The sequence below is a fragment of the Carcharhinus amblyrhynchos genome, chromosome 4 (genome assembly GCF_965287045.1).
Source record: "Carcharhinus amblyrhynchos chromosome 4, sCarAmb.v2.hapA, whole genome shotgun sequence".
NCBI lineage: Eukaryota > Metazoa > Chordata > Chondrichthyes > Carcharhiniformes > Carcharhinidae > Carcharhinus > Carcharhinus amblyrhynchos.
The window spans coordinates 139,248,545-139,320,633 of NC_137327.1; the positions used below are offsets into that span (position 1 = coordinate 139,248,545).

Consider the following 72,089-nt stretch of genomic DNA (forward strand, 5'->3'; position numbering starts at 1 on the left):
TCCTGCATGAGGCTAAAGAAGATCATCAAAAAATATAAATATAAAAACTGCTAAAAGTATAATTAAATAATTCTTTTCAGGCATCAAATGTTCAGCTTTTCTTGGCAGTGGGTTTTAGTGTTTGCAATCTTGATGTTGAATCCATGACAGACTGATCGAGCATTGAGGTGGAGACTATTCCGGTCCGGAATATCAGCAAAATCCAATGGGCACATTTAATTCCTCTCCCCCTCATTTCTGGGAGTAGATAAGAGGTGGGGGGAGGGGTGGTGTTTAATGGGACAGGGAGACTCAGGGAGCAGAGGCTTCCCAACATCAGCCCCCAGCTAAGCCCAGGGCAGGAACAGGGAAGGATGGGTGGGAGAGAGACCATGCTACCAGGGTAAGCCTCCAGGTATACACCAGGAGATCTGACAGTGATTGAAGGAATCCACCCTGTGCCCAATGGAGGGACTCTGCAGCAGCAAGATCACACCCATGGGAAGACCACCCTCTGTTCTTAGGACCACAGACTCATACAATCCTACAGTGCAGAAGGAGGCCAATCGGCCTACTGAGTCTGCACCAACTCAGGCCCACCCAAGCCCTATCCCCACAGCACCATGCTTTTACCCCCTCTCCCCAACTGAGTCCCCCTGACAGTAAGGGTCAATTTAGCATGGCTAACCAACCTAACCCGCATATCTTTGGACTGTGAGAGGAAACTGTAGCACCCGGAGGAAACCCATGCAGGCATGGGGAGAATGTGCAAACTCCACACAAGCAGTGACCTAAGCCAGTAATTGAGCCCGGGTCCCTGGTGCTGTGAAGCAGCAGTGTTAACCACTGTGTCGCCCTGTAAAATGAATAAAATAAAATTACCTCCCTGCCCTCCACCTTCATAAGGCCCGCCTAACTGGCCCTGTGGTTTCTGGGGCTCCAGCTGTTCTTCCCTGCAGTTGCAGCAGTGACCAACCCTTCACCCTAACGTGCTGGTACTGAACATCCACCAGCCTCTGATTTTATAGGAGCTGGAAAGCCCTCAGTGACCAGCCTTTATTTATGGCAGGGTGCCTGGGAATGGCCTGAGTAGGACTAACACAGATTCTCTAGACATTGGGATGGCCACCAGTAAGACCAATAAATCCTTTCCAATGGATCTCAATCTGGCCAATTACCCACTTCACCCAGGGTGCTGAGACCAGTGTAAAGGTATCCCAGCCATTACTTAATTCAACAAAGATCAGCGATAGAATTTGAGATCTTCCTGATTATCACATTTCAGTTCTTCAATGGCAGTGTATTAAATAATCACTGACGTTTCTACTCAAGTTGATCCAAGGCTTAATGAAAATATTATTGTTGAAATATTAAGCAGTATCTAAGATATTGTGGAATGTCTCTACACTTAGTACGTGACAGGAACCATGTCACTATATTGGTCTTCTGTATAATGAACAAATGACAAAATCCAAAACATGTTAGAGACAATCTTACCAAAAAAATTCAAAGTGTAAAATGAACTTTCTGGGGCTTGGCAGCAAGCCGGCAGATAGCAGCAGAGGGCACCATTGCACATGTGTAGATATGTAGAGTGACTGCCTCCCCTAGCTATAGTTGGCCTTTGAGGCTGATTTCCACACCACCGCTCCCCCACCCCCACCCCCACCCCCGCCCCCACACCACAACAACAACTGCTGTTGCAGAGTGGCAACAGTTTCTCCCCCACACCTGATCACAATTGCAGAGAGGCAATGGTCCCCCTCAATTGGTCAGCCCCTAACTGGCCCCTGTCCCTAACTGGCCCCTGTCCCTAACTGGCCCCTGTCCCTAACTGGCTCCATATTTTCAGGGCCTATTCCCTCAGCTCTCCCCCCCATTGGCACTGCCTGGTGCCAGGTGGGCAGTCCCCCCTGGCACTACCCAAGGGGCGCCCCCATCTGCACCCGGCCTCCTGGGGGGGGGGGCTGCGCAGTGGCCTCCGGTTTTATCAACAAGGCCATCACATCTGGCCCGCGTCGATGGGAACCGTGTGTGATCCTCACCAAAGACAACCTTCACCAGCGAGGCCACAGAGGCAAGTGACCCCGGATGACTGTAATATATAAATATATATATTGAGATATTACAATCACTTGTAATATATAAATTTTAATCTAAATAGTATTTAAATATTACATTCAGCCTTGCACCCATTTCGGAAGTGACTGTTTGCTATTTTCTGAAAAGTTCCGAATTCTCTTGTCATTCCTCAGGCCCAGAAACCATCTGGCCCCTTATCAATCTGCCATTTCTTTTATCTCACCATTGGTCATCTTGACTTTAAATCTATTCATCTTTCCACCTCCCCCTCCTACTTCAAGAGGCTCCTTAAGTTCTTGTCACCCATCCCAATGTCTCCTTCTTTGCTTTGATGGTATTTGTCTAATTATGCTCTTCTGATGCATTCTGGGGCTTTTTATATTACATTGAAGGCACTGTGGAAACACAAGTAACAAATGGAGATAATGTCACACACGTTAGGGACCAGATCAGAAACCCCACTGTGAAGTTAGCCTCGGCCCAACCATCTCTGATTTTGGTATTATTGGTGGCACGGCAGCACAGTGGTTAGCGCTGCTGCCTCACAGCACCAGGGACCTGGGTTTGATTCCCAGCTTGGGTCACTGTCTAAGTGGAGTTTGCACATTCTCCCCGTGTCTGCATGGGCTTCCTCTGGGTGCTCTGGTTTCTTCCCACAGTGCAAAGACGAATGGATTAGGTGGATTGGCCATGCTAAATTGCCCCTCACTGTCAGGGAGACTGGCCAGGGTAAATGCAGGGGGATAGAGCCTGGGTGGGATTGTGATCGGTGCATCCCCGATGGGCCGAGTGGTGTTCTGCACTGTGGGATTCTATGATTCTTGTATAATGTTAAATAAAGTTTGTTTTAATAAAAGATTTTTGGTGGGTCAATAGATTCACAACTGGAGTGGACCACTCGTAGTGGGAGAATGAGAGAGATCTTGAGGGGGTTTCTAATCAGAAGGCATCCAAATCATAAGGAAGGTCCATGTTGTATTTGAATCCAGATCCTGGTGGGGTCTGAATGGTGGAGGCCGGGCCAGAGCTGGGGTCTGTTGGTGGTCAGGGAGAGCGGTCATTGGTCAGTGTGGTGGTGGAGAGAGGACAGATTGTAGGCAGGATGTCTGAAGCTGTAAGGGGGCAGCAGTTATTGGTCAGTAGGCTCTGATGGTGGTCAGTGGGTAGACTGCAGATGGCAGCCAGAATGGGTCACATGTGGTTGGACAACAGGTTCTAAGGTGATCAGGGGCACTACTTGTGGTGGGGGTCCAAAGATAGAATGATAGTTGGGGGTCATCCAATGATGAGTTGGGGGGGTGGTAGAGTAACGGGCATTCAGATCAATTGTCTGGTCAGGTGAGATTGGTTACTGGGTAACTTGTTGGGCCAACGGGCAGTGAAACGGGAAATTTTCCCGTCCGTTTTTTGGGCATATTTACCTGAATGAATCCCTGATGCTCTGTGCATCACACTGGATTCAGACTGGAAAGTGGGGGGTTTTGGGGGGGTTGGGGTGCAGGGCCTATTCCCTCTCCTGTGGCCAGCAGCATAGTGCTGAGCAGCTCACTGTGCATGCAGCGATCTGTCAGTGGGGAGATTGGTGCATGTGCATTGCCCCCCCATTGCTGACCTTCCATTACTGGCCTCCCCCTCCTAGTCGCTAGCCTCCCGAACCATCCCCCATGCACTGGCCTATCGGAACCGCCCCCCCCCACCTCAAGCCAGCCCCTATCCCCTCCCACCGTGGCCAGCGTGATCACCCCTCAGTCCATCCCTCACTGATCCCATTGCAGCAGGTCCCCCGCCTTCACTCTTCCCCCAATAGGCTCTGCTCCCAGTATGCCCCACCCTTTCTAGCCTTGCCCCTTAGCACTGCCAGGTGCCAGGTGAGCAAGGCTAGGGTGACCAGTGGGCAGTGCCACCATGCCCTCTGGGAAGTGCCAGGGTGCCAGGCTGGCACCACCAGACCAAGGGGCACTTCCTCTTGCCCCTGACCTCCAGGGGGGGCCTCAATGGCTTCTGTCCCTACCTGTGGGTTAAGCATGCCTGTTCTCCTTTGGTGGGGAGCAATTGTAAACCGTGCTGGTAGGAACCTTTCCCAGGAGAGGGAAGGTGCAAGCGGGCCCCGAGACTGCTGTCTGGGCACAATAACCATATCAGAAAGTGAAATTTCAATATGCTAAGCAGCTCCAGGCTGATTTCTGGTGCGGAGCTGGTTACGCCTGGGAGACTTGCAATTGGCCAGATACTGGTTGCAAGTCCTGCTAAAGGCCCCCCGCTGATGCCTCCCAGCCCATTGCATTATCAAGCAGCACGGTGGGCTGGGATAATCCCGGCCTTTGCCTTTTAACTTCAGGCCTGACCCCAACACACCTACTGTTGGGGGTTAAAATTCAATCAATGGTTGAGTGTTGTTGGTGCTGGAGATCCTCGTGGTCTTTTCTGAAGTTAGGGGAACTCAATCTTTTCATTAACTGGTCTGTGGGATTCCTGGAATCAAACCGATTGCTTTGAAATACACAATCCTAACAGGATCTTCCCCCAAATTAATGACAGAATAGGAAAAAGAATCAAACTACGTTGTGACAACACAAAATGTTAGCAGTCTGCTGCTAGCAAGATAACATAAGAACATAAGAAATAGGAGCAGGAGTAGGCCATAACTCAGATGTTTCAAATGACAGGAAAAAGGAGAAGACTGATTTATTATATAAAACCTCACCATCTCCCAGCCTGGTTTACAGCCAGTCCTGTGTCCCTGTTTTGAAGCTTAGTCACTGTTGCAATCTGAAAAATATAGAAATAATATCCTTTAAAAGTATACTTTATAAAACATGTTTATGGTTTTGATTATCAAAATAAACAGGAATGTAATATTCTTGCTTTCGTGCATAATACCAATCTCACCCAGTCTCATTAAGGAAATGGCTTATTTTATGGAATTCATAAAAATACATTTTTCATTATATATCAATCTTGTGGTTGAATTACTTTCTGATGGGTTTCATAAATCTGTGAAGAATTCAAAGTCATTTCGTTCATAATCGTGAGTTTGTTATAATTAACAACAAAATAAGACTATTCCAGATAAGAACACAGTAAAGAGTCACTTGTGTGCACACAACACAGGGCTTCCCAAGATCAGCCTTTTATGATATCTATGAAAAACCAAGAACCTATTAAAGTAAAAAGTAACATTTGTATATTAGCCACAAGTAAAGCTTACATTAACACTGCAATGAAGTTACTGTGAAATTCCCTGAGTCACAACAGTCCAGTGCCTATTCAGTGCATTTAACCAGCACGTCTTTCAGATTGTGGGAGGAAACTGGAGCACCCGGAGGAAACCCATGCAGACACGGGGAGAATGTGCAAACTCCACACAGACAGTGACCCGACCCTGGAATCAAACCCGGGTCCCTGGCGCTGTGAGGTAGCAGTGCTAACCATTGTGCTACTCTGCCACCATCATCCAATTCAAGTGGACCTAATTGCATAATGGACAAGTTTTACAAGACTAGGCCCCCAGCACGGAGCCTCGCTCTGCAGTCGCATTTTCCAATAGACATTGCTGACCAGCCACAGATGTAGCACAGCATTTTAGCCAGTACTTTTAATGGAAACCAACTTACATATAATCAAAAATACAGGTAAATGTACTTCATGCGATGTTTCCTGAAAAAACACTCCCCACCATTCAGTACCCAAGGAAGTAAAGCACTCAGTTCTGCTTTTTGTCTCACCACTTTCTCAATAAAAGTACAAAAGGTTTTAAAGTTCTCATGCATATTTTGTGCAACGAAGGGCACTGAGCTCACACACCCCATGGCAGTGTCTATTACTCAAGTTTTGTTTACTGATCATAAATTCAATTAGCCACATCTGGATTCCCAGTTAGCAGCAAATGACTAGCGCCTTTGCTATGGAGCAAGATTACTTTGCAGAAACCTGTGTGAGACAGGAGGTATTTAATACTAATGAACTGAATTACAATCCACATCCAACGCTGCAAAGTTAATCACAGCTAGCAAGACTATATAAAGGAGTAAAGGCTGAAAAGCTAGCTTTAATGGGTCCCCACTGTGCCTCCTGCTTATATCACAAATATATTATTTGACATGTATATTAATATAACTGAAAGCATGATTCACCAAGTTCATTTCCTTTTGATACTTTAACCCAGAATTAGCACTGATGGTGTGATCTAAATTCTGGTTATATCAGGAAAAGTATCTCCAGCTGGAGCAACCCTGCCACCTTCATACTTGCCAGTGTCTCCATTTAGCTCTGTAACACAGCGAGTTGATTAACCCACAAGTTTCTTGTGGCAATGTTCCATCACATTGCTTGGGGTCTTTCAGGTGTCACATCCCCATGTAGTTCACAAGGTGGCATCCCCTTAACTCACTGAATTTTTGGATTGAGAAACACCAGCTCACTAAGTAATGTGTCCTTAGGCCTTTTCCTATGCCCTATCCAGTGATATAACAAGTAAAGGGCTTGAAATTGTTTATCAAGATAGTTTTGTACCACTTCATGTGCTAAACACACCAACATTTCTGCTTTGCTAGCAGTATTAAATAAAAATATATTAATTAAATAGCTTCCACAATGCTTAATTCTAAGAACATAAGAACATAAGAAATAGGAGCAGGAGTAGGCCATCTAGCCCTTCGAGCCTGCCCCGCCATTCAATAAGATCATGGCTGATCTGAAGTGGATCAGTTCCACTTTCCCGCTTTCTCCCCATAACCCTTAATTCCCTTGTCTGTCAAAAACCTATCTACCCGTGACTTAAATATATTTAGCGAGGTAGCCTCCACCACTTCAACGGGCAGAGAATTCCAGAGATTCACCACCCTTTGAGTGAAGAAGTTCCTCCTCAACTCCGATCTAAACTGTCCCCCCCTTATCTTGAGGCTGTGCCCTCTAGTCCTGCTGTCCTTTCTGAGCGGGAAGAATCTCTCCACCTCTACCCTATCCATCCCTTTCATCATCTTATACGTCTCAGTAAGATCCCCCATTGTCTTCCATTGAAATGATTACCGAATTCTGCAGAAATAGGGATAGCCCTTTGAACATGTTTGATCATTGTGTTGTTAAATCAGTTTGACATAAACATCCATAATTGGTGAAAGTTTACCAAAAAATGGCAGAGTGTTGATTCCAGCATGAGAAACAGAAGGCTGCACGCCAACAGCAGGGCATGTTTCTGGTCTGAACCTTATTCATTTTTATTCCCACCAGTTCCACGCCACTGTTCCCTCTGATTCACCCACCATCCAACGACATAAACAAACACTGGGGAGCTTCACATAAGCAGCTCTCCAGCACTCGTTCCACAACATTTATACCCCGGAATATTCAGCTGCCAATCCTGTCCTTCTTTTAAACAAGTGTCCGTCATTGCAAACACACCCAAATTCCACGCAAGCGTTAAGGCTCTAAGTTTATCTGTTTTGCCCGTGACACTTCTTGCATTGAAGCAGATGCACTCCAGACCTCCAGGCCCACCGAGTTCACCCTCCCCCGGATTGCTCTTCCTCTTAGGTAGCCTTGTCTTGGCCCCAAGCTCGTCCCAGTCGCTTGCCGACCTATTGTTCTGACCCCCACCCCCCGTCACATCAGTTTAAACCACTCGAACCACATTAGCAAAACTCCCAGCCAGGATATTCGTGTCCCTCCAGTTTAGGTGTAACCCGTCCTTCTTGTACAGGTGCCATCCTCTCTTGAAGACTTCCCAGTGATCCACGAATTTGAAACCCTCCCTCCAGCACCAGTCCTTTAGCCCCGTGTTCAGTTGTACAATTTCCCTGTTCCTAGCCTCACTAGCACATGGCACTGGGAGCAGTCCAGAGATTGCTACCCTAGAGGCCCTGCTTTTTAGCCTAGTACCCAACTTCCTGAATTACTCTCACAGGACCTCCCTGCACTTTCTGCCTACGTCATTTGCACCAATGTGGACAATGACGTCTGTCTGATTACCCACCCCTTTTAGGATGCTACCTACCCGCTCAGAGACATCCAGGACTCCGGCACCAGGGAGGCAGACTACCATCCTGGAGTCTCGTTCGTGCCCACAGAACCGCCTGTCTGTGTCTCTAACTATTGAGTTCCCCACTGACATTGCTCTCCTATACTCCCCCTTTTCCTTCTGAGCCACAGAGCCCGACTCCACACCAGAGACCTGGTCACCATGGCTTACCCCTGGAAGGTCAATCCCCCCCCTCCCCAAAACGGTATATTTATTTTGGAGGGGAACAACCACAGGGGATCCCTGCACTGACTGCCTCCTCCCCTCCCCTGTCCTGACTGTCCCACCCAGCTAGCTTCATTTTGAGGTGTTACCATTCCCGAAAACTGCTATCTATAACCCCCTCTGCCTCCCAAATGATCCAAAGTTCATCCAGTTCCAGCTCCAATTCCCTAAGGCGGTCTGTAAGGAGCTGGAGCTGGGTGCGCCTCCCACAGGTGAAGTTAGCAGGGTCACTAATGGTGACCCTTACCTCCCACATCCTGCAAGAAGAGCACTGAACTGCCCAAACTGCCATCCTCTCCACCCAAACTCCCAACAAGATAAGAGTGAGGAAAAGAAAAAGAAAAAACAAATCAGAAGCTTTTTCCCAGGGTGGAAGAGTCAATTACTAAGGGGCACAGGTTTAAGGTACAAGGGGCAGGGATTAAAGGAGATGTACGAGGCAGATTGTTAACACAGAGAGTAGTGGGTGCCTGGAACGTTGCCGAGGGAGGTAGTGGAAGCGGATACGATAGCGACTTTTAAGATGCGCCTTGACAAGTACATGAATAGGGTGGGAATGGAGCGATATGGCACCGGACGGGCAGGGGGTTTTAGTTAAGTCAGGCAGCATGGTCAGTGCAGGCTTGGAGGGCCGAAGGGCCTCTTCCTGTGCTGTAATTTTCTTTGTTCTTTGTCCTTTAGCCATCTACCTGATCTGGCCAACATGTGACCCCAGACCCGCAGCATTGTGGCTGACTCATAACTGCCCTCTGTAATGGCCTGGTAAGCATCATTAGAGATGAGCAGTGATGCATACATCCAATGAATTAATTAAAAAGGTTACACTCTACGCTCCTCTCATTGTCCTCTGAGATAGAATAGAGGCACCTCTTGTTGAAAGTATTAATAATTTCCTTGTTCTTATTATCTCTACTTTTGTAGTCTCCACAGATAGAAGAATTTTATCTATGTCTATTGTGTCAAATTCCTTTCACAATTTAAAAGCCGGCTATCAGGTCGCGTTCTTTCAAAGAAAGAAGCCCCAGACTATTCAGGTTTTCCTGGTAATTCTGTATTCTCCATTGTCATCATTGTGAATACTTCTGTACCTTCTTCACTGTTGCTAAATTCTTTTTATAACAGAGAGACGAGATAGAAAATAATACTCCGATTGTGGACAAATGAAAGGTCTATCCAAGTTTAACCAAACTTCTGTGCTTTTCAATTCTATTTGTTAAGAAATTAAGCCCATTCTTAGTTTGTTCATTTCTAGTTAAAGCAGCCTGCGTCACTCATGGAGTAACTGTGTGTCTATAACTCTGTATCCCTTTATTCCACTGCCACTTTTAGATGCTTAATATCCAAGCAGTATGTGACTTCCTGATATTGCTTCCAATATTCAAAGCCTCATTTTTATCGATATTGGAACTCATTACCAAATAATATGTATACTTACACGTCTATTAATGCCTTCATGTTTTCTGTTGCAGTCAAGAGGATTTGGCTGCGAAGTCAGGCAATTAGTCAACCACAGTTTCCAAAGGAACCAGTGAAAAGCTCCAGGTAGGCAGGAAACAGTTAAACTAGGTCTGTATTGCCTTAGTGCACTGTAACTGTCATATGAAGAGATCAATGATAATTTAGATTTTATTGATTAAAGAACTGTAACTTTGCAGGAAATGTTTTAAACATGCTTTATGTGGCTCACGTTGAGAGGCATGGAGAAGTGTAGAAAAAGAGTTAGTAACGGATTCTTTTGGTTTATTCAGGGTGGGATTGGGCAGGGAAAGGGTTAACAACAGTTTGTGTTGGTTTATTCGGGCAGGGAAGGGGTTAATGACAGTTTGTGTTGGTTTATTCCGGCAGGGAAGGGGTTAATGACAGTTTGTGTTGGTTTATTCCGGCAGGGAAGGGGTTAATGACAGTTTGTGTTGGTTTATTCCAGCAGGGAAGGGGTTAATGACAGTTTGTGTTGGTTTATTCCAGCAGGGAAGGGGTTAATGACAGTTTGTGTTGGTTTATTCTGGCAGGGAAGGGGTTAATGACAGTTTGTGTTGGTTTATTCCGGCAGGGAAGGGGTTAATGACAGTTTGTGTTGGTTTATTCCGGCAGGGAAGGGGTTAATGACAGTTTGTGTTGGTTTATTCCGGCAGGGAAGGGGTTAATGACAGTTTGTGTTGGTTTATTCCGGCAGGGAAGGGGTTAATGACAGTTTGTGTTGGTTTATTCCGGCAGGGAAGGGGTTAATGACAGTTTGTGCTGGTTTATTCCGGCAGGGAAGGGGTTAATGACAGTTTGTGTTGGTTTGTTCCGGCAGGGAAGGGGTTAATGACAGTTTGTGTTGGTTTATTCCGGCAGGGAAGGGGTTAATGACAGTTTGTGTTGGTTTATTCCGGCAGGGAAGGGGTTAATGACAGTTTGTGTTGGTTTATTCCGGCAGGGAAGGGGTTAATGACAGTTTGTGTTGGTTTATTCCAGCAGGGAAGGGGTTAATGACAGTTTGTGTTGGTTTGTTCCGGCAGGGAAGGGGTTAATGATGACGCGGCCTCACCTGGTTTCGGTTGTGATGTCGGCGGAAGTGACGCCATGCCGCTCGGGCGGAAGCGGAAGTGGTGTTTGTTTGGGAAGCTGATCGGCCGGAGCGGAGCGGAGCCATGTCCAGCCTGGAGAGTATCCTTCCCGCGGCGGCGGCGGCGGCGGCGGCGGCGGGGGGGGCGGGGCACGGCCCCGGTACCACCCGCACCCCGGTACCACCCGCACCCCGGTACCGGTACCACCCGCACCCCGGTACCGGTACCACCCGCACCCCGGGCCCCCCGGCACTGTGTCCACCTCACCCCCAGACCCTCCCCCCCGGTGCCGTTGTGGCTCCGAATCCGGAAATAGCTGGGGTGGGGGGGTGATAGGGAGCCCCCGGGTGGGGGGTGGGGGGTATGTGGTATGGTGCCCCCTGGGTGTAGATGGGGGTGGGGGGGTTGATAGGGACCCCCCCTGGGTGTAGATGGGGGTGGGGGGGTTGATAGGGACCCTCCCCTGGGTGTAGATGGGGGTGGGGGCGGTTGACAGGGACCCCCCCCCCCCCCCCGGGTGTAGATGGGGGAGATGTCAGGCAGCCCCACAGGAGGGGGTGTAGGAGGGTGACAGTCGGTGCCTCTGGGTGTTGTGGGTGTGGGGTCGCCTCCATTTGGACCTAGTGTGGATTGGCAGGAAGAGAGCATCCCCAGTGGTGGGATTGGGGTGGAGCTGCCCTGCTGGGGTGGGGGGGGGGGGGAGGGTGGTTCTCTGGCACAAAGGTGGCAGCACCTCAGGTACAGAATTCGGGATCGCAGCCACATGGGTGCAGGTGGGTGTTGGGGCAGCGGATCTTTGGGCGTCAAAGTGGATGGGGTTGTAAACAACAGGTATGGAGCATGGGAGAGTGGCAGCCCCTCAGGTCAGAGGGGGAGGGAGGTTTACACTGAAGTCCCTCTGGGTGTTGAGGGTGTGGAGCAGTCCTGAGGGCTGAGTGCAGAGTAACCTTCATTCAGGTGTGTAGGTTGTCAGAGGTGCAGCACTCCCAGTAGGGTGGCCCCCTCTGGGACTCTGCTGGTGATGGCACCAGTTTCTGCCCATATGATCCACCTACAGGCCAGGTTGTGTTAGTGGGGCTGGTTCACCTTAACTGTCCTGTTTAAAAGTAAATGGCACTCACTGGGTCTGATGGGTTTGACAGGAGGCAGTCTGTTGCTGACTTCATTTGGAATCACTCACAGCGCTAGTTCAAATATCTCCCCCTTTGCATCCAGCCAGCTGTGTGGCATTCAGTTCTTTTTTTAGCGACAGTGCAAACTAATCCCTGGGTGCTTTCAGAGTCGTGATGTGGAGATGCTGGCATTGGACTGGGGTAAACACAGTAAAAAATCTCACAACACCAGGTTAAAGTAAACCAAGTTTCTCAAGTTTCCTGTTCTTGACGTTTGCTACCAAATAAACCTGTTGGACTTTAACCTGGTGTTGTGAGATTTCTAACTGTGCTTTCAGAGTGTCAACGGAATGGTATGTTTTTTGTGCAGGCATGTTTAGAAGCATGTTTTTATTTCAATGTAGAACGTATGATGTAGTTATCACCCATGTCTCTACTCTGGTACCTATTATGTTAAAGCACTTCCAGTATTTTAGTTATTGTGTAACCCCCACTGCTCTCCCTCACCTTCCTCACCCATAACATAAATCCAAAATGGAAAGAGTGAAAATTGAATATATGATTTTCAGAAGGCGTTTGACAAAGTACCTCACAAGAGGTTATTGCAGAAGGTCGAGGGACATGGAGTTGGGGGTAGGGTGTTAGCGTGGATAGAGGATTAGTTGTCAAATAGGAGGCAGAGAGTGGGGGTCAACGGGTGCTATTCGGATTGGCGGATGGTGACTAGTGGAGTGCCCCAGGGGTCGGTGCTGGGGCCTCAGCTTTTTACCATTTATATAGATGATCTGGAGGAGGGAACCGAGTGTAGGGTGTCGAAATTTGCTGATGACACCAAGATTGGGGGAACGGCAAATTGTGCGGAGGGTGTGGAGAGTCTGCAGAAGGATCTAGATAGGCTGGGCGAATGGGCCAGGAAATGGCAAATGGAATTTAATGTTGGCAAGTGTGAGGTGGTCCACTTTGGTAGGAAGAATGGTAGGAAGGACTATTACTTACGGGGCGAAAAACTGCAGCAGGCGACGGTGCAGAGGGACCTCGGGGTCCTTGTGCATGAGTCGCAAAAACCCAGCTTGCAGGTGCAGCAGGTGGTCAGGAAGGCGAATGGGATGCTGGCCTTCATAGCGAGGGGGATTGAATATAAAAGTAGGGAGGTCTTGCTGCAGCTGTATAGGGCATTGGTGAGGCCGCAGCTGGAGTACTGTGTGCAGTTTTGGGTGCCGCACCTGCGCAAAGATATTTTGGCCTTGGAGGGAGTGCAGAGGAGGTTTACTAGGCTGATACCGGAGTTGAGGGGGTTGAGCTATGAGGAGAGGCTGAATAAAGTGGGCTTGTACTCGTTAGAGTTTAGAAGAATGAGGGGAGATCTCATTGAGACGTATAAGATGATGAATGGGATGGATAAGATAGAGGTGGAGAGACTCTTCCCGCTCAAAAAAGACAGTAGGACTAGGGGGCACGGCCTCAAGATAAAAGGGGGGCGGTTTAGAACGGAGTTGAGGAGGAACTTCTTCACTCAAAGGGTGGTGAATCTCTGGAATTCTCTGCCCGTTGAAGTGGTGGAGGCTGCCTCGCTAAATATTTTTAAGACGCGGGTTGATGGGTTTTTGATAAGAGAGGGGATTAAGGGTTATGGGGAGAAAGCGGGAAAGTGGAACTGAGCAGCGACAGATCAGCCATGATCTTATTGAATGGCGGGGCAGGCTCGAAGGGCTAGATGGCCTACTCCTGCTCCTATTTCTTATGTTCTTATGATGAGTGGGAAACCTTATCAACTGGAGTTGAGTTTTGTGAAGAATGATATTTGAATCTGTTAATGTGCTTATGCACTCGGTTACAGCTTAAGCCATCAATCATTGGCTGTAGCATTCTCCATTTGTGTTTTATTGTCTGATCCCAAATACTTGCCTGTATGTCAAAAACAGGTCACCTGCCTGATAAGTAGCATGTTCTATTTCACAGAATGATTTCAAACAGAAAATGTTGGAAAAACCTCAGCAGGTTTGACAACATCTGTAAAAGAATAGAGCTAACATTCCAAGTCTGGATGATCCTTTGTCAGAGCTGAAAACAATATTTGTTTAGTTCACAATGCTGATTTGCAGAAACGGACAGCAGGGGATTTGAGAGAAATCTTTGTATCCTCACTGGCTACACGGGATGTCCCAGAGGATTGGAGAATAGCCAATGTTGTTCCTTTGTTTAAGAAGGGTAGCAAGAAGAATCCAGGTAATTACAGGCTGGTGAGCCTTCCATCAGTGGTAGGGAAATTATTGGAGATGATTCTTCAAGACAGGATTTATTCCCACTTGGAAATAAGTGGATGTATTAGTGAGAGGCAACATGGTTTTGTGAAGGGAGGTCGTTCAAGTTGTGATTCCAAACGAAGTCAGCAACAGACTGCCTCCTGTCAGACTCAGGTAAACACCTAGCACAGGTAGTGCTGTCTACCTTTTAGACAGGTCAGTTTAGGGGGACCAGCCCCAATAACAGCAAACTTGATTGGGTTTTTCAAGGAAGTGAGGAAGATGATTGATGAGGGTAGGGCAGTGGATGTTGTCTACATGGACTTCAGTAAGGCCTTTGACAAGGTCCCTCATGGCAGACTGGTGCAGAAGGTGAAGTCGCATGGGATCAGAGGTGAGCTGGCAAGGTGGATACAAAACTGACTTTGTCAAAGAAGACAAAGGGTAGGAGTGGAAGGGTGCAGTTCTAAATAACGGGCTTTTACAAGTGGTGTTCTTCAGGGATCAGTGCTGGGACCTTTGCTGTTTGTAATATATATAAATGATTTGGAGGAAAATGTAACTGGATTGATTAGTAAGTTTGCAGATGACACAAAGGTTGGTGGATTTGCGGATAGTGATGAGGACCATCAGAGGATACAGCAGGATATAGATCAGTTGGAGGTTTGGGCAGACAGATGACAGGTTAACCTGGACAAATGTGAGGAAATGCATTTTGGAAGGTCTAATACAGATAGGAAATATACAGTAAATGGCAGGACCCTTAGGATTATTGATAGGCAAAGGGATCTGAGTGTACAGGTACACAGGTCAGTGAAAGTGGTAATGCAGGTGGAGAAGGTAGTCAAGAAGGCATACGGCATGCTTGCCTTCATCGGCCGGGGTATTGAGTTTAAAAATTGGCAAGTCACGTTTCAGCTTTATAGAACCTTAGGCCGCACTTGGAATATAGTGTTCAATTCTGGTCGCCACACTATCAGAAGGATGTGGAGGCTTTGGAGAGGGTACAGAAAAGATTTACCAGATGTTGCCTGATATGGAAGGCATGAGGAGAGGTTGGAGAAACTTGGGTTATTCTCACTGGAGTGATGGAAGTTGAGGGGAGACCTGATAGAAGTCTACAAGGTTATGAGAGGCATGGACAGAGTGGACAGTCAGAAGCTTTTCCCCAGGGTGGAAGAGTCAATTACTGGGGGGTCACAGGTTTAAGGTGCGAGGGGCAAGGTTTAAAGGAGATGTACGAGGCAGATTTTTTTACAGAGTAGTGGGTGCCTGAAACTCGTTGCTGATGGAGGTAATGGAAGTGGATACGGGAGTGACTTTTAAAGGGCGTCTTGACAAGTACATGAATAGATGGGGATAGAAGGATATGGTCCCCAGAAGAGTAGGGGGTTTTAGTTAAGTCGGACAGCATGGTCAGTGCAGGCTTGGAGGGCTGAAGGCTGTAATTTTGTTTGTTCTTATAGCAAGCTAAGAAAATCTGCCGCTGCAGACCAGTAGCCACCAAGCCAAGAAAACATAGGCAGATATCCTTAACTTGATCTGCTACGGATTACCAACCATCGTAAAATAAGCGAATGGAATCACTTGAACGTTTTCAAATTCACTTCAGTGGTTGCGATGTTTTCCAGCAAAGTCAGTTAATATTTCTCAGGAAACACACAAGAAATATGGATTGGACAACACTCATTGGGATCAGAATTGGAGTTCGGCTTTCTTTCTGGAGCTGGTAATTTTTTGTCTTGTCAGGATTCCCCAAGTTGTGTGTGGGCAGTTAATGCTTCACACTGCTACTGTGCGCAGCTTGCCCCCTGACTGCTTGTCTCTGATGCTTCGCAACATCTCGCTGACATTCTGCAACTTGTACATTCGTAAAGTTAAGAATTTGCTGAACCAAAACGTTGAACGTTTGGGCTGTGCAAGAGTCATTGCCATCTCAAAATGTGCATCATTAACCTGTCTGTATTTGGTTCTTCTGCATCACGGGAAAGTAATGGTCATATTGGTGGGCGGCACAGTGATTAGCACTGCTGCCTCACAGCACCAGGGACCTGGGTTCGATTCCTGGCTTGGGTGACTGTGTGGAGTTTACACGTTTTCCCCATGTCTGCGTGGGTTTCTTCTGGGTTTCTCCCACAGTCTGAAAGATGTTCTGATTAGGTGCATCAACCTGAACAGGCGGTGAAGTGTGGTGATTAAGGGAATTTCACAGTAACTTCATTGCAATATTAATGTAAGCTTTACTTTTATGATACCCCACATGCCAAATAAAGTGCTAATCTTGTGAGCTGATATTCAGTTTATAGCTGTGAACCACTGAGGGGGTCAGCTAGCATTTGCCAAATGTGTTTCGAGAGCCATACAATTTTTGTTCATTTTTGGGATGTGGGTGTTGCTGGCAAGGTAAACCTTTATTGCTTATCCGTAATTGCCCTTAAGAGTATTTAGATTACATTCCAATTGTTTCATGTCTGTTTTAGCTCTGAGAGACAAAACAGTATAGTCTTTCAGGAGAAAGGTATTACACTTTGAAATGCGAACTAATGACATGTTCAAACTCTGCATTGTTGTTGGATGCAACTTACTGAAGACAGCGACTGTTAATTGAACAGGACTTCAGGAAATGTGCTTATTCTGTCCGAAATGTGTGTTAACTATTGTCTTGGAGTATGTTATCAAACCTGCCATAACTATTTCACAATTGTTGATCGTGTTTTTGAGCAGATAATTTTAATGAGAACGGACTACCCGTTTTTACCTGCAGCAATTAAATTGGAGTTCAGTTGACTGTCTAATGTGTATTGGGGCCTAAGTGATTTTTAACAACAGCCTGGCTTTGGGAATGACGCCAGGCACAAGGCAGTCCATCATGTGATTTGTGAATTATCCATGCCCCTCCCTGGTGGTTTCCGATGTCATCGGAATGTTTCACTCAGATTATTTCCTGGTACTGTTTCCCTGATCTTCAGGAAATTCTGACACTTTTTATGACTTCCCTATTTAGGAAGGATTCTAAATTGTTTTACATTCTTGCCATGTTTTTGCTCCCCAACAAAAATAGAAAGGTGGTTTAGCTGAAAAATGAAATGTTGGAAAGGCACTTGGGGGTTTTAAAGTTTTTAAAGATTCTTTTAAAGTTAAAGTTTATCGTGTAGCAAGTAGACTTACATTAACATTGGAATGAAGTTACTGTGAAAATCCCCTAGTTGCCACATTCCGGCACCTGTTCGGGGGTGACATGGTGGCACAGTGGTTAACACTGCTGCTTCATAGCACCAGGTACCCGGGTTCGATTCCCGGCTTGAGTCACTGCCTGTGTGGGTTTCCCCCGGGCGCTCCGGTTTCCTCCCACAGTCCAAAAGACATGCTGTCATGCAGCTGGTAAATTGCCTGTAGTAACTTACATTTATCCAGCACCTTGTAAGTAATAAAAGATGCTGAGGTGTTTCCCAGGATTATTATAAAACACAGCTACATAGGGAGGTTAGTTCAGATAACCAAAAGCTTGCTCAGAAGTTTTAAGGAGTGATTATATTCCAGAGCTTGGGACCTAGGAAACTGAAGGCATAGCCACCAATGGCAGAACAGATCAATTTGGAAATGCTGAGTGGGTCAGATTTGGAGGAACCTAGTGTGGAACAGAGATATTCGGATCAGGAGCATCTGATACTGCTTTACGTATTGAGTTAGTTACTGGGGATGTTCCATGGGACATGTTAGAGATGTGCCGGGGGTATTTGAACCTTGGTTGATGTGTTGAATCAATATCCACTGGTCCCCACTAGAAAGTGTATCAATGTCGGTGTTAAAAACCGAACCATGTTCATTACCTCCTGGAGTTGAATGTTTTGACACAATTCACTATACTCGTACAGAAATCAATGAAGTGTAAATGATAGCACCCACGTGGGCACAGTACCCACACCAAGTAAATCTGCCTCTGCCTGGGCGCAGGGTGAAAAAGTCTCATCAGAAAATACAACAAAAGAGAAAAGCTAAGGAAAAATTTTTTAAAGAGCTTGATACTCTGCAGTTGAACATGCCGTGCCCTCTATATTGCCATGACATTCTAAACGTATTGTTTAATATGGCAATACTTAAACGTTCAATGTTTATTACATAAAGTGCATACAATTTGTAAAAATAGGTTTACCAGAATGTATAACATTTTCTTCCTGGTTTCTCCTCATATTTATTATGCCACAGCGTTAAGTCTGATCTTTTTTGCCCTGAACTATTGGGGTAATCAGAACAAAATCTAGAGTCAGGGATCATGTTGAACTTGTATAAGACACTAGTTAGGTCTCATCTGGAGCGCTGCATCCAGCCCTGGGCACCCTGCTTGAGGAAGTTGGAGAGACCACAGAGGAGATTCACAAGAATGACTCCAGGGATTAAGAACTGTAACTATGAGGGTAGATGAGAGAGGATGGGACTGTGAGACCATGGAGAAAAGCAGGCTGAGAGGAGATTTGATAGAGGCATTCAAGACTCTAACATGTTTGGACAGGGTAAATAGTGAGAAACTGTTCCCACTCAAGATCAAGAACAAATTCAAAATAATTCACAAAAGGATACAAGTAATGGGTGAAATTTGTTTCCTCAGCGAGTGGTTGGAGTCTGGAGTGTATTTCCTGAGGGGGTTGTGGATGTGGGTTCAATCAAGGTATTCAAAAGAGAATAAGATTGCTGTGTGAAAGGAAAGAATGTGGAAGGTCATGGGGGATAGCACAGGAGTGGGAGAAGGTGCAGTGTTGTTGCAGAGTCAGTGCAGACAGGTCTCCGGCACTGTAAAGGTACTCTGATCAATGAGATGCAATTCAGACCTTTGCTGTTGATGATTGGGTGAAGCAAAAATGATTTTTGTAATGGTTTGTGAAGGCTAAGAGATGAATTTGTTTTTCAATTTTCCTTCTCTCTCCTGAAGCTGCTAAATCGTGCTGGGATTGCTTCACAACTCCAGTCCAGTTGTTCTTTGATGTGAATCATCGATAAATGTTTCACAGCTGGGTTCTTTTCTAATCTAAAAGAGCATTGTACATTATTTTAAGGTAATTCTTGGCGTAGTAATTTTTTCATATTGCATCTGGTCCTGCTGACATGTCGTTAAGCTGATACGATGGGCAATGTGTAATGGAGATTGCACAAACCTGTTAGACCAGCCAAGGGGATAGCTGAAAAGTTGCAAACTACTTTGTTCAGCCCATTTGTGTGGAAAATAGTCGATACGATACTTTTACTGATTACCTAAAACTGAATGACTTACCAAGTTATTTATTTAGTGCTTTTAAATTTATTCGTTATCTCCTTGATATCTACAGTAAAAAAAGTAGTCTGGTTAAAAGTTTCAGTGTCTGTTTGGTCTGAATGAAATTAATTTTCTGTTTCGAACAGATGTGCTGGGGATTATCAGATAACTTGAATGGCAGAGCAGATTTGATGGGCCAAATGGCCTTTATATTCTGAGGGTTATATTGAATATTAGCAATATATTCATTAGTTGACCTTGAAGCACTTGGCAATCCCAGCTGCAGTAAATATTAAATCAGGATGGGTTTTTTTGTACCATTATTCAGCTGGTAAATGCTGTTTTCAGGTGACAGTTGCCATTTTAGACGATACATCCTTAACATATCTTTCCAGAGCACCTGTTCAACCTTAAGTTTGCTGCAAAGGAACTTTCCAGAAGTGCCAAAAAATGCGACAAAGAAGAAAAAACAGAAAAAGCCAAAATCAAAAAGGTAATTAATTCCCTGTGTTTGTGTAAAGGCCAGCAGAGGAGGAAAGATTTGATTCTTTTTCAACATTAGATTTATTATTGTCGTATGTATTGGTATACAGTGAAAAGCATTGTTTCTTGCACCATGTGCAGACAAAGCATACTGTTCATAGAGAAGGAAAGAAGAATGTGCAGATGTAGTGTTACAGTCATAGCTAGGGTGAGAGTAGATGTTTCTAAAAACATAGAACAAGAGTAAAATATAGAATTAAAGGGTATGCTGGGGACAGCTCACAAGAAGTCACCTTACTCCGGCACCATAATGTACAGCACTGAGCTGGTCAAGTTTGTTGCTATTTAACTGTGATGCTGAAAGACTGCCCTTGGCTTGTACATTTCCCTCCAGCCCCCATTCCGCTCCCTCCAATACATTTCACTCCGGTTATACATTACCTCCTGGCTTTCTTCACCAATGGTGGTATTTTCAGCTGATCAAAATTTGAACATCTGGCACCTCACATCAGATGATTCCCCATCCCCATCTCTCAGAAACATGAGATTGGATGACGGATACTCCATGGAATGCAAACAAGCATAAGGCAGTTGTTTAAATTTTCTAACCACTGCTGTCTCCTAATGGTCAACAGTTATTAGGATTCCTGTGGTTTTGGAGCCACTTGCATGAACTGAATGACTGCTCTTTATTGTTTCAAACAGATTTCTTTTGGGAAATTAGATTTGTCAAACTTTCATTCTTTTCCCTGCTGTGTGTCCTTATCGCGAGCTTGACTGTCTGCTAACTGAGCATCTCCTTCTGGCAAATTCTTTGACCATTACTGTAAGCCTATGGAGATATCAGTTGTGTTCCATTATAGAATCAAAAGAATCCCTACAATGCAGAATGAGGCCATTCGGCTCATCGGGCTGCACCAATAACAATCCCACCCAGGCCCTATTCTTGTAACCCTACATATTTACCCTGCTAGTCCCCTTGACACTCAGGCAATTTACCATGGCCAGTCAACAGCTTTAGAGTGTGGGAGAAAACTGGAGCACCCGGAGGAAACCCATGCAGACACAGGGAGAATGTGCAAACTCCACACAGTCACCCAAGACTGGAATTGAATCCAGGTCCTTGACGATCTGAAGTAGCAGAGCTAACCACTGTGTCATTGTGCTGACCTATTAGCCTGTTCGAAATGGCATCCTTCTAAGTTCCACAAGACTGTAGGAAGATTGAAGCTGGTACAGGGTTGAGTGCGGGTCTGTTTATAGATGGAACCTGCTGAGGTTTCTCTTTTTCTCAGTGCAATGCATATGTTAGGTGTTCGTCATTCAAGATGAAAGAGATATATTTTTATTTAACTTAATTTAGCTGTGGTGATGGTGATGAGTCACAGTTGATTTAAGAGCCGCAATATATTTGCCAATGACTTTCTTCCACGTAAAAACAAGCTGATACGTCAAAGCCAGTATTTTTCTCAGTTTCTCTCAGGAAGATGATTAGTGTAAATAATTAACAGCAGTTCTTTTGCAGTTCAAATAATAAACTTCTGAAGGTGTAAGATTTGCAAAATAAACCAGGTAGGCAGATAGCATATCTGCTGCACTGATTTACGTAGATTTTCTTTGCAATTGAGATGACCTTGTAGGATCTATAATAGTGATTTTTAGGCTGCAGTCTAACATTTACTTGTAATTCATCTGTTAGTTTTTCATGCAACTGATCTAATAGAATGCTTATTCTTCCATTAGAGTTAGAGAATACGACAGAACTGGTACCAATTCCAAGCAGCAATGACAGTAATAGTTTCGGGTCAATCCTTGGATAGTGCTACATTAACAGATGTTTTGCATATAAAGCTGTGGGATGTCTGAGGTAGATTCTTTACTCAGAGAGTGGTTGGGGTGTGGAATACACTGCCTGCTGTGATAGTGGAATCGGACACTTTAGGAACTTTCAAACGGTTATTAGATAGGCACCTGGAGCACACCAGAATGATCTTGGGATTGGACATAGCTCGGCACAACATTGAGGGCCGAAGGGCCTGTACTGTGCTGTAATGTTCTGTTCTTTTGTGAAATAAGGACAGTGGTTATCCATAACCCCATGTTAATTTTATCAACAAAGCTTGACTTCCTGTGGATGTTAACACGTCTGGTGATTCTTATGTTATATGATTGCTTCTAGGCAATTCAGAAAGGTAATATGGAAGTAGCAAGAATACACGCAGAGAATGCAATCCGGCAAAAGAACCAGTCCATTAACTTTCTGCGAATGAGTGCCAGAGTGGATGCGGTGGCAGCACGGGTTCAGAGTGCAGTTACAATGGGCAAGGTACGGACCTTTCTGACCAATTTCCAAGTTAGCAAATTTAGATGTGAGCCAGTAGAAAATATTTCAAACTATATTTAACCGGCACGTGCATTCCATTCTTGAGTATCAGCAGTAACAGTCTTGTACCTGCACATAACAGCTTTCCATTGAGAAGTGATCCCACCTTGGTGTTTCTATAATGAATCTGCCGATGTTAAATTATGTGCACCTTTTACATGGTTTCCTCTGGTTTCGACCATTTCTGTAAGGTTTCATGAGCCACTTTACTGAAGCAGCCCTAATTGTAACCTCAAATTACTTTTCCTGGTACAGTCTGGGTCCACATGTCTGACCATGTTAGTCTTGTGCGACACTTCTGCACCATTCTCCAGGTAAATGGAACTGCATCATGTGGTTCCACTCTGACCTGTCATGATGTGACCAGAGTATGTCCAGCAATAAGGTCTTTTCCTCGCCCTCCATGCTACATCCATGTGCATTGATCTTATACTTCTCCATTTCCTTATTTACATGTTGCCTTTTGACAGTGTTGTTTGTACACATGGGGCCAGATACTACACGTATTCTGGAAACCCCGAGCTTTTCAGCTCTTTCATGACCTATCTCACTGCATCGTCAGACCGTCTACAACCCAATTTAGATGAGCTACAGTTTCCTCCAATTCTTCTTAATTAATGCTCAATAAATGTGTGGGCCAGCAATGCCTAATTGCCCTCGATGATCAGTTAAAAGTTAACCACGTTGCTGTGGAACCAAAGTCACATGTATGCCAGACCATGTATGGACTGCAGTTTTTTATGGCTAACACGAGGGGACATAGCTTTAAATTGAGGGGTGGTAATTATAGGACGGATGTCAGAGGTAGGTTCTTTACTCAGAGGGTAGTAAGGGTGTGGAATGCCCTGCCTGCAGCAGTTGTGAACTTGCCAACTTTAAGGGCGTTCAAATGGTCTGTGGATAGGCATATGGATAACATTGGAATAGTTTAGGTTAGAGGGTCATTAGATTGGTTCCGCTGGTTGGCGCAACATCGAGGGCCAAAGGGCCTGTACTGCGCTGTAATGTTCTATGATTTCCTTCCCTAAAGGATGTGATGGAACCAGATAGGTTTTTACAACAATCAACAATGGTTTCATGGTCATTATTAGACTTCTAATTCCAGATTTGTATTGAATTCCAATCTGGACATCTGCTATGGAGGGATTCGAACCCAGGTTCCCAGGGCATCACTCTGGACTAGTCATCCATTGCTAATACCACTGCACCACTTCCTCCCCTAGTTTGCTAACAGGAAGAATGTAGGTATTGTTTTCAGCACTCTCGCAAACTATACACCCTTCACACAAATTCTAACCTCCTGGCCAGTGTATCTGGCTAAACTAAACATTTTACAAGATCTCCATTCAAAACACTCCATCTGCTCTATTATTAAATCTGCCTGCCTCCACCTCCACGATAATGTCTGCTGGAACCCCTCATCCATTTCTTAGTCACCCACAGACCGGATTATTACAATGCTTGCCTGCTCGATCTCCCATCCTCCACTCTCCATGAACTCCAGTTCATCTGAAACTACGTTGCTGGTATTCTTTTCCTTACTAAGATCCACTCACCCATCACCCGTGCCCTTGCTCAGCTGCTTTGGTTCTATTCCTTCAGTGCCTCAAAACAAAATTTCCAATCTTCATGTATGATTCCTTTCATTGTTTTCCACATTTTTATTCCAGTAACTGCCTCCAACTGCGGCACAGTGGTTAGCACTGCTGCCTCACGGCTTGAGTCATTTTCTGTGCGGAGTCTGCAGCCCTTCCCATGTTTGTGTGGGTTTCCTCTGGGTGTTCCGGTTTCCTCCCACAGTCTGAAAAATATGCTGGTTAAGTGCATTGGCTGTGCTAAATTCTTCCTCAGTGTACCCGAACAGGCGCTGCAGTGTGGCAACCAGGGCATTTTCACTAACTTCATTGCGGCGTTAATGCAAGCCTACTTGTGACAATAATAAATAAACTAAAGGTAATCTTTCTTAAATTCTTTGTTCTTCTGATATTTCTCTTGTGCATCCCCTCTCACTTCGTTCAATCTTTGGCAGCCACATCTTTAAGCCCAATACCTGATGTTCTGGAACATTCTCTCTAAAAAGCTCTGTCTCTGCACATGCCTCTGTTCCTTTAAGAACCATCACCCTATCTTCACTCACTGCATTGATTTACAGTTTGGCAATGCCTTGATTTTGAAAATTCTCATCCACGTGATCAAATCTCTCTGGGGTTTTGCCCTCCCGATCTCTATAAGCTCCTTCGGTTCCAAAGTCTCTCGGCTCCCCATTTCTTCAGCTGCCTGGCCCTAAGATCCAAACTGCCTTCCCTCTCCACATTGACCTCTCTATCTCTCTTCCTTCAGTTGATCTTAAAATGTTTCTTTTTGACCAAGCTTTTCAGCCTTAATGCCCCTCAGTGGCTCTAGGTCAAATTGTTTGATAACTCTCTCCTTTGATGTGCCTCAGGATATTATATAATGTTAATTGCACTTTGTAAACATTTAAAACCCACTCTGTTAAGATTATTGTCCATCTTTGCTAATATGCCCTCGTAAAGATCAGGATCTGTTTATCTATTTCCCCTCTATGAAACACGTTAGGAACATTATCTACATTAATGATGCCATGCGCGTGCAAACTTTGTGTCTTCCAACTCATGTAATGTGGTGAGGGCAGCAGGTAATGTGTGTTAGTTTGTAGAATACAGAATTTGTCCCTAGTGCGTCAGATACCCTGAGCCTAACTATTTTGTCACAAGTAGAAACAGTTCAAACTATATTGAGGAGTAGTTCTTATTTAAGCTTGCTTCCCTATTACGATTGCCACGATCATAAAGGGCATCAACTGTGCAAGTCTGACTGTCTTGCTGGGGCAACACAACAAAATACTGCAAAAATCACTCAGATATCAGATGTAAGCAATCCCCAGTTAAATGAAGATGATCAGCATCCACGTATTCCTTCACTCTCTTATTTAACACAGTCGGAGGTTTGGCATCAGTGGTACTAGTATATAATGTTGCAGCATCTTCAATAACAAAAAAGGCTGTTGTATCAGACTAGGTTTCCACTTGCGATGCAAGTTTGTTTAACCTGTAACTATAAAATGTTTATTAGTGTCACAAGTAGGTTTACATTCATACTGTAATGAAGTTACTGTGAAAGTACTTTAGTCGCCACACTCCGGTGCCTGCTCAGGTACACTGAGGAAGAATTTAGCGTGGCCAATTCACCTAGACTGCACGTCTTTGGAGGAAACCGGAGAACCTGGAGGAAACCCACACAGACGCAGGGAAAATGTGACAAACTCCACACAGACAGTGACCCAAGCCGCAAATCAAACCCGGGTCTCTGGCGCTGTGAGGCAGCAGTGCTAACCACTGTGCCACCGTGTGACACAAGCTAATCCCTCACATTGTGTATGTTCATATAAAGGATGTTTTAATGGGGTATTGGGTAGCAGTTTTATTGCATAGAAGGATTATGACTATGAATTATTTTCTGTTTAGCCAAATTGTCACTTTTTGTTTTAGGTAACCAAATCTATGGCAGGAGTTGTCAAATCCATGGACATCACCTTGAAAAGCATGAACCTGGAAAAGGTACCACCTAACCAAAATGATAAGAATTTAAAACCTAGTCCCTTCTCCTTTTGAAATGTCTCAAAGAAGGTCAACTCTTAGTTCTTAATTTGGCCTGCATTCAACCAATGAGACTAGAGATATTTTCCCTTCAGTTGCTCAGATTCTCGTTGGAAGTTGATGAATCCCAGAAGAGTGGGACTGTCTCACAAGACACTGGTTAGACCACACCTGGAGCACTGAACACTTTTGATTCACTTACCTAAGGAAAGATATACTGACATTGGATGCAGTCTGGTAAAGATTCACTCGGTTGATCTGACTGGAGGGATTTTCTTATGAAAGGTTGAATAGGTTGAGCCTGCACTCATTGGAGTTGAGAAGAATGAGAGGTGACCTTATTGAGTCACGTAGGATTCTCTGGGGGCACGACACTAGACGCTGAAAGGTTGTTTTCCCTTATGGGAGAGTCTAGGGCCAAGGGCATAATTTCAGAGTAAGGGATGGTCCATTTCAGATTACTGAGAGGGTAGTGAACCTGTGGAATTCTTTATTGCAGAGAGCTGTAGAGGTTGGGTCGTTAACTGTGTTCAAGGCTGAGATAAAATTGACAAAGAAATCAAGGTTATGGGCAGAAGGCAGGAAAGTGAAGTTGAAGGTTATTATAATATCAGCTCAGTCATGATCTCATTGAATGGGAGAGCAGACTCAATGGGCTGAATGGCCTGCTTCTGCTCCTTGGTCTAATGGTCCCACCACATAACTGTCAAAAGAAAATCTGTGCTCCATCAGACATGATATTTATTCACATTTCCCATAACATGCCCCTGAAAAAAATGACATTTTTAACACAAGGATAAAGATTAGCCTAGGTGATGACGTTGATATAATTTGGCTGCAAACTGGGTTAATAAAATTACTGTAAATATTCAAATTTACTTAAATAGAATTGGAAGGAGGGAACCCTCCCTCAATATAATTTGGGCATTAATAAAACCTTTCACTCAGCCAAAATTAGGTTGGCTTTGAGTTCTAGATTCATTACAATTGAACCTTTTAAAATGTTTTCATTCCTTTTTCTGATAGGTTTGCTAATATTTGTTTTTTATGCTTCACAAACATTGGGACAAATTCTCGAATCCATTATCAAGAACTTTATAGCAGAGCATTTAGAAAGCAGTGGCAGGATCAGACAGAGTCAGCATGGATTTATGAAGGGGAAATCATGCTTGACAAGTCTGTTGGAATTCTTTGAAGATGTGACTAGTAGAGTTGATAAAGGGGAGCCAGTCGATGTGGAAAATTTGGACTTTCAGAAAGCATTTGACAAAGTCCCACATAAGAGATTATCATGCAGGATTAAAGCACGTGGGATTAGAGGAAGTTTATTGGGATGGATAGAAAACTGGTTGGCAGAGAGGAAACAAGGAGAAGGAATTAATGGGTACTTTTCAAATTGGCAGGCTGTAACTGTGGGGTGCCACAGGGATCGGTGCTGGGACCCGAGCTATTCACAATATAAATGATTTGGATAAGGGAACAAAATGTAACATCTCAAAGTTTTCAGATGATACTAAGTTGGGTGGGTGGGTGAACTGTGACAAGGATGCAGAAATCCTTCAGAATGATCTGGACAGGTTGGGTGAGTGGCTAATCAATAGCAGATGCAGGATAATTTGGATAAGTGTGAGGTTATTCACTTTGGAAGCAAAAACAAGAAGGCAGATTACTACCTGAATGGTTATAAATTGGGAAAGGGGAGTGTGCAGAGGGACCTGGGTGTCCTTGTGCACCAGTCACTGAAGGTAAGCGTGCAGGTGCAGCAGGCGGTAAAGAAGGCAAATGGTATGTTGGCCTTCATTGCAAGAGGTTTTGAGTACAGGAGCAGGGATGTGTTGTTACAATTATACAGGGGCCTTGGTGAGGCCACACCTAGAGTATTGTGTGCAGTTTTGGTCTCCTTTTCTGAGGAAGGATGTTCTTGCTCTCGAGGGAGAGCAATGAAGGTTTACCAGGCTGATTCCGGGGATGGTGGGACTGATGTATGAGGAGAGATTGACTGGGTTAGGATTGTTTTCGCTGGAGTTCAGATGAATAAGGGGGGGAATCTCATAGAGACTTATAAAATTCTAACAGGGCTAGACAGGGTATGTGCAGGGAAGATGGTTTGAATGGTGGGGGTTCCAGAACCAGGTGTCACAGTCTGATGATTCAGGGTAGACCACTTAGGACGGAGGTGAGGAGACATTTCTTCACCCAGAGAGTGGTGAGCCTGTGGAATTCATTCCTATAGGAAGTAGTTGATGCCAAAACATTGAATGTATTCAAGAGGCAGCTGGATATAGCACTTTGGGGTGAATGGGATCAAAGGTTGTGGGAAAAAGCAGGATTAGGTATTGAGTTGGACAATCAGTCATGATCGTTATGAATGGCAGAGCAGGCTCGAAGGGCCAAATGGCCTCCTTGCTGCTCCTATCTTCTAGGTTTCTATATAAATGACTTACACATAGATATTTATTTATATTTTTTAAATTGTGTGGGAACTAGATGCTTAACTTCCAAGATTTTAGGTTCACCCTACCTCCACAACCCCCACCCCCCACCAGGGGTATAAATTATTCATTTTGCCTCCTTGAAGACAGTAGGGTATTGCCAATGTTATCGAATGGTCAGAAAACCTTTGTGTCCATAATCATAGAATCCCTAATGTAGAAGGAGGTGAGATATTAACAAGGTCACCCTTGTATTGCAAATTGTTCATGTAGAGATGCCAAAGTTTTGTGTGTGCAAGTAGAAAAATATCAAATAAAATTGCTAAGCAGCCCAAATGAATAGGGAAACTCCGCTCGGGATAGGAAGTAAGTGAGGACTTGTAAGAATGAGTAAGAAAGGGGATGGGTTTATTGTGACATTGGAATTCTGTTGTGGTTCAAAAGAGCATGAATCTGGGCAGATACCAGAAGAGCAATTCAGGGATCTGAAGTTGGCCCAGAAAGGCAGGCTGTTCAAACATTTCACCCCCATGCTATTGTATCTAAATTTCAACAATAGTTAATTAAATCGATTGACTGTGACTGGAAATATGCAATGAGAGTACTTGAAAACAGAAAAGGATATTTATTATAAAAGACTGACTCTACTTAGAAACAGTAGGAAGGAACCTTCTAGCTCCATCTTTCTAAAACCATTTGAGAATGCAAGGATAATTACCCCAGTGAATTTAGTCCATCTTAATAAGAATGTCTTACAAAGAGGCGGGGAGGGAATTACTGAGACATAGTGTATATTCTAACAATTTGTTGTTAGTTCATGGGATCGCTGGCCCATCCCTAATTGCTCTCGAGCCATTAGGCTCTTAGATCCAGTTGCAGAGGGAGGAGCTGAACCCTCGGCCACGGAGTTTTGAGATGAGTTTTGTTGGGATGGTGGTGTTGAAGGCTGAGCTGTAGTCAATAAATAGGTGTTTGATATAACTGTCCTTATAATCCAGGTCTTCCAGGATTAAATGTAGGGCCAAGGAGATGTCGTTTCAGAGCATTTCAGAGGACATTTAAAAGTTAAGCAATTGCTGTGGACCCAGACCAGAAAATGCTGAAAATATGTAGTGGAGCTGACTCGTATGGACTCGAAAGGTTAACTTTTGTTTCTGTTTCCACAGATGCTGCCATGCCTGCTGAGATTTTCCAGCATTTTCAGTGTTTAGTTTAGATTACCAGTGTTTGCTTGTGTATATTTATTGCCCTAATTGAAGAGTTACCATTGCTGAGGCTGTAAATTAGAGAGAAAAGAGGCAGCAGAATTTTTACAAAGCAACCAGGAAAATTATAAGATGTACAAAAGGGCAGCACTAAGATCTAAAATGTCAAATAAAGATAAAATATTAATAGCAAAAATGTAAACTGACAATCATATTTTGCAAACTGTTTTTGCCCCATTGAATTACGTTGAGATGGCATTATTACAGACATGTCCTATCAGTGAGAATACTCGCTTTAATCAGTATAAAATTTAATTAAAAGTAGCAGAGCAAAAAAAAATTCATTTAATTCAATCAACCTGTGTAGCAGCAATAAATGGATATACTGAGATCTTTTCTCCCACAATGCGCGCATGTCCTCCTGAGTGTGTTTACGTTGCATTATTGGCAGTCCGTCAATGGTAACGCAGTGTTCGAAACCTTCTCTTGGTGCAGATTTCTGCTCTAATGGATAAATTTGAGCATCAGTTTGAAACATTAGATGTGCAGACCCAGCAGATGGAGGACACTATGAGCAGCACAACAACACTGACTACCCCACAGGTAAGGGACAAATGTAGTTGACAATTTACTGATGAAAATGCATTATGATGTAAATAATGACTTTTTCAAGATCTGTTGGTCCTACAAAATTAAACTGTAGAAAAAGTTCTTATTCCACACTACACGCGTAGTAGAGGAAGCTTAACTTCTAGCCTACATCCTTGTTATGTTCAGTTATTCCAGATTGCAAATTAGAACAAAAAGTTTTCATTGTGAGCTATGTATAAGGCATGAGAAACTCACCCCATTCTGTTTGAAAGTTTACTCTGCCACTGGAAAAAGTGAGTGCAGCCAGATGGCTGTATGAGTGTGTCATTGGATAGTAATGACCACATGAGAGCCATGCTATTCAGAGAATCCCTACAGTGCAGAAGAGGGCCATTCGGCCCATCGAGTCTGCACCAACCACAATTCTAACCAAGCCCTATTCCTGTAACCCCTCATATTTACCCTGCTAATCTCTTGACAGCGTCAATTTAGCATGGCCAATCAACCCAACCCACACATCTTTGAACTGTGGGAGGAAACCTGAGCACCTGGAGGAAACTCATGCAGATATGGGGAGAAAGCGCCAATTCTGGTCACCCGTGGCCAGAATTGAACCCAGGTCACTGTGGGGGAGCAGTGCTAACCACTGTGCCATCATGCCCCCCGTGTTCACACCGTGTTGTCCATGTTCTTCCAATATGCTTGCTGTCACTTTTCAGTCTGCTGCTAATAATTTTTTGCAGATATTACCAGTGTAATGCTGATATGCATTTGATGATAAGGCAGTATTGGCAAACTGGAAGCTATTGTTGTTGTGATAGCTTTCACAAGTTTGGGATCTTTGCCATTTGTAATTTCCAAGTGGAAGGTCATATTTTAGAACATGCTGTCTTTCCAGATTGACTCTGAAATGAATGCATGGTTCTGTATTCTAAAATGCACAGTGCAGGTAAATGTCAAGCTATTCATACTCATGTCTTTTAGGCTCATATAACTTGTTGCTCCACCATGCAATAAAAATACTGTTCTACTGGACTGTCAGAACATAAACATCTCAAAAACTGATAAATAAAAACATACACAGCCATGGTGGAAAATTTTGACAGTGCTGAGTGTACAACGGAAGAGATATAATTTCAACACAATGTTTGTGATAGGGTGGACGGCAGAAATATTAAATCACAGGAGAATGAAAGGCAGCAGGGGCTGGAAGTGAGGCAAGTAAAGGAACAGAGGAGCTGTGAATAGCAAAAACAGGCTCATTGCCAAAGCAATTAAGATTTAAGCTCTAAACCATTGTGCAAGTTGTGTGTTTTGTTGAGATGTTTTGTATTTTGAATACAATTCAATGTTCTCCCAAGGATACAATGCTATCTTTCTTGCTCTGCTTTTCGAAGTCTGTCATTGGGACCAGCCTGACTCACTAGGCAGTATATTTGCCTGAGTCAGAACAATATAGATTCGCTCCAGCAACTTAATCTCTCAGTGTAGGCTGACACTCCAGACAATGCATAAATTGAATACCAGCAGCTTGCTAAAGCAGTGAAAAAAAAGAGTTGGTGGTTTTTTCCCTTGACTAACACGACCAAGTTTGTTGGATCCTGCTGTGTGGAATTGGGTGCCTTGTTTGAAAAACAGTAGTGACTTTCTTCAAAAGGTGTGTGTCTAGCAGTGTATACCTGACTTATTCATTTCACTTTCCTTCCAGCATCAAGTGGATTCACTGCTACACGAAATGGCTGATGAAGCTGGGTTAGTATGGAATCTCCAAAGAGTTTTTGATGATGTTGAGCTGTTGACTCGAGGACTCCCTTTCTCAGGGTGTGACTGTGATTTAACATTGAACCAATGTTCCAGTTATTTCCAAAGTGTCTCAGCTTTGACCCAGTGTCCATGGAGCCACCCACCCCAGAGACATAACCTAGGCTGACATTTTGGTGCAGAGAGGTGGGTTGTTAAAGGTGACTCATCGAAAACATGAAAACACAGATACTAGAAGCAGGCCATTCGGCCCTTCCAGCCTGTTCCGCCATTCATTTTGATCATGGCTGATCATCAAATTCAATATCCTGATTTCCCCCGCCCCTTCCCCAATTATCCCTTAAACCTTTTAACCCCAAGAGTTAAATCAAATTTCTTCTTGAACCCAGACAACATTTTACCCTAACCCTATATTCTGTGGCACTGAATTCCCCACGTTCACCACCCTCTGGGTGAAGAAACTTCTCTAAATTCTGAAAGGGTGAGGAGACTCCTTTCAATTGGGGCCCTGTCACCCCTTCGGTCTGGTGCTATCCCAACAGGTTGGAAGCTTTCCTGACTCTCCTCCACGCAAACTCTCCAGTCTTGGTTTCTATGCTTTGAATATCGTAATCCAGGTAGAGATCATATAGTTTCGCCCAACCCCAACAGTTAGTGGTATTTCAGCTGTCCCTAAGATTTCTTCATCTACTTGGAGAATTAAACAATCTAAAGAGCAGAGGAGCTTACCCAACGTCCTGAGTAACATTTATCCATCAACCAACACCATTGAAACAGATTATCTGTTTTTTTAACTCTATTGTTTCAAGCTCTTTAGGGCTGTGAAGTGCTTTAGGACATTCTGAAAATTTGAAGAATATTAAAAAAATTTGAGATTGTTTGAGTTTTTCAAAATATTGTTTTTGGGATGAATATTCTGTAAAGCAATTATAGATGAGGTTTACCATTTAACCACCGTAACTGAGCTATCCTAAAGATCCTATTGTTTACCCTTGTATCAACACTTTTTTAAAATATATTCCTGGATTTCTGTAATTGTTCCATAGATTAGGGAATTTTCTTTACCATTCCTAATCTTATCTTTTAACAATTTGATCTTGTATCCTTTAGTCTATTCTCATATTTGGATTTAAAATGTGTATTCCAGATATACCTAATGCACTCCCTTAACTACAGTCTATGTCACTGAGATCAGTACTCTGACACCTTTCGTGGGATGAAAACACCAAGTTTCTTCAGTCTTTCCTCAGACACTGATTGCAAGGGCAGTGTTATCAGGCTGACAGCACCTCTCTGTGCTGCCTTGAATGCTTTGAAAGTCTCAATTATCTTGTGGTGGCCAGAACTGACATCATTGCTCAAGATACTCTGAAACAAGAGTGCCGCACAGTTTAAAGAACAAACAAAGAACAACACAGCACGGGAAACAGGCCCTTCGGCCCAACGAGCCCGCGCCGCCACCCCATTGTCTCAGTGACCTATTCATGATTTTAGTCTACGCCTAATGTGCGAGGATCAGGGAGGTCCAATATAGGGACAATTTGTTACCCAATCAATCAGCCTAAAAGCGCATCTTTGGGATGTGGGAGGAAACCGGAGCACCCGGAGGAAACCCACGCAACCACGGGGAGAACGCGCAAACTCCCACAGACACAGGCCCAAATCCATGTGTCCGCACAGTAACAGAGATAGTCTCTGAGCTGTCGTGTTGCCCTCGAGATGGTCCAGTTTAAGCACACTAACGACATGAAGCAATAGGCAACTCCCGAAGCAACATCCAAGAGCAGCCCACTACAACCTGCCGCATGCATGCCCCTTGCTGGTCAACAAGGTGGACTTAAATGCCTGTGGAGACAAAAAATTCATTATTAAACAGGCAAAGACTGTAACATCCCTGAGGCAAAACGGAATCCCAAGCCTACAATGTTTAGTAAGGCCTGCTATATCCCCCTATATGTAGACCGCTCATGTGGCTGTCTAAGTGACTCTTAAACAACCCTAGCGTGCCTGCTTCCACCACCTTACTCGGCAGTGCATTCCACACCCCCACTACCCTTTGCGTGAAAAACTGCCCTCTAATATTTGTCTTATACCTAGTCCCCCTCACCCTAAGCCCGTGACCCCTCGTTCTATCCATTTCTAATAGCGGAAAAAGCTTACCACCATTTACTCTATCTATCCCCTTCATAATCTTATAAACCTCTATTAGATCCCCCCTCAGCCGACATCTCTCAAGGGAAAACAGCCACATTGAGAGAATTAATTGAGAGAAACATTGATGTTTTTGTACACAGTTTTGTCAAAGAATAATATAATGTTTGCAGGATGTGCTCGTTAAGCCTTAAGAGTTTTTTTAATCTGGGAGAGGATAGATTTCACTTTCTTCCGTTCATTTATGGATGTAGCCAGGCCGGCATTTATTGCCTGTCCCTAGTTACCTTTGAGAGGGTGGTGGTTGAACTGCTGCAGTCCATGTGATCTGGATACATCCACAGTGCTGTTAGAGAGGGAGTTCCAGGATTTTGACCCAGTGACAGTGAAGGAACGGCGATATATTTCAAAATGGTTAGTGACTTGGAGGGGAACCTCCAGGTGGTGATGTTTCCATGTATCTGCTTCACTTGGCCTTCTAGTTGTGGGTTCGGAAGGTGCTGCGGTGCTTTTCACTTGTACATTGGTGGGGGGTGGAATCGTAACAGGAATATGGCTCCACTTAATTAGTTACAGAGTCATCGAGGTTTACAGCTTGGAAACAGGCCCTTCAGCCCAACTTGTCCATGCTGCCCTTTTTTTTTAAACCCCTAAGCTAATCCCAATTGCCCGCATTTGGCCCATATCCCTCTATACCCATCGTACCCATGTAACTGTCGAAATGCTTTTAAAAAGACAAAATTGTCCCCGCCTCTACTACTGCCTCTGGCAGCTCGTTCCAGACACTCACCACCCTCTGGGTGAAAAAAATTACCCATCTGGACACTTTTGTATCTCTCCCCTCTCACCTTAAACCTATGCCTTCTAGTTTAGACTCCCCTACCTTTGGGAAAAGATATTGACTATCTAGCTGATCTGTGTCCCTCATTATTTTATAGACCTCTATAAGGTCACCCCTCAGCCTCCTACGCTCCAGAGAAAAAAAGTCCCAGTCTATCCAACCTCTCTTTATAACTCAATCCATCAAGTCCCAGTAACATCCTAGTAAATCTTTTCTGTATTCTTTCTAATTTCAAAGTATCCTTTCTATAACAGGGTGACCAGAACTGTACACAGTATTCCAAGTGTGACCTTACCAATGTCTTGTACAACTTCAACAAGACATTCCAACTCCTGTATTCAATGTTCTGACCGATGAAACCAAGCATGCTGAATGCCTTCTTCACCACTCTGTCCACCTGTGACTCCACTTTCAAGGAGCTATGAACATGTACCCCTAGAGGAAGGGGGGTGAGGAGCGGAGGCCTCAGCCTCTTAATCTGCATAACAGGTTTGAGGTTCTTGCTTCCAGTCTGGAAGAGGACAAGGCAGGTGAGGTTGGTGAGCAAACTGCACACGGTACAGTGATGCAGCAGGACATAGGCAAAGAGAAGGGGAAAAGGAACGTAGTAGTGATTGGAGATAGTGGGGTGAAGAGTATTGACACTGTCCTTTGTCACAATGACAAAGTGCACAGAAGGGTGTGTTGTCTGCCTGGTGCTCGGGTACAGGATGTCACAGCTGGGCTGCAGAGGAACCTGGAGTGGGAGGGTGAGAACCCGGTCGTTGTAGTACATGTGGGTGCCGGTGACGTAGGCAAAGTGCGGACTGAGGATCTGGGGAGGGAGTATGAGAAGCTGGGAATGGAATTAAAAAGTAGAACCGACAAGGTGGTCGTCTCTGGGCTACTGCCTGAACTGAGTGCAGACGGGAGTAGGGTTGACAGGATAAAGGAAGTGAATGGGTGGCTCAGGGATTGGTGTGGGAGGAATGGGTTCGAATTTATGGGGCATTGGCACCAGTATTGGGGTAGGTGGGACTTGTTCGGGCGGGATGGGGTTGGTCTGAACCGTGCTGGGACCAGAGTGTTGGCGAATCGAGTAAAGAGGACTGTAGACAGGGCTTTAAACTAATTAGCGGGGGGGAGGGTGCGAGGGTAGGTGACGCTACGAGGTCTAAAGTTAAGGATAGGGTACAGGTAAGGGAAGAGGCCAAGGATGTCCCAATTGGTGGCGTTACGGCAAATAGGGTCCAGGTGAAGGCGCTTTATCTGAATGCACGAAGCATTCGGAATAAAGTGGATGAGCTGGTGGCGCAGATCGACACAAATGGATACGATCTGGTGGCCATTACAGAGACGTGGCTGCAAGGTGACAGGGACTGGGAGATGAATGTACAGGGCTATCAAGTGTTTAGGAAGGATAGGCAGGAGGAAAGAGGGGGTGGCGTAGCTCTGCTGATTAAGGATAGTATCAAGGTGGTAGCAAGGGATGATACCGGAGCCAAAGAGCAGAACGTGGAATCGTTGTGGGTGGAGATTAGGAACAGCAAAGGGAGGAAGACGCTGGTGGGTGTCGTCTATAGGCCCCCGAATAATGATCTGGAGGTGGGGCGGGCTGTTAACACGCAAATAAGTGCGGCGTGCAGGAATGGGACGGCAGTAGTTATGGGAGATTTCAATCTGCATATTGATTGGTCGACCCATGTTGGACGAGGTGGGCTCGAGGAGGAGTTCTTGGAATGCTGCCGGGATAATTTCCTTGAACAGTGTGTGTTGGAGCCGACGAGGGAGCGAGCTATCTTGGATCTGGTGCTATGTAATGAGGCGGGTAGAATTAGGGACCTTGCGGTGAAGGATCCTCTTGGAGAGAGTGATCATTGTATGGTGGAGTTTCTGTTGCAGATGGAGGAGGAGAAAGTGGGTTCCCGGACACGCGTCCTTTGTTTGAATAGAGGGGAGTATGGTAGGATGAGAGAAGAATTGGCAAATGTGGACTGGGGGAGCGCGTTGGAAGGTAGGTCTGCTGAGGAGCAGTGGAGGATCTTTAAGGAGATCTTTCTTGGTGCTCAGCAGAAATTTATTCCGATGGTTAAAAAGGACCGTAGGAGGAGAGGTAATAAGCCGTGGATAACGAAGGAGGTGAAGGAAAGTGTTAAATTAAAAGCGGAGGAATTTAGAGTAGCTAAGAGCAGTGGGCGAGAAGAGGATTGGGAGAGGTTTAAATGTCAACAAAGATTGACAAAGAAGTTGATAAAGGAGGGTAGGAGAAGCTATGAGGCTGGGCTAGCACTTAATATAAAAAAGGATAGCAAGAGTTTTTATAAATATATAAAAAGGAAGAGGCTGGCTAGGGTGAACGTTGGTCCTTTAGAGGATGAGAAAGGGGAGCTAGTGGTAGGGGATGGGGATATGGCTAAGGTCTTGAATAACTTTTTTGTTTCTGTCTTCACGGAGGAGGACGTGAATAATTTGCCGGGTGTTAGCGATGGAAAGGTGGTAGGAATGGAGGGTCTTAATGACATTACTGTTACTAGAGAGGTGGTGCTCGACAGACTGGAGGGGCTGATTGTGGACAAGTCCCCAGGACCGGATGGAATGCATCCGAGGGTTCTGAAAGAAATGGCGGAGGTGATAGTGGATGCCTTGGTGGTTATTTTCCAGACGTCGCTGGATTCCGGGGAAGTGCCGGAAGATTGGAAAACGGCTAATGTTACGCCGTTGTTTAAGAAGGGTGCCAGGCAAAAGGCGGGGAATTATAGGCCGGTTAGTTTAACATCTGTGGTAGGTAAAATGTTAGAATCCGTCATTAAGGAGGAAATTGCGAGGCATCTTGAAGGGAATTGCTTGATAGGGCGGACGCAACACAGTTTCATTAAAGGGAAGTCGTGTCTGACAAATTTACTGGAGTTCTATGAGGATGTGTCTAGGGCAGTGGATAGAGGAGAGCCGGTGGATGTGGTCTTTCTGGATTTTCAGAAGGCGTTTGACAAGGTACCTCACAAGAGGTTATTGCAGAAGGTCAGGGGACATGGAGTTGGGGGTAGGGTGTTAGCGTGGATAGAGGATTGGTTGTCAAATAGGAGGCAGAGAGTGGGGGTCAATGGGTGCTATTCGGATTGGCGGTTGGTGACTAGTGGGGTGCCCCAGGGGTCGGTGCTGGGGCCTCAGCTATTTACCATTTATATAGATGATCTGGAGGAGGGAACCGAGTGCAGGGTGTCGAAATTTGCTGATGACACCAAGATTGGGGGAAAGGCAAATTGTGCGGAGGGTGTGGAGAGTCTGCAGAAGGATCTAGATAGGCTGGGCGAATGGGCCAGGAAATGGCAAATGGAATTTAATGTTGGCAAGTGTGAGGTGGTCCACTTTGGTAGGAATAATGGTAGGAAGGACTATTACTTGCGTGGCGAAAAACTGCAGCAGGCGACGGTGCAGAGGGACCTCGGGGTCCTTGTGCATGAGTCGCAAAAACCCAGCTTGCAGGTGCAGCAGGTGGTCAGGAAGGCGAATGGGATGCTGGCCTTCATAGCGAGGGGGATTGAATATAAAAGTAGGGAGGTCTTGCTGCAGCTGTATAGGGCATTGGTGAGGCCGCAGCTGGAGTATTGTGTGCAGTTTTGGGCGCCGCACCTGCGCAAGGATATTTTGGCCCTGGAGGGAGTGCAGAGGAGGTTTACTAGGCTGATACCGAAGTTGAGGGGGTTGAGCTATGAGGAGAGGCTGAATAAACTAGGCTTGTACTCGCTAGAGTTTAGAAGAATGAGGGGAGATCTCATTGAGACGTATAAGATGATGAATGGGATGGATAGGATAGAGGTGGAGAGACTCTTCCCGCTCAAAAAAGACAGTAGGACTAGGGGGCACAGCCTCAAGATAAAGGGGAGGCGGTTTAGAACGGAGTTGAGGAGGAACTTCTTCACTCAAAGGGTGGTGAATCTCTGGAATTCTCTGCCCGTTGAAGTGGTGGAGGCTGCCTCGCTAAATATTTTTAAGAAGCGGGTTGATGGGTTTTTGATAAGAGAGGGGATTAAGGGTTATGGGGAGAGGGCGGGAAAGTGGAACTGAGCCACAACAGATCAGCCATGATCTTATTGAATGGCGGGGCAGGCTCGAAGGGCTAGATGGCCTACTCCTGCTCCTATTTCTTATGTTCTTATCTCTTTGTTCTGTAACTCTCCCCACTGCTCTACCATTAACTGAGTAAGTCCTGCCCTTGTTCAATTTACCAAAATGCATCACCTCGCGTTTGTCTAAATTAAACTCCATCTGCCATTCATCAGCCAACTGGCCCAATTGATCAAGATCCTATTGCAATCAGAGATAACTTTTTCACTGTCCACTATGCCGCCAAGCTTGGTGTCATCTGCAGACTTACTAACCGTGTCTCCTATATTCTCATCCAAATCATTAATATAAATGACAAAGAACAATGGGCCCAGCACTGATCCCTGAGGCACACTGCTGGTCACAGTATTGGTACATTGGAATATTTTTCACTGAACTATGGAGTTATAACTTGCTCTTAGTTACTTATTATATCTAAGACTTGATAATTCAAGTTTAGATAATTTGCATATGTTTCTGATACCATTTAAAAAGTAGTTTGTGGATATCATTTCTACACAATGTGAGGGAACATATTTTAAAGTGGAATTATAAAGTGAAGAAAGTTGATTTGTGCTTTCACTCAGTGCAGATAGATTCTATATTTTACTGCCTCCTGACTTTGGAGCAACCATTGTCAAATTGCACAGAGAATCCCCATTGATTCTTGATCCACTTTTATCAAGTTTTCTATTTCTGTATGAAGTTCCTGTAATGCCAGTACTGTTTAAAGGTTAAAGTTTTCCTGGTGAGTGTGGTACCAGATCAGTGTGGTACTGAAATGCTGTGTGTGTAGTTCAGGCAGTTTGTTATCTATTGGGGTAACATTGCTAAGGGTAATGCAATATGCCTATCTCCTATTGCTGCTAAATTCACTGGGTAATCTGAAGGAGCAGATTCTCAAAGACATTTAAAGTTAGTTCAGTATTCAGGTAAAATGGACTTCCTCCTTTCTACATTCACGCAGAAACATGACACTAATTGCAGATATGAACTCGGGGCTGGCAGAAGGAAGGTGATTGTTTTGCTGGATTTACTCAGTTGTTCTTTTAAAAATAATCCCAGAGAACTAAAGCAATTTGTCCTTATGCGAGCATGACCTAAGTATATTCAACATGTGGCAAAGCCATCAACCGAGCTGTTGCAGTTTCACCTAGCTGTAAAAGAGTGCCATCTCCTGTATCAGTGAGCACATGACAGACCCTGGAACTATTACTAATTATAAGAGCTTATTGTTCAGTCAAAACATTTAACTTGTGCTGGCAGACGTGTGATGTGAAAAGAAATCTCGAGTAACCAAAACCTCAGGTGTAAATTTGCGCTTTTATTTTAAGATATTAGACACATTTTTCAAATTTGCAGAATAGTCCAAAGCAATAAATTAAATTATTGTTCTTAAATGCCAGAGTGTTCTTTCTGCCTCAGCTTGGTGAAGGGACCTGTCTGGAGATACTCCAGTGGCGATCTCCTGTCTGGTAATTATACTGTGCTCTGAAGGGCTTATCATTTCTGATGTGATTCTAAAGCTTCAGACAAGAACTGGGAAATTTCTAAATGCAAAGCTACTTCTCCAGTTACGATGCAGGGCAAAGACTAATGTAGGATCCTTTCCTTCTCCACCCCCCGCCCCGCAGGCTTGATCTCAACATGCAGCTTCCAGAGGGCCAAATGGGATCTGTTGGTTCCAGTGTGGCATCAGCAGAACAGGTAAAATTTTGAACTATCTTAAAAAATTTGCCATTTGAGAAAACATTGCAGCAACAAAATAATTGTCTATTTAGCCAACATTTGAGTTTTTTTATAGAAGGCATGCTTTTTACAAACTGGAGTTGTCAACTACAGCACTTTCTTCATTTTGTGATGTTTTTTAAACTGCTGCCTGTCATTTTAACTAGATTTGCACATTGAACTGTGTAATGTGTGAGTGCTGAATCCATCTCTAAGTCGTATCAACTTCTCCCTGCAACTCTGACCATTCAGCTGAAAATCTTTAGCTTTCTGTCTGTGAGTTCCAGGTGAGACACGACCGGGTCTGTCTCAGCTCACTTGCTGATCTCCCGGTGTGCCCTGATCCAGCAAAGATCAGCTGCTCCACAAACACCACAGCCACAGTTCCTGGAGCAAGTGGAAGGTAAAATGTACTGGTGCCTGGTGCCTGAGGCTGTGGTTCAGACCCACTGTTGGAGCACCTCGGGTTGAAATGAAACCTGCAGGTGGTTTATGCTTCACCCAGCTTGGGGGAGAGGGCCTGATGTCAGTGTTGCTCAGTCTTTAGTCCTATGCTTGGTAAGTTGGTTAAGGCTCTGCAGACTTGAGCAAAGTTAGAACTCATGGAATAAAAAGGACAATAGCAACAGTGATACGAAACTGGCCAAATGTCATGGGTCGTGGTAAACGGTTGTTTTTCAGATTGGAGGAAGGCTTTTAGTGGGGAACTCGGAGGCTGAGGTTGGGACACCTGCTCTTCCGGATACGTTAATGATCTAGATTTTGGTGTCCGGTTGAAGGCAGTAAACCTGAGTTATTGTGAACCATGAGGAATTCCCGGAGAGACATGGATTGGTGAATGGGTGGACAAGTGGCAAATAAGATTTACTGCAGAGAATTTCAAAGTAATTCATTTTTGTTGGGAGAACGCAGATAGACGATATAAAATAAAAGGTACAGTTCTAAAGGGAAGAGGGGCTTGGCTTTGTATATAGGTGCATAAATCATTGAACATAAGAAATAGGAGCAGGAGTCGGCCATCTAGCCCTTCGAGCCTGCCCCGCCATTCAATAAGATCATGGCTGACCTGAAGTGGATTTACAATTGCCTTGATTTTGTACTTTCCCGCCTGCTCCCCACAACCCTTAATTCCCTTGTCTATCAGAAATCTATCTACCCGTGACTTACACACTTTTAGTGAGGTAGCCTCCACTGCTTCAACGGGCAGAGAATTCCAGAGATTCGCTACCCTTTGAGTGAAGAAGTTCCTCCTCAACTCTGTTCTAAACTGTTCCCCCCCTTATTTTGAGGCTGTGCCCTCTAGTCCTGCTGTCCTTTCTGAGCAGGAAGAATCTCTCTACCTCTACCCTATCCATCCCTTTCATTATCTTATATGTCTCTATAAGATCCCCCCTCATCCTTCTAAACTCCAAGTACAGACCCAGTCTATCCGATCTCTCTTCATAGTCTAACCCCCTCATCTCCGGTATCAGCCTAGTGAACCTCCTCTGCACTCCCTCCAAGGCCAAAATATCCTTGTGTAAGTGCGGCGACCAAAACTGCACACAGTACTCCACCTGCGGCCTCACCAGTGCCCTGTACAGTTGCAGTAAGACCTCCTTACTTTTATATTCTATCCCCCTCGCTATAAAGGCCAGCATCCCATTCGCCTTCCTGATCACCTGCTGCACCTACAGACTGGGTTGAAGGTGGCAGAAAAGTTGAGTGTGGTTAATAAAGCGTACAGCAGCCTGGGCTGTATCGATAGGGGCATGAAGTACAAAATCAAGGCAATTGTAAATCCTGTATAAGACATGAAGTGAAGTTCTGAAGAAAATCATTCTATTTTCTGTCTATAAAAACCAGAGGGTATTTTTAAAAGGATATTACTGCCTCCAGCTAGTACATGGTTTTGATTTCAAGAGCCACTAGGTGGTGTATTAAAGGGGGAAATAACAAAATACTACTCATTTCAACAATATAGGAATCAATTGATGGAGAAATTGTCATTACACACTATTGGTAGGGCATTGAGCATCTGTGGGAAACAAAGTAACAACACGATAGCACAAATCTTATGTAGTATAATAAATTATAATTCTAGTCAAAGTGCAATCTTTTATAAAATATTTATTTAGAGTAATTATTTGTTCAGAATAAGGGTGTCGCTGGCACCTATTACACATCCCTATTTGTCCTTTGTCTGCAGCTGTGTGTGTTTGCTGAGGTTATGATTGTGATATAATGTAGACCACCTCCGAGAGCAGTTGCAAGTCCCCAAAATTGGTGTGAGAATTCAATCAAGTTAAAGCTTGGCTGCTTGTTTCTGCTCATGGGAAGCTTGGACCAGAGGGTACGGTCACAGATTAAAGGGATGTTTAATAATGACAGATTTGAGGAAGAATTTTTCCTCTCTCTCCCTGGTGAGTTTTTGGAATTTTTTACCCCAGGAAGCTGTGGAGGCTGAAATCTTGAACATTTTCAAGGCTGAGATTTTAATCATTCAACGAATTAAGGGTTACGGAACGAGGTCAGGAAAGTGAAATTGATGAGTTTTAGATCAGCCATAATATTAAACGGGGGAGCAGGCTTGAACGGTAGAATGGCCTGCTCCTGTTACTATTTCTTATGGTTTCATGAGTCACACACAGTTCGGTCTAAGTAAAGATGGCAGGTTTCCTTCCAGGTTGGGTATTCACGGTAATCTTCCTGGATTGTTTGAGGTGGTAGGGGGAGTGGAAATAACATTCAATTTGTCAAACAGCTATCGGTGAGATTGGTCTCAGGATTATTATTAGTTTAGGCCTCTGAATTGTTGGGGCAGAAACGATAATCATGCTATCCTGATAGGCAGGACTTGCTCCGATAATGAGAGGGCGTTGGGGAGAATTACAGAACAAAGAGATCTAGGGGTACATGTTCGTAACTCCTTGAAAGTGGAGTCACAGGTGGGCAGAGTGGTGAAGAAGGCATTCGGCATGCTTGGTTTCATCGGTCAGAACATTGAATACAGGAGTTGGGACGTCTTGTTGAAGTTGTACAAAACATTGGTAAGGCCACACTTGGAATACTGTGTGCAATTCTGGTCACCCTATTATAGAAAGGATATTATTAAACTAGAAAGAGTGCAGAAAAGATTTACTAGGATGCTACCGGGACTTGATGGATTGAGTTATAAGGAGAGGCTGGATAGACTGGGATTTTTTTCTTTGGAGCGTAGGATGCTGAGGGGTGATCTTATAGAGGTCTATAAAATAATGAGGGGCATAGACAAGGTAGATAGTCAATATCTTTTCCCAAAGGTAGGGGAGTCTAAAACTAGAGGGCATAGGTTTATGGTTAGAGGGAAGAGATAAAAAAGGGTCCAGAGGGGCAATTTTTTCACACAGGGTGGTGAGTGTCTGGAATGAGCTGCCAGAGGTAGTAGTAGAGGCAGGTACAATTTTGTCTTTTAAAAAGCATTTAGACAGTTATATGGGTACAATGGGTATAGAGGGATATGGGCCAAATGTGGGCAATTAGGATTAGGTTAGGGGTTTAAAAAAAAGGGTGGCATGGACAAGTTGTTCCATGTAAACCTCTATGACTCCATGATTTTCAGTGTGTTGAAAGTTTAAATGTGTCCTATATTTAAATATTGTCTTTATTTTTAATGGAATTAATTAGAGTTAATCCAATTCCTTCCTTTTACAAAGGATGAACTTTCCCAAAGACTTTCACGTCTTCGAGATCAAGTGTAAAGATGAAGAAAATTGTCTGTCGCCTTATGTTAGGAATGATTTCCTGCTTTTTTTAACATATAAATATCCATGTGTTGTTGAGGGGGAGGATGTGGAAGAAGGATGTATCCTTGAATAGTATATCTGGAGTTTCTTTATAGTATAGTCACCAGTACACTATCACCCACAGTGCTGGTGTTCAGAATAAACTGAAAAGATGGTTGGTTAACACATTGTCATTTACATAGTTTATCTCACTATCCTTTATACAGCATATTTCCCAGTATAAACTGGGAATCCAAATTCTGGAGGAAATATTCAGGTGCACTTTTTCACCTGGGGAAATGATATTCCCAATCTGTGTAAGCTGAGGCTGCTTTCCCTCACAAATGTATTATAATTTTGCTATTTAAAAATTGTACCCTAGATATTCAGATCACTTCACAAGGAAAGCAAAATTTTAGATTAAAAGATGATTGAAGATATTTTTTGTATTCTGATGTGTTTCACTTTGATTTCTCCACACCGAAAGGTCTTGTTTTTAACCTATGGACAGCTGTTTCCATAGTTGCTAAAATGTTCTCTGATTATTGTAAAAATTTAATCTATTTAAGGAGCTTTTTTGTAAAATGTAACCTGAATGGGGAAGGGGTATAAATGAGCGCTATTGTATTAAATCTCATGATCAAACTGACTGCATGGCTTGTGTCTTGTAGAATTCTTTTTTTGAACTGTGGATTTCTTCCGTTGTACTCTGACCCCACAATTAAAGGTTCTCTGAGCAAAAATGTGTGCGTTACTGTGAGCTGAAACCATTCGAGCCCGTTCCAAATCCTCATCCTTCCACAACAGCCATTCACATTAATTACAGGGCTAATTTTCTAACCGAGAAGCAATGACCTGCTTCATTTAACCCCATCTACCCCGAAACAAAAACTAACAGCAATGGTACAAACTGGCAACTTAAAAATATTGCCACACAAACGAGGTTTTTGTTTAACTTTACCCTATTTCCTTGTAACTTGCTGCAATACAAGGCCACAAACTAATTAATGTGATTGCCCCTGTGAATTTCATGATTAGAAGCTGAAACGGAATTTGTATTAATTTTGTGGGTCAGCGATGTGTGGACCGGAGATTTTACCCTTGCTGCACCCATTTCCTCTTTAATCTGAAGGACTTTGCTGCCTGTCATTTCTTTATTCTCTTTGCAAACGTAGAACCCAGTTCCATTGTTTCCATCCCCAAAAGCAATGCTTCACACGTGCTGTGTGCATCCGCGGACCATATGTTTGAGAGAGGCATCATACCATCTTTGTCTGATGTCAACATCTGTGCACTTTTCAGCAGGGTTCATTAGATAGCAATTGGAAGCAGAAACTTAGGCTCACTTCCATATTTCTCCCCCCACCCCATTCCAGTTTAAGGCAGTGAAACCTGTTGTAGAAGTCCATTCAGTCCCTCGATCAGCCTGAATAACTCGGACAAGCATCAAGAATTGAACCTGGGGCTCTGGGTCTGTTCTACTCTGGGCATTGTCTTCACCAACAAAGCCATTGAAGCACGTGGATGCTGCTTGTTTGTCTTAGATCTTGCTTTCAAGATCTGCAATTGTTTCCTGGCTAATTGCATGCACACTTCTGTCATCACTTGCGTACAATTACTGCAACATGTGTTTCCAATTTTAATTTACACAAGGAACCAGCCCTTCCTTTCCTAATCTTCACTTGTAACAACATACAGATCACTGTAAATTCATTTTGAGCATATGTTAGCAAAGTAATCATTTTATGACGTTTAGTTTTATTCATGCAGTACTGATGATCAAAATTATGTTTTGCTGTGAAATGTATCTCCAGTAATTTAAAACCCTTAGTTTTATTTGCAGTTCGTTTAAACATGGCACAAATTGCCTGGAATATTAAAAACGATAGCATTTCATTGCTTATAAACTGACAGGTTTTGTTTTACTTAGCACATTTTACACAGCTTCCAATATTGAGAAATCCATCTTACTTTGGCGTGTTTCCTTACCTTTAGAGCTTGACTTGGTCCTTTTTTTGAAAGTGTGTCTTTTGCACACACATTTGTTCCCTTTGAGAAATATTGAGGAGGTGGTGGTGGGGTTCCTATTGAACCATGTTGTGAATGCTGCTTCCATAGTCAAGTTCTGCTGTTGGACTTGAACCCCTGAAGCCTCTGGTCCAGAGCTGGACACGCTACCATTGTGCCGCAAGACCTCCTTTCGTCTTAACTGACTGCCGCTGACTGGCTTTGCTCATCGTTTTCTCGATAATTATGCAATTTAAGTTTATTTATTAGTATTACAAGTGGGCTTACATTAACACTGCAATGAAGTTACTGTGAAAATCCCCTAGTTGCCACACTCCAGTACCTGTTCGGGTGCACTGAAGGAGAATTTAGCATAGCCAATGCACCTACCCAGCACGTCCTTCGGGCTGTGGGGAGGAACCCACACAGACATGGAGAGAATGTGCAGACTCAGCACTGACAGTGACCCAAGCCAGGAATCGAACCCATGTCTCTGGCGCTGAGGCAGCAGTGCTAACCAATTGGAATCCATGCTATAGCTCTGTTTTGATGGTGTCAGCTGAAACTGAACCTGGTAAAAGGCCAATTTAAATAATATTTTTCAGCTAGTGTTTCTGGCTTGTTTCCCAGCAATCATTTCAAGTAGCAAGAACTGACTTGTGTAAATTTCACCTGCTACCATAGGACAACAATGTGTGTCTGAGGGGACAGAGATGCAGTGATCTGCTCTCCCAGGTATATGAGCCTTTCCAAACTGTCTTGATTTTGTTAGAGACTTACAGCAGTAATTCAATGTGCTTTGGCCCAAGGAACTCCAGACTTCTGTTCCCTGCTTCCATTAATTGGAGCTGCAAGTTGACCAAGTCCCCAGTCCTCATAGACTTCGTCTAAGGTTTTGAAAGAAATGGCTAGGGAGAGAGTTGATGATTTGCTTTTAATTTTCCAAAATTCCCTAGATTTGGAGAAGATTCCATTCAATTGGAAAATAGCAATGTAGAGGGAGGATGACAAAGTAGGAAACTACAAGTCAGTTGGCCTAATGTCTGTCATGGGGAAATTGTTGGAAGCTATTATTAATGATGCTGTGTAGGGCACTTGGAAAAGTTCAGGATAATCAGGCAGAGTCATGTTGCACTAATCTATCAGTAGCTTTACAAAAATGGGATTTTAATGCATCAGCGACATGCATTGAATAACAAAATTATTGGATTGTCTCAGTAAATAAAAGTTAAATTTTCCACAAGACAATAAGTCTCAGTGTTACTTGTAAAGTACCCTTTTAAAGTTTATTTACTAGTGTCACAAGTAGGCTTACATTAACACTGCAATGAAGTTACTGTGAAAATCCTCTGGTTGCTACATTTCGGCGCTTGTTCGGGTACATTGAGGGAGAATTTAACATGGCCAGTGCACCCTAACCATCATGTCTAATGGATTGTGGGAGAAAACTAGAGCACCTGGAGGAAACCCACGCAGACATGGGGAGAATTTACACAAAGGCCTGTACTGCGCTATTATGTTCTAACGTGCAAACTCCACGCAGACAGTGTTCCAGGCTGGGAATCGAACCCAGGTCCCTGGTGCTGTGAAGCAGCAGTGCTAACCACTGTACCAGCACGTCACCTCCCTCCTCTCCCTCTCTCTCTACCCCCCCCATCATGTGATTAGTGTTAATCGCTGCCCTTCAATCTGTCTGGCAGCAAACATTAGGTGTAGAGCCTCATTGTTTAAGGTTTTAATTTTTTACAAAATATCAATTTGAAAAATTATCTTTTTCTTAATCAAGTCCTTCTCTTTTTCTCTGTATTGTTTGTGACATTGAATTCACCCGTTATAATTCATCATTTAAAGTGCTGGGCTGTTAATTAAGGTGGCAGAGTATTTAGTAATGCTCCTCACAGCGCCAGGGACTGGGGTTCGATTCCCGGTTTGGGTCACTGTCTGCACGGGTTTCTTCTGAGTGCTCGGGTTTCTGGTTTCTCCTATTAAAACATTTCCATTATCTATGAAATAGGTATTTTGGTGGAAAATGGTTTTTATGAAAGAGAAAGCATATTAGTAATCTATTGTTAGATTTTTAATACAAATCTCTAATGGTTTACAAGTTATCTGAATCCCAACATTGTTACTTTTGTGGATATATAACTATCTATATGTAAATTGTTTCCATTTAGATGGAAGCCTTAATTTGAGGTTTTGTATTCTGTAACTAAATCTGTACATTAATTGTCCACATGCCTGCATATCCTTAAATCTGTTGCTGTAAATGGAGGAGTTTGTAGCTTTTGTGGTAATAGAGGCTTTAACAAAAGATCTCAAAAAAATAAACCAGTTATTCAAAAAATAAATTCAACAGGAAATTCTACAAGTTATTTATGTGTTTAATGTATTTTATGTGAGCCTCTATTTAAAACTGGTCTTAATTCTAAAACTTTACAATGAAGTTAAAAAACTGCTTTCTAAAATTGCACCCACTTTATAAATCATCACCAATGTGGTGATATTTTATGTCTCTGTTTTCCTTTCTCTGGTTCCCCCCCACTCTACCACATTTGATCATTTGTGACATCTTGAGACAATCGTTTATCAATCTCGACACAATCCCCAGACCCTGTTGCATTTTTTTTTGGAGGTTCCTGTTTGTGTGAACAGTAGGCACTGATAGGCAGGCAATAAATAAAGCCTTTCATTTCGATGGAAGACAAGATCCACATCCTGAGGCTGCAGATTAAATGACAGTTATAATCTTTGTGCTATAACTCTCCTTAAGAATATGTTCACCAGATGGCTGCAACAAGTAGGATTCTTTCTCTTCTGCTCCTGGCAATTTCTGATAGGTATTACTTCATTTTTGAAAGATTCGAGCTACATCAAAAACAAATGCAAAACCTTCTGATGCAAAACCCACTTAAAGATTCATTTCAAGCCTTGAAAGCACCTTTAGCGATCTGAGTGAAATGTGTGCTATAGCACTATCAAAATCTGCACACTCGTGTCCATTGCACTTTTCCTTTTAAAAATATGGTTTGTTCGCCTTTGCAAATTACAACGTGGAATCGCTTAAATGATGCTTATTGCTTTGCTTAGCTATTTAGATGGAAATGAGCCAATTAACCTGTTGGGGCCTGTAACAATATTCCTTTACCACATGCTGACCTCAAATTGCAGAATCTGTACCTTTTCAATAACTTCTGTGTTATTTTCAGTGTTATAAATTCAAATAAATTGTGATGCTGACTGATGTTAACATTTCCAACTCCATCCCGTTCAACGATTGGGAAATCTCTTGGAGATGCTTTCTCCTATAAGAAACCTCACTGTGTCGAGGACTGGGGCTTCCCTCAGCTCCAGAGATGGAGATTTAACCATTCGCTGGTGTAAACGTATGAAGCTCACACAGTTTCTAAACTCTCCCTGAACCTGCAGATCAGATTACATCCTTTCGCCAATTTATTATACAAACCTATACTTTGTTTAATGCGAAAAGACAAGTTAATTTATAATATGCCCACATGATCTTGCTTTCACTGATGCAAATGTGGTTCTCAGAAGGATGTTTTAATTTGTGGTCGATGTCATGCAACATTGGAAGGATTACACTGTCACGCTCACGCTCACGTTGCAAAGTTTGCAAGTAATTTAACTGCGTTTTTAAAGCAAAGAGAATGTAATATTTTACTCCTTCCAGAAGTTTAAATTTAAAGTTTATTTGTTAGAGTCACAAGTAAGGCTTACTTGTGCTTAGAAATACTTGGAGATTAGAAATAGGAGAGGAGAGGTCACCCTGCTGGGAGTCTTTTATAGACCTCCAAAAAGTTCTAGAGAGGTTGAGGAAAGGATTGCGGAGACGATCCTGGTTAGGAGTGAAAGTAATAGGGTAATTGTTATGGGGGATTTTAACTTTACTAATATTGATTGGAATTGTTATAGCTCTAGCTCGTTAGAGGGATCAGTTTTTGTTCAAAGTGTGCAGGAAGGTTTTTTGACTCAGTATGTAGATAGGCCAACTAGAGGTGTGGCTATATTGGATTTAGTGCTGGGTAATGAGCCAGACCAGGTGCTAGACTTGGAAGTTGGGGTGCATTTTGGTGATAGTGACCACAATTCGATTACGTTCACCTTAGTGATGGAAAGGGATAGGCATGAACCTCGGGTCAGTAGTTTTAGCTGGGGGAAGGGTAATTATGAGGCTATTAGGAGAGAATTAGGAAGCATAGGTTGGACTAGGAGATTACAGGGACTGGGAACGTCCGAAATGTGGAGTTTTTTCAAGGAGCAGCTACTGCGGGTCTGTGATAGGTATGTCCCTGTCAGGCAAGGAGGATTTGGTAGGGCTAGGGAACCGTGGTGTACTAAAAAAGTTGATTCGTTGGTTAGGAAGAAAAAGGAGGCTTATGTTCGGATGAGGCTTGAGGGCTCAGGTAGTGCATTAGAAAGCTTTAGATTGGCTAGGAGGGAGTTGAAGAGGGAGTTAAGAAGGGCGAAAAGAGGACATGAGATGACTTTGGCTGATAGGATTAAGGAGAATCCTAAGGCGTTCTATCGGTATGTCAAGAACAGAAGGTTGGTTAGGGCAAGATTAGGGCCAGTTACAGACAGTAGAGGGAAGTTGTGTGTGGAACCAGAAGAGATTGGAGAGGCATTGAACCAATATTTCTCTTCGGTGTTCACGCAGGGGGACACGAATGTAGCTGAGGAGGACACTGGGGTGCAGGGGTGTAAAATAGACAGTATTGCAGTTGAAACCGGGGATGTGCTGGATATTCTAGAGGGCTTGAAAATAGATAAGTCCCCTGGGCCGGACGGGATTTACCCTAGGATTCTCTGGGAGGCTAGAGAGGTGATTGCAGAGCCTCTGGCTCTGATCTTCAGGTCATCGTTGGTCTCTGGTATAGTACCGGAAGATTGGAGGACAGCGAATGTTGTCCCATTGTTTAAGAAGGGGAACAGAGACTTCCCCGGGAATTATAGACCGGTGAGTCTCACTTCTGTTGTGGGCAAGGTTTTAGAAAGAATTATTAGGGATAGGATTTATAGTTATTTGGAGAGGAATGAATTGATTGGAGACAGTCAGCATGGTTTTGTAGCAGGTAGGTCGTGCCTTACTAACCTTATTGAGTTCTTTGAGAAAGTGACCAAAGAGGTGGATAGGGGTAAGGCAGTTGACGTGGTATATATGGATTTTAGTAAGGTGTTTGATAAGGTTCACCATGGTAGGCTTCTGCAGAAAATGCAGATGTATGGGATTAGGGGTAATCTAGGTATTTGGATCAGGAATTGGCTAGCAGATAGGAGACAGAGGGTGGTGGTTGATGGTAAATATTCGTCATGGAGTTCGGTTACGAGTGGTGTGCCTCAGGGATCTGTTTTGGGGCCACTGCTGTTTGTAATTTTTATTAATGATCTGGATGAGGGTATAGTTGGGTGGATTAGTAAGTTTGCTGATGACACCAAAGTCGGAGGTGTGGTAGATTGTGAGGAGGGGTGTCATAGTTTGCAGGGTGACTTAGACAGGTTGCAGAGCTGGGCCGCGAGGTGGCGGATGGAGTTTAATGCAGAGAAGTGTGAGGTAATTCACTTTGGTAGGAATAACAGATGTGTTGAGTATAGGGCTAACGGGAGGACTTTGAATAGTGTGGATGAGCAGAGGGATCTAGGTGTATGTGTACATAGATCCCTGAAAGTTGGGAATCAAGTAGATAAGGTTGTTAAGAAGGCATACGGTGTCTTGGCGTTTATTGGTAGGGGGATTGAATTTAGGAGTCGCAGCGTCATGTTGCAACTGTACACAACTCTGGTGCGGCCGCACTTGGAGTACTGTGTGCAGTTCTGGTCCCCACATTACAGGAAGGACGTGGAGGCTTTGGAGAGGGTGCAGAGGAGGTTTACCAGGATGTTGCCTGGTATGGAGGGGAGGTCCTATGAGGAGACACTGAGGGATTTGGGGTTGTTTTCGCTGGAAAGAAGGAGGCTAAGAGGGGATCTTATTGAAACGTATAAGATGATTAGAGGTTTAGATAGGGTGGATAGTGATAGCCTTTTTCCTCGGATGGAGAAAGCTAGCACGAGGGGGCATGGCTTTAAATTAAGGGGTGGTAGTTACAGGACGGATGTCAGGGGTAGGTTCTTTACCCAGAGGGTGGTGAGGGATTGGAATGCCCTGCCTGCTGCAGTTGTAAATGCGCCTAGTTTGGGGGCGTTTAAGAGATCCGTGGATAGGTTTATGGATGAAAAGGGATTGGTTTAGATTAGTGGGTCATTGTTTTTTTTAGAAAACTGGTCGGCGCAACATCGTGGGCCGAAGGGCCTGTTCTGCGCTGAAATGTTCTATGTTCTATGTTCTATGTTTACATTAACACCGCAATGAAGTCACTGTGAAAATCCCCTAGTCGCCGCACTCTGGCACCTGTTCGGTTACTGATGGAGAATTTAACATGGTCAATGCACCTAACCAGCGTGCCTTTTGGACAGTGGGAGAAAACCAAAGCACCAGGACGAAACCCACACAGACACGGGGAGAACGTGCAGACTCAGCACAGACAATAACTGAAGCCGGGAATCGGACCCGGGTCCCTGGCGCTGTGAGGCGGCAGTGCTAATCACTGTGTCACCGTGCCACCTAGATTGTGACATTTATTTGATTAAACTGTGTGAATATTACTGTTAATGAGTACAATTAGATAATTGTGTGATGGAATATTTAGGTAAAAACCATCAAGCTAGCTGACAAGAGAGCGGAATCTGGGCTACAGCGGGATAATGATCATTTTCCCAACCCATGGGTGGAATTTTCCAACCTTTAACTGGGATTGCCCAATCTCGCCGCAATGGGTGGAAATTTGGGTGATCACCAAATTCTCCATTCTCACTGGTAGTGGTTGAGGGGACTGTAAAGCTGGAGAATTCTGACCATTTATCGATAAAGGTTCCCTTGTCAGAGAGCTGAATCCACCCAATATTCCCCTTTTTTGCCTTAAGGCTAAAGGAAGGAGTATTTGTGTAGTAGAATAAAGAATAGAAACCATAGGATCCACAAGGGGGCTATTCAGCCCATCGAGTCTGTATTGACCACAATCCCACCCAGGCCCTCTCCCTTGTAACCCCACACATTTACCCTAGCTAGTCACCCTGACACTAAAGGGCGATTTAGTACGGCCAATCCACCTAACCCACACATCTTTGACTGTGGGAGGAAACTGCAGCACCCGGAGGAAACCCACACAGACACGAGGAGAACGTGCAAACTCCACAGAGACAATGACCCGAACCAGGAGTGGAACCCAGGTCCCTTGCGCTGTGAGGTAGCAGTGCTAAGCAGTATGTCGCCCCCATGTATGTTGAACCACAGAACCACTGATTCCCTACAGCATAGAAAGAGGCCATTTGGCCCTTCAATTCCCCACCAACTCACTGAAAGAGTATTCCACTCAGGCACCTCCCCTTGCTCTTCACTACACTATTGACCATGGCTAATCCCTCTAACCTGCTCATCTTGGAATACTAAAGAACAATTTAGTATGGCCAATCCACCCAATCAGCACGTCTTTGGACTGTGGGAGGATAGCAGAGCATCTGGAGGAAACCCATGCAGACATGGGGAGAATATGCAAGCTTCACATAGACAGTGACCCAAGCCAGGCATTGAACCCGGGACCCTGGCACTGTGAGGCAGCAGTGTTAGCTGTTGTGCATGTTCTTTCCGATATGTTGTTAGAGAGATGGGCTGTAGCTGAGTTGGTTAAAGCGCCTGTTTAATAAACTGCAGATTCTGTGGTGCCTTTACCCCCATTTCCCATTGCAGAGAGAGTGGGATTGCAGTAATGTCACTAAAACCAATGACCCCGAGTCCCAGGCTGATGCCCTGGCACATAGAACATAGAACATAGAACATAGAACATTACAGCGCAGAACAGGCCCTTCGGCCCACGATGTTGCGCCGACCAGTTACAAAAACAATGACCCACTAGCCTATACCAATCCCTTTTCGTCCATAAACCTATCCAGAGATCTCTTAAACGCCCCCAAACTAGACGCATTTACAACTGCAGCAGGCAGGGCATTCCAATCCCTCACCACCCGCTGGGTAAAGAACCTACCCCTGACATCCGTCCTATAACTACCCCCCCTTAATTTAAAGCCATGCCCCCTCGTGCTAGCTTTCTCCATCCGAGGAAAAAGGCTATCACTATCCACCCTATCTAAACCTCTAATCATCTTATATGTTTCAATAAGATCCCCTCTTAGCCGCCTTCTTTCCAACGAAAACAACCCTAAATCCCTCAGTCTCTCCTCATAGGACCTCCCCACCATACCAGGCAACATCCTAGTAAACCTCCTCTGCACCCTCTCCAATGCCTCCACATCCTTCTTGTAATGCGGGGACCAGAACTGCACACAGTACTCCAAGTGCGGCCGCACTAGAGTAGTGTACAGTTGCAACATTACACTGCGACTCCTAAATTCAATCCCCCTACCAATAAACGCCAAGACACCGTACGCCTTCTTGACAACCTTATCTACTTGATTCCCAACCTTCAGGGATCTATGTACGCACACACCTAGATCCCTCTGTTCATCCACACTATTCAAAGTCCTCCCGTTAGCCCTATACTCGACACATCTGTTGCTCCTACCAAAGTGAATTACCTCACACTTCTCCGCATTAAATTCCATCCGCCACCTCTCGGCCCAGCTCTGCAACCTATCTAAGTCTCCCTGCAGACTATGACACCCTTCCTCACAATCTACCACACCTCCAACTTTGGTGTCATCAGCAAATTTACTAATCCACCCAACTATACCCTCATCCAGATCATTAATAAAAATTACATTACATGGGTTCTACTCCTCAGAGGCAGCTGGTGGAATGTACATACAATTAATAAAAATATCTGGAAATGAAAGTTAGTCTCAGACATGAAACTATCATCAATTGTCAAAAACATTGACCTGGTTCACTGATTCCATTTAGATAGGAAATGACATTCTTACCTGGTCTGGTCTACTTGTGACCGTGATGTGGAGATTCTGGCGTTGGACTAGGATAAACACAGTAAGAAATCTCACAACACCGGGTTAAAGTCCAACAGGTTGATTTGGCAGCAAAGGCTTTCAGAGCCTCAAACTCCTTCCTCAGGTGAGTGGGAGTTCTGTTCACAAACAGGGCATATAAAAACACAAACTCAATTTACAAGATAATGGTTGGAATGCGAATCTTTACAGGTAATCAAGTGTTAAAGGTACAGACAATGTGAGTGGAGAGAGGGTTAAGCACAGGTTAAAGAGATGTGTATTTCACCAAACAGGACAGTTAGTGAGATTTTGCAAATCCAGGCAAGTGATGGGGATTACAGATAGTGCGACATGAGGGCATTCAGACTGTGATCTTCAGGTAAACGTTCTCCAAGGCGGCCTTCACGACACACGACAGCGCAGAGTCACTGAGCAGAGACTGATAGCCAAGTTCCGCACACATGAGGACGGACTCAACCGGGATCTTGGGTTCATGTCGCACTATTGAAGTATTGAACCAATGTCGCACTATTTCATGTCGCACTATTGAAGTATTGAACCAATATTTCTCTTCGGTGTTCACGCAGGGGGACATGAATATAGCTGAGGAGGACATTGGGTTGCAGGGGTGTAAAATAGACAGTATTACGGTTGATAAAGGGGATGTGCTGGAAATTCTTGAGGGGCTGAAAATAGATAAGTCCCCTGGTCCGGATGGGATCTACCCTAGGATTCTCTGGGAGGCTAGAGAGGTGATTGCAGAGCCTCTGGCTCAGATCTTCAGGTCGTCATTGGTCTCTGGTGTAGTCCCGGAGGATTGGAGGATAGCGAATGTTGTCCCATTGTTTAAGAAGGGGAACAGAGACTTTGCCGGGAATTATAGACCGGTGAGTCTTACTTCTGTTGTGGGCAAGGATTTAGAAAAAATTATTAGGGATAGGATTTATAGTTATTTGGAGTGTAATGAATTGATTAGAAATAGTCAGCATGGTTTTGTAGCGGGTAGGTCGTGCCTTACTAACCTTATTGAGTTTTTTGAGAAGGTGACCAAAGAGGTGGATAGGGGTAAGGCAGTTGACGTGGTATACATGGACTTTAGTAAGGCGTTCGATAAGGTTCACCATGGTAGGCTTCTGCAGAAAATGCAGATGTATGGGATTGTGGGTAATCTAGGAAGTTGGATCAGGAATTGGCTATCAGATAGGAGACAGAGGGTGGTGGTGGATGGTAAATATTCATCATGGAGTACAGTTGCGAGTGGTGTGCCTCAGGGATCTGTTTTGGGGCCACTGTTGTTTGTAATTTTTATTAATGATCTGGATGAGGGTATAGTTGGGTGGATTAGTAAATTTGCTGATGACACCAAAATTGGAGGTGTGGTAGATTGTGAGGAAGGGTGTCATAGTCTGCAGGGAGACTTAGATAGGTTGCAGAGCTGGGCCGAGAGGTGGCGGATGGAATTTAATGCGGAGAAGTGTGAGGTAATTCACTTTGGTAGGAGCAACAGATGTGTCGAGTATAGGGCTAACGGGAGGACTTTGAATAGTGTGGATGAACAGAGGGATCTAGGTGTGTGTGTACATAGATCCCTGAAAGTTGGGAATCAAGTAGATAAGGTTGTTAAGAAGGCGTACGGTGTCTTGGCGTTTATTGGTAGGGGGATTGAATTTAGGAGTCGCAGTGTAATGTTGCAACTGTACACTACTCTAGTGCGGCCGCACTTGGAGTACTGTGTGCAGTTCTGGTCCCCGCATTACAAGAAGGATGTGGAGGCGTTGGAGAGGGTGCAGAGGAGGTTTACTAGGATGTTGCCTGGTATGGTGGGAGGTCCTATGAGGAGAGACTGAGGGATTTAGGGTTGTTTTCGTTGGAAAGAAGGCGGCTAAGAGGGGATCTTATTGAAACATATAAGATGATTAGAGGTTTAGATAGGGTGGATAGTGATAGCCTTTTTCCTCGGATGGAGAAAGCTAGCACGAGGGGGCATGGCTTTAAATTAAGGGGGGGTAGCTACAGGACGGATGTCAGGGGTAGGTTCTTTACCCAGCGGGTGGTGAGGGATTGGAATGCCCTGCCTGCTGCAGTTGTAAATGCGTCTAGTTTGGGGGCGTTTAAGAGATCTCTGGATAGGTTTATGGACGAAAAGGGATTGGTATAGGCTAGTGGGTCATTGTTTTTGTAACTGGTCGGCGCAACATCGTGGGCCGAAGGGCCTGTTCTGCGCTGTAATGTTCTATGTTCTATGTTCTATGTTCTATATCTGTAACCCCCGTGACTTGCCTGGGCTTGCAAAATCTCACTAACTGTTCTGTTCTTTAACCTGTGCGTAACGCTCTCTCCACTCACACTGTCTGTACCTTTAAGACTTGATTAGCTGTAAAGACTCGCATTCCGACCATTATTTTGTAAATTGAGTTTGTGTTTTTATATGCCCTGTTTGTGAACAGAACTCCCACTCACCTAAAGAAGGAGTGAGACTCCGAAAGCTAGTGGCTTTTGCTACCAGATAAACCTGTTGGACTTTAACCTGGTGTTGAGAGACTCCTTACTCTACTTGTGACCCACAGACCCAGTGCCATGTAATTGATTCTTAACTGTCCTCTGAAATGGCCTTGCACTCAGACCGAGGGTAATAAGGGATGGGCAACAAACGCCCATCCCTATCACAATATCATGCACACATTCCCTGCAACAAAATACTGTATACATTTGCCTGTGGAGCATCTGTAGTCAGTTTGGTTTATGTGTTTATATATTTGTCTTTACAGATTCCTTCAACCGTGATAATGCCTTCTGAGAATATTTTTTTTCTGATTGGGCTGGGACAATTACTCAAGAATTTTCCAGTGCTTGGCTTAAAAACAACCTCTGACTTTTACTATTATGTTATGTTGCCAGGAAACCAAATGTCAGATGGAACTGTGACCATGTAACAGAATTTGTAAAAAACATAACCCTGAAAACAAAGAAATAATTCCACCGCAGGCTTGTTGAGAGCTTACAGTTCCCCTCGGTGTTTTATGACATTGCTGTGTATGTGAGATTGACGTCCAAAAGGGTGGCAGGGAAGGATGGAAGGATGGTAGGGATGGAGGAAAGGAAGGGAAGGAAAGAAGAGAAAGAGCGAGAGAAGGAGAAAGTAAGGAGGGAAAGGGAGGGAGCAAAGGATGAAGGAATAATATATATTAGTCTTATCGCATTTCTCTGCATATCCCAAAGTCAATAAAGCGCTGGGATACAGGCAAACAAAATAGCTGTGTTTACACAATGATAAGAGGGGGAGTTTTCCCATTCCGCCGGCCACAGGAGTCAGGGAAATGGACCACACAAAGGTCATTGTCCTCGGGCAGGATTTTCCAGTTTTGGGGAAAGCATGGCTGGAAAATCCTCCCAAGGTGAATGGCTGGTTAGTCCAGATCTGCAGGATAGAATGGTCATGTGGATTACTTTAGATCACTCTGCTGTTCAGACCATTTCAATATCAATGCCATGTATTAATATGTCCTAACTGTTCCTTTGATTTTTTTTAACATCACTCACACCACACAGTGAACGATAACAGGAATTTATCCGCCTGTCAAGCAAACATCCAACAATCTCCAAAGTATTGATGAGATTGTTCAGGACTCCCTTTGCCACCAGACCTGCAAAGTTTGACAAGGGCCATCCACATTCTGAATCAAACTGCTACACGGAGTAAATAAAACCTATTTACCCTCCATCATTCCGATGCACTTGGCTTTGTGTCTCAGAAGAGGGAGGATGTTTTTCCGGGTACATTTGATCCAGTAAAAGATGATGCTGACTCAAACTACACATCCAAAGCTTGAAGTGGGGGGATGTTATTTATTTATTAACAATCAACATAAATAAGACAGATCCAGATGGAAAGACCATGACTGAGATTCCATGGGCTTTACAGTGTGAACAATAAATAAATAAATGAGAGCCAACAGCAATATCATCTTACCTGCAATTCCGACTTTAAATCGGCACGTTTATTTACAAGTACACGTGACCCAAAGCTCTGGAGTTAATCTCAGGATCCAAGTCTAGCCAATGTTTGCAGTAATGAAATTGGACAGTTGGTTGAACAGACAATATTAGTTAAACCCTAACTCACTTTTCCTTTTTTCTGCAATAATGATTTATATCTTAGTGAGATTGTGATACGGCTTTTGACAATCTGCACCTTAAATCAAACAATCTGAATTCATGTCTGACAGCTTCCATGGCAACCCACATTAATGTTATTAAGGCTCAGACAATTGTTATCTTGCTTTTGGGGGCCAATATTGAGAGGATTCCACCATTGCCTCTTGCTATATTCAGAAGTTCACCATGTGCTCCATGGCACCTGTTGTTGTCTACTTGGATTTCAGCGAAGCTTCTGAGAAAGTCTCACATGGGAGACTGTTAGTGAAGGGAAGGGCCCGTGGGATCCAGGGAAATTTGGCAAATTGGATCCAGGATTGGGAGAGTGGCAGGAAGCAGAGGGTGATGTTCGAGGAGTATTTTTTGGACTGAAGACTGTCCAGTGGGGTCCCAATGAGGTTTGGTGTCGGGGCCTTTGCTGTTTTTTTTAAAATTGATTTAGATTTGAGTGTCAGGGGGTCAATCAGTAAGATAGCAGATTATATAAAAATTGATGAGGTGGTAAATTGTGAGGATAGCCTTAGTTTACAGAAGGATATAGACAGGCTGGTTAATGGGCTGATCAATGGCAAATGCAATTAAGTCTGATTAATTATGAGGTGATGCATTTGGGCAGGACAAACAAGACAAGGAAATACATGATGAATGACAGGACCCTGGGAAGCACTGGGGACAAGAGGGACTTTGATGTGCATGTAACACCAGTCCCTTAAAGTGGCAGGGTGGGTGAATAAAGTGGTTACGAAGGCATATGGCATACTTTATTAGCCATGACGTGGAGATGCCAGCGTTGGACTGGGGTAAACACAGTAAGAAGCCTCACAACACCAGGTTAAAGTCCAACAGGTTTATTTGGTAGCACGAACTTTCAGAGCGCTGCTCCTTCGTCAGGTGAGTGGGAGTTCTGTTCACGAACAGGGCATATAAAGACACAAACTCAATTTACAAAATAATGATTGGAATGAGAGTCTTTCCAGGTAATCAAGTCTTAAAGGTACAGACAGTGTGAGTGGAGAGAGGGTTAAGCACAGGTTAAAGAGATGTGAATTGTCTCCAGACAGGACAGTTAGTGAGACTTTGCAAGCCCAGGCAAGTCACGGGGGTTACAGATAGTGTGACATGAACCCAAGATCCCGGTTGAGACCGTCCTCATGTGTGCGGAACTTGGCTATCAGTCTCTGCTCAGCGACTCTGCGCTGTCGTGTGTCGTGAAGGCCGCCATGGAGAATGTTTACCCGAAGGTCAGAGGCTGAATGCCTGTGACCATTGAAGTGTTCGCCAACAGGAAGGGAACAGTCTTGCCTGGTGACTGTCGAGCGATGTTCATTCATCCGTTGTCGTAGCGTCTGCATGGTCTCCCCAATGTACCATGCTTCGGGACATCCTTTCCTGCAGCGTATCAGGTAGACAACGTTGGCCGAGTTGCAAGAGTATTTACCGTGTACCTGGTGGATGGTATTCTCACGTGAGATGATGTCATCCATGTCGATGATCCGGCATGTCTTGCAGAGGTTGCTGTGGCAGGGTTGTGTGGTGTTGTGGTCACTGTTCTCCTGAAGGCTGGGTAGTTTGCTGCGAACAATGGTATGTTTGAGGTTGTGTGGTTGTCTGAAGGCAAGAAGTGGGGGTGTGGGGATGGCCCTGGCGAGATGTTCGTCTTCACCAAAAACATGTTGAAGGCTCTGGAGAAGATGTCGCAGCTTCTCCGCTCTGGGGAAGTACTGGACGACAAAGGGTACTCTGTCCACTGTGTCCCGTGTTTGTCTTCTGAGGAGATCGGTGCGGTTTTTTGCTGTGGTGCATCAGAACTGTCGATCTATGAGTCGAGCACCATATCCTGTTCTTCTGAGGACATCTTTCAGCGTCCGGAGGTGTCTGTCACGATCCTCCTCATCTGAGCAAGTCCTGTGTATACGGAGGGCTTGTCCATAGGGGATGGCTTCTTTAACATGTTTAGGGTGGAGAAGTGGAGCATTGTGAGATTGTCTGTGGGCTTGCGGTACAGTGAAATGCTGAGGTGACCGTCCTTAATGGAGATGCGTGTGTCCAGGAATGTAACCGATTCTGGAGAATAGTCCGTGGTGAGTCTGATGGTGGGATGGAACTTGTTGATATCATCATATAGTTGTTTCAGTGATTGTTCACCATGAGGCCAAAGGAAGAAAATGTCATCGATGTATCTAGTGTACAGCATCGGTTGAAGATTCTGTGCAGTGAAGAAGTCTTGTTCGAACCTGTGCATGAAGATGTTGGCATATTGAGGTGAAAATTTGGTCCCCATGGCTGTTCTGTGTGTCTGGATGAAGAACTGGTTGTTGAAGGTGAAGACATTGAACATAAGAAATAGGAAATAGGAGCAGGAGTAGGCCATCTAGCCCTTCGAGCCTGCCCCGCCATTCAATAAGATCATGGCTGATCTGTCGTGGCTCAGTTCCACATTCCCGCCCTCTCCCCATTACCCTTAATCCCCTCTCTTATCAAAAACCCATCAACCCGCGTCTTAAATATATTTAGCGAGGCAGCCTCCACCACTTCAACGGGCAGAGAATTCCAGAGATTCACCACCCTTTGAGTGAAGAAGTTCCTCCTCAACTCCGTTCTAAACCGCCCCCCTTTTATCTTGATGCTGTGCCCCCTAGTCCTACTGTCTTTTTTGAGCGGGAAGAGTCTCTCCACCTCTATCCTATCCATCCCATTCATCATCTTATACGTCTCAATGAGATCTCCCCTCATTCTTCTAAACTCTAACGAGTACAAGCCCAGTTTATTCAGCCTCTCCTCATAGCTCAACCCCCTCAACTCCGGTATCAGCCTAGTAAACCTCCTCTGCACTCCCTCCAAGGCCAAAATATCTTTGCGCAGGTGCGGCGCCCAAAACTGCACACAGTACTCCAGCTGCGGCCTCACCAATGCCCTATACAGCTGCAGCAAGACCTCCCTACTTTTATATTCAATCCCCCTCGCTATGAAGGCCAGCATCCCATTCGCCTTCCTGACCACCTGCTGCACCTGCAAGCTGGGTTTTTGCGACTCATGCACAAGGACCCCGAGGTCCCTCTGCACCGTCGCCTGCTGCAGTTTTTCGCCACGTAAGTAATAGTCCTTCCTACCATTCTTCCTACCAAAGTGGACCACCTCACACTTGCCAACATTAAATTCCATTTGCCATTTCCTGGCCCATTCACCCAGCCTATCTAGATCCTTCTGTAGACTCTCCACACCCTCCGCACAATTTGCCGTTCCCCCAATCTTGGTGTCATCCGCAAATTTCCATTGTGGTCCAGGATAAAGCGGATGAGTTGTAAAATTGCATTTGGAAACTGGCAGTTGTCAGCATTGAGTACTGAGGCAGTCGCAGCAATGCCATCGTTGTGGGGGATGTTGGTGTAGTGTGCCGAGACATCCATTGTGACGAGGAGTGTCCCTGGTTCAACTGCTCCATGTGTGCTGAGTTTCTGTAGGAAGTCTGTAGTGTCGCGACAAAAGCTGGGGGTTCTTTGTACAATGGGTTTCAGGATGCCCTCGACGTAGCCGGAGAGGTTCTCACACAGAGTCCCATTGCCCGATACGATGGGACGGACGGGTGTGTTTGCCTTGTGTATCTTTCGGAGGCAGTAGAGATCTCCTTCGCGGGGAGTACGTGGGATGAGAACACGGAGGGTGCTCTGAAGGTCCAGATCAAAGGTCTTGATCAGTCTGTTGTTTGGCTTGCAAATAGCTTGCAAAATCTCACCAACTGTCCTGTCTGGAGACAATACACATCTCTTTAACCTGTTCTTAACCCTCTCTCCACTCACATTGTCTGTACCTTTAAGACTTGATTACTTGTAAAGACTCCAACCATTACTTTGTAAATTAAGTTTGTGTCTTTAGATGCCTTGTTTGTGAACAGGATTCCCACTTACCTGATGAAGGGGCAGCGTTCCGAAAGCTAGTGGCTCGTGGTACCAAATAAACCTGTTGGACTTTAACCTGGCATTGACATTTCTTACCATATTTTCTTAGTAGACGTGTGGTGTAGCCTGCGCTGGAGAGTTTTAGTTATAGAGATTGGATAGACTGTGGTTGTTTTCCTTGGAGTAGAGGAGACTGAGGGAGGGGGGGTTGCTGGTGGGGACATAACTGACATAAACTTACGATGGTCATGGATTGAATAGACATGAATTTTCCCCTTGTTAGAGGAATAAATGATTGGGTGATTTAAGATAAGGGGCAGGAGGTTTAGAATGGATGTGAGGAAAAGCTTTTTTCACCCAGACAGCTGTGGGAATCTGGAACTCACTGCCTGAAAGTCTGGTGGAGTCAGAGACCCTCATAATATTTAAAAAGTATTTGGATGTGCAATACCGAGGTACACAAGGCTACCAGCCAAGTATCGGAAAAAGGGTAAAAGCAAATTACTGCAGATGCTGGAATCTGAAATCAAAAGAGAAAACGCTGGAAAATCTCAGCGGGTCTGGCAGCATCTGTACGGAGAGAAAAGAGCTGACGTTTCGAGTCCAGATGACTCCTTATCAAAGCTAAAAGGCAGAGAAAGTAGGAGGTATTTATACTGCATGGAGTGCAATATAAATATGTATAAAAATGAGAGAGTGCAGAATGTAGTGTTACAGTCATAGCGAGGGTGTAGAGAAAGATCAACTTAATGCGAGATAAATCCATTCAAAAGTCTGACAGCAGCAGGGAAGAAGCTGTTGGTACAGTTGGTACATGACCTCAGACTTTTGTATCTTTTTCTCGAAGGAATAAGGTGGAAGAGAGAATGTCTGAGGTGTGTGGGGTCCTTAATTACTCTGGCTGCTTTGCCGAGGCAGCAGGAAGTGTAGACAGAGTCAATGAATGGGAGGCTGGTTTGAGTGATGGACTGGGTTACATTCATGAACTTCTGTAGTTCCTTGCGGTCTTAGGCAGAGTAGGAGCCCAGACCAAGCTGTGATACAACCAGAAAGAATGCTTTCTATGTTGCATCTGTAAAAGTTGGTGAGAGTCATAGCTGCCATGCCAAATTTCCTTAGTCTTCTGAGAAAATAGAGGCATTGGTGGGGCTTTCTTAACTATAGTGTCGGCATGGGGGGGGACCAGGACAGGTTGTTGGTGATCTGGACACCTAAAAACTTGAAGCTCTTGACCCTTTCTACTTTGTCCTTGTTGATGTAGACAGGGGCATGTTCTCCTTTACACTTCCTGAAGTCTCCTTCTCATCTGCCTTTCCCAGTATCTTGCACACTTGAAAGTTTTTGAGCATTGTGAGAATGTGAAATCACCTTTGACATCCTATCTCCCTGTCCAAGCTCCTACACATTTACTGCAGGTTTTAGGTGAATTAGGCACTTTGAATCTTTTTGGGAAAATCCCAAGTATCCAGGCCAGGAATTTTACCATCCTTTTAAACGTGGACTCAGAGGTGGATGGGCTGGGAACATGGCAATAGAGGCTCAGAATGGAAATCTGATATCTTCCTGTTCCAGGGAGATTTTCAAAGGCTGAAATAGCAGCAACCCGTCTACGCAATCCTGGGAGACAGAACACCAAAAGGACCATTTAAAAGGCCGAATGGTGGCTGTTTTACGCTTCCGCTGGTATTTTAGCATGGAATGCTCTCCTTTACACACCTTTCCCCCCGACCCACCCACCCTCGACCCACTGCACCTGGAACATTCGCCTTTCTAGGAGGTAGAATGTGCAGGTTTGTAAGTTGCTGTTGAAGGAACCTTGGCCAGTTGCTACAATACACCTTGTATGTGGTACACACACAGTCATACTGCTGTGACGGTGCGTCCTGGTGGGGGGAATGAATGTTATCTGTGTGCTGATTTGTCCTGGATGCTGTTGAGCTGTTTGAATATTATCAGAGATACCCTCACATCCAAACAAGTGAAGAGTGTTCCATCGCTCTCCTGTATTGACCCTACCATGTGGTAACAATGCAGTGCTGCACTGTCAGGAGATTCTTGGATGAGTGTTAAACTGAGATGCAGAGTGCAACCTCTTTCTAAAAGATTCCACAACATTATTCAAAGAACAGCAGCAGAATTTGTCCCCCACACTTCACATCTCACCAGAATAGATTATCCAGTTATTGTATTGCTGACGTGGGAACTTGCTGTCTGCAATTTGTCCGTCACACTCCCCATGTTACAACAGTGAAGTTATCACAAAATACATCCTGAGTTTTGAAAGGCATTTTATAAATCAGTATTCTTTCTCTCCTAACAACATTCACTACATTTCACTATATATAAAGCACTTTGAGATATTTCTTTGAGACATTATAAGGTGTTACTTAAATGCAATGTTTTTCTTTGTTTTTGAGGTCATTATGAGTTGTTTCATTTATTCTGGTCGTGTATTTTGCGATCTTTACATTGTTGCTGGAATCAGATTGATCTCGAAACATAAGAAATGTTGAGGAATGTAAAGGGTTTATTTATTTTACTGAAGAAACTTGAGTTTGTTACCCAAAAACCGTTGTTGTACATTATGAAAATACACAGCCTGCAGTTTATGGACTGATAATAGAGACAATACTCACATTGTATCAATTCAAATAGAAGTTGTATGAATAACATTAATCAGCGTTCTTGCAGAATGAAGGGCCTGTTATCAATTTGCAGCGTTGTCCCTTTAAATACATATCACCTGCTTTGGTCTAACCCAGTGAGGATCTTGTGGACCAGTTTTTATTATAATTAGTTAATCACTTGAACCCTTTAAACAGATTGAGCTGAGGACCAATCTGAGTATGTCTGATTTTAACCTTATGGAAAGATACAAAGTGGAGAATATTTTGAATATCCACAAATGGTCTGCTTGTCACAGAAAGGAAGATCTGTATTTAGATAGTACCTTTCAGAAACTTAGGATTTCTCAAAACACATCAGAACCATTCTCATTCCATTACTGCTATATTGTAGGTTCTCAAATGTAGTTGATCTTTCTCTACACCCTAGCTGTGACTGTAACACTACATTCTGCACTCTGTCGTTTCCTTCTCTGTGAACGGTATGCTTTGTCTATATAGTGTGCAAGGAACAATACTTTTCACTGTGTACTAATACATGTGACAATAATAAATTCAATCAAATCAAAATCAAACCTTTAGGTTGAAGGATCCCTTTTCAAATGGAATATTAATCAGTAATAATCATATCCCCAACCCCATTTCACAGAATCACAACATGGATACAGAACAGAAGGAGACTATTAGACACAATGTGTCTGCACTGGATCTCTATGGAGCAATTTATCCATTACCACTCTTCCGCCTTCTCCCCCGTAGCCCCGCACAAAATTCCTTTCTAGATAAAGTCTAGTTTCTCCTCATTGCCCATGGGGTGACCACCTCCTGGAAAGTACAATTTGGGAAACTCTCATCCTCCCTGATGCTGTACAGTGACTTTCACTGCAAGTCAAGCTCAAAAATCCTGAGCTTAAGCTCAAGGAGCATCCCAAATATACGTGGTCAGACGAGACACATGAAGTTCCTACATGGTACAGGAATTACAAGCACCGAATCTCAGCTACCCATCAATAGCTTTAAAATAACCCTCTATTCCCAGTTCAACAATCTAGCTAATACCCTGGTTGAAATATTGATTTCAATCAAAACCTCCAGATTTGCTTGAGATTTAAACTTATTTACTTTCTTCAATAATAACCTCATTTACATTCTTAATTTCCCAGCTCTTAATTTGAAAACAACATCCAAGTTTCAACGAAAAAGAGAAAAATACTATTTTATCTGTCTTCCTGTGAAATCCCACTTTGGTTTTCTGTGAGGACTTTGCATCGTTCTCGCAGTAAATCTCTTGCTCTCTCCTTAAATCCCTGCTGTGTTCACATTTTCTCACTGGTCTCAAAATTAGATGTGGAAAGAAGAATTTGAGGGAAAACTAGCACATGATATAAAAGCAGAAAGTAAGAGATTCTACGAGTATTTAAATAGGGAAAGAGTAATTACAGCTCGTGTTGGTCCTTGAGAGAATCTGGGGAATTTGGTAATAGAACATAGAACATAGAACATTACAGCGCAGAACAGGCCCTTCGGCCCACGATGTTGCGCCGACCAGTTAAAAAAAAACAACAACGACCCACTAACCTAAACCAATCCCTTTTCGTCCATAAACCTGTCCACAGACCTCTTAAACGCCCCCAAACTAGGCGCATTTACAACTGCAGCAGGCAGGGCATTCCAATCCCTCACCACCCTCTGGGTAAAGAACCTACCCCTGACATCTGTCCTATAACTACCCCCCCTTAGTTTAAAGCCATGCCCCCTCGTGTTAGATTTTTCCATCAGAGGAAAAAGGCTATCACTATCCACCCTATCTAAACCTCTAATCATCTTATATGTTTCAATAAGATCCCCTCTTAGCCTCCTTCTTTCCAGTGAAAACAACCTCAAATCCCTCAGTCTCTCCTCATAGGACCTCCCCTCCATACCAGGCAACATCCTGGTAAACCTCCTCTGCACCCTCTCCAAAGCCTCCACATCCTTCCTGTAATGTGGGGACCAGAACTGCACACAATACTCCAAGTGCGGCCGCACCAGAGTTGTGTACAGTTGCAACATAACGCTACGACTCCTAAATTCAATCCCCCTACCAATAAACGCCAAGACACTGTATGCCTTCTTAACAACCTTATCTACTTGATTCCCAACTTTCAGGGATCTATGTACACATACACCTAGATCCCTCTGCTCCTCCACACTATTCAAAGTCTTCCCGTTAGCCCTATACTCAACACATCTGTTATTCCTACCAAAGTGAATTACCTCACATTTCTCTGCATTAAACTCCATCCGCCACCTCTCGGCCCAGCTCTGCAACCTGTCTAAGTCTTCCTGCAAACTATGACACCCTTCCTCACTATCTACCACACCTCCGACTTTGGTATCATCAGCAAATTTACTGATCCACCCAACTATACCCTCATCCAGATCATTAATAAAAATTACAAACAGCAGTGGCCCCAACACAGATCCCTGAGGCACACCACTTGTAACCGAACTCCATGATGAATATTTACCGTCAACCACTACCCTCTGTCTCCTATCCGCTAGCCAATTCCTAATCCAGTTCCCTAGATCACCCCCAATCCCATACATCTGCATTTTGTGCAGAAGCCTACCATGGTGAACCTTATCAAACGCCTTACTAAAATCCATATACACCACGTCCACTGCCTTACCCCCATCCACCTCTTTGGTCACTTTCTCAAAAAACTCAATAAGGTTAGTAAGGCACGACCTACCCGCCACAAAACCATGCTGACTATCTCCAATCAACTCATTACTCTCCAAATAACTATAAATCCTATCCCTAATAATTTTTTCCAAAACCTTGCCCACAACAGAAGTGAGACTCACCGGTCTATAATTCCCGGGGAAGTCTCTGTTCCCCTTCTTAAACAATGGGACAACATTCGCTAACCTCCAATCATCTGGAACTATACCAGAGGCCAACGACGACCTGAAGATCAGAGCCAGAGGCTCTGCAATCACTTCTCTTGCCTCCCAAAGAATCCTGGGGTAAATCCCATCCGGACCAGGGGACTTATCTATTTTCAGACCCTCCAGAATATCCAGCACATCCTCCTTATCAACTGTAACACTGTCAATTCTACTCCCCTGCAACCCAGTGTCCTCCTCAGCTATATCCATGTCCCCCTGCGTGAACACCGAAGAGAAATATTGGTTCAATGCTTCACCAATCTCCTCCGGTTCCACACATAACTTCCCTCTGCCGTCTATAACTGGCCCTAACCTTGCCCTAACCAACCTTCTGTTCTTGACATACCTATAGAACGCCTTAGGATTCTCCTTAACCCTATCAGCCAAAGTCTTCTCATGTCCTCTTTTAGCCCTTCTTAGCTCGCTCTTCAACTCCCTCCTAGCCAATCTAAAGCTCTCTAGTGCACTATCCGAGTGCTCACGTCTCATCCGAACATAAGCCTCCTTTTTCTTTTTAACCAATGAATCAACTTTTTTGGTGCACCACGGTTCCCTAGCCTTCCCAATTCCTCCTTGCCTGACAGGGACATACCTATCACAGACTCGCAGTAGCTGCTCCTTGAAAAAACTCCACATTTCGGACGTTCCCAATCCCTGTAATCTCCTAGTCCAACCTATGTTTCCTAATTCTCTCCTAATAGCCTCATAATTACCCTTCCCCCAGCTAAAACCACTGGCCCGAGGTTCATGCCTATCCCTTTCCATCACTAAGGTGAACATAACCGAATTGTGGTCACTATCACCAAAATGCACACCAACTTCCAAATCCAACACCTGATCTGGCTCATTTCCCAGCACCAAATCCAATATAGCCTCACCTCTAGTTGGCCTATCTACATACTGAGTCAAAAAACCTTCCTGCACACTTTGCACAAAAACTGACCCCTCTAACGAGCTAGAGCTATAACAATTCCAATCAATATTAGTAAAGTTAAAATCCCCCATAACAATTACCCTATTACTTTCACTCCTAACCAGGATCGTCTCCGCAATCCTTTCCTCAACCTCTCTAGAACTTTTAGGAGGTCTATAAAAGACTCCCAACAGGGTGACCTCTCCTCTCCTATTTCTAATCTCCGCCCATACTACCTCAACAGACAAGTCCTCATCAAACCTCCTCTCTGACACTGTGATACAGTCCTTGACCAATAATGCTACCCCTCCCCCCCTTCTACCTCCTTCTCTACTTCGACTAAAACATTTAAACCCCGGGACCTGCAGCAACCATTCCTGACCCTGCTCTATCCATGTCTCTGAAATGGCCACAACATCGAAGTCCCAGGTACTGATCCACGCTGCAAGTTCACCCACTTTATTGCGAATACTCCTCGCATTGAAGTATACACATTTCAAACCCTGCTCCACCCCACCCCTGCGATGCCATGCATTGCAGTCCCCATCCATGCACCCCTCACTTTCAACCCCTCTACTCAGGATCCCTCCCCCCCTCCGAATCAGTTTAAACTTCCCTGCATAGCCCTAGCAAACTTACCCCCCAGGATATTGGTCCCCTTCTGATTCAGGTGTAGACCATCCCTCTTATAGAGGTCCCACCTTCCCCAGAACGAGCCCCAATTGCTTAAGTACCTGAACCCCTCCCTCCTGCACCATCGGAGGGGGGGAGGGATCCTGAGTAGAGGGGTTGAAAGTGAGGGGTGCATGGATGGGGACTGCAATGCATGGCATCGCAGGGGTGGGGTGGAGCAGGGTTTGAAATGTGTATACTTCAATGCGAGGAGTATTCACAAGCATATGGTTTGAACAGATATTTTGTGTTTGTCTTCACTGCAGAAGGCTTAAAAAACTTCCCAAAGAGACTTGATAATCAAGACGTGAACAGGAAGAAGGAACTTAAAACAATCACCATCACTGGGGAGAAGATGCTGGGAAATGTATTAGGTTGAAAGACTGACAAGTCCCCAGGTTCAGATGGCTTACATTCTCAAATGAAGGTGTCATTCCATTGAGGTTAAATATGTTACACACAATTTTTTTAAAAAATATCCATCTTTTGAACAAGGTCAAACTCACCTGGCAGCCGTCACTGCCTTTGTAACTGTGGGTCTACCTGGCAATCTTTGTGCCATTATAGGCGCTTCCTTCCCTTGAATGAGGCAGCCAGCCACTGTGTATTGTTCATCTGGCAACCGCCCACAGCTCCTGCTTTTCAGCTCGTATCCAGCCCACTTCCCACTGCTGCTCACAAACTGACTCACCTGCCTGGCCACCAGATAAATCTTTCCTATTATTGTGACTATCCTAAGGCCCCGGCAGTTACGGTCTCTGATAATTTGCTCTCAGTGAACCCCACAAGGAGCAATGGTGTGACCACATCGTCACTTTGGTGATCCTGATTGAAAGAAAACTTCCTGCATGTTTTTACAATTGTGCCAGTGATTCTTCATTTCCTCCTGGGAGGGCAGCAAAAAACAGCACCTTTAGCTGCAACCCGTTCGATAGTGGATATGGGAGCATCAGACTGGATCATTATTGTGCTAAGTCTTTGGAATAGAACTGATGGCACTGTGGTTAGCACTGCTGCCTCACAGCGCAGAGGACCTGGATTCGATTCCGGGCTTGGGTCACTGTCTGTGTGGAGTTTGCACATTCTCCCCGTGTCTGCATGGGTTTTCCTCTGGGTGCTCTGGTTTCCTCCCACAGTCTAAAGATGTGTGAGTTGGGTGGATTGGCCATGCTAAATTGCCCCTTAGTGTCAGGAGAACTAACTAGGGTAAGTGTATGGGGAAGGGGCCTGGGTGGGATTGTGATCAGTGCAGACTCAATGGGCCGAATGGCCTCCTTCCGTACTGCAGGATTCTATAATTCTATGGGAACCCAAACCTGTGAGAATATCACCAACTGAGCCACAACTGGCACAAGCACTGCAGCATTGGTGCCAGGCATTCAGCCCGTGCTAATGGAAGGAAGA

The 72,089-nt window shown here is 44.3% G+C and overlaps 1 protein-coding gene across 1 annotated transcript; it reads left to right on the forward strand.

The window, feature by feature from the left end:
* The first annotated feature begins 10,872 nt into the window (after positions 1–10,872).
* Positions 10,873–45,126, forward strand: chmp1b (charged multivesicular body protein 1B). The gene is made up of 8 exons (XM_080187961.1): positions 10,873–10,951; positions 19,850–19,947; positions 22,117–22,263; positions 25,830–25,898; positions 30,070–30,177; positions 31,874–31,917; positions 40,636–40,708; positions 44,404–45,126. The coding sequence occupies exons 1-8, from the start codon at positions 10,936–10,938 to the stop codon at positions 44,446–44,448; spliced, it is 600 nt and encodes a 199-aa protein (XP_080044087.1). The 5' UTR covers positions 10,873–10,935; the 3' UTR covers positions 44,449–45,126.
* The last annotated feature ends 26,963 nt before the right edge of the window (positions 45,127–72,089 follow it).

Excerpts from the sequence above, each read along its gene's own strand:
- chmp1b (XM_080187961.1), top strand. Across the intron at positions 31,918-40,635 it reads GAAATGGCTGATGAAGCTGG|GCTTGATCTCAACATGCAGC; the intron begins GTTAGTATGGAA and ends CCCGCCCCGCAG. Across the intron at positions 40,709-44,403 it reads GTGTGGCATCAGCAGAACAG|GATGAACTTTCCCAAAGACT; the intron begins GTAAAATTTTGA and ends CCTTTTACAAAG.